Source organism: Dasypus novemcinctus, assembly GCF_030445035.2.
Source record: "Dasypus novemcinctus isolate mDasNov1 chromosome Y unlocalized genomic scaffold, mDasNov1.1.hap2 SUPER_Y_unloc_1, whole genome shotgun sequence".
NCBI lineage: Eukaryota > Metazoa > Chordata > Mammalia > Cingulata > Dasypodidae > Dasypus > Dasypus novemcinctus.
Window position 1 is genome coordinate 344,710 of NW_027261977.1, and position 72,089 is coordinate 416,798.

Genomic DNA, 72,089 nt, shown 5'->3' on the forward strand with positions numbered 1-72,089 from the left:
TTTCCTTTCTTGTGGTGTTTAGCTTTGGTATTAGGGTAATGTTGGCATCACAGAATAAGCTAGGCAATGTTTATTCTATTTCAAGTTTTTTGAAGAACTTACACAAGATTGGTGTTAGTTCTTTATGGAATATTTGCTGTGAAGCTATCTGACCCAGGGCTCTTCTGATGTGGGAATTTTTTAATGACTGATTCTATTTCTTTACCTATGATACGCTTGTTGAGATAGTCAATTTCTTCTTTCATCGATGTACGCTGCTTATGTGTTTCTAGGAATTTGTCCATTTCCTCTAAATTGTACTTCTTACTGACACATAATTTTGCAAAGTATCCTCTTTTGATAGTCTTTATTTCTATGTGGTCAGTGGTGATATCCCCTTTCTCAGTTCCCATTTTTTGTATTTGCTGTTCATCATCGTGATGTTATCTTTCTTGAATTATACCTGTTCATCACTATCATATGTTATCTTTTTGCGTATGTTTAAAATTTCTCCTGTATGCCCACCAAGTGTTTTCTTAACATCCTTATTTTCTTCCTTCATGTCATTAAATTGCTCCATGATATACGTTTTGAGAGCTTTGATTAGTTGTTCATGGTTCTGCACCTCTTCCTGGTTTTTATTTTATTCATTGGATTGGGCCATGTTTTTCTGATTATTGGTATTGTTTGTAATGTTTTGTTGCTGTCTGTTCATCATTTTTATCTTGATGGGTTTATTCAGTTGATTAGCTTCTCCATCTAGTCTCGGGGATTATTTAAGTATTGTTTGTGTGTGTTAATTCCTCTCTTGACACTTTGTTCTTATTCTATTTCCTTGTTGTTGTCTAAGTTCCTCTGAAGGAAAATACAAGCGCCCAGGAAAAGCAGAAAAGGTAAGAAATAAGTATAATATAAATGTTGATAGTAAATGTTAGCAGAGGAAAAATACAATATCGAAGAGAATGGATATTATACTCATGTAAGCTGTGCAGAGTCAAAACAGTAAAAAAGTGGAGGATCTACAATGAGATGGTAAACTGAATATGGGGAAGAATATGGTATGAATGAAAAGGCCAGTGTGGTCAGGAAAGCAGAAAATAAAAAAGAAAAGGACAATAACATAAAGAATGAATAAAAGATAGAACACAGAAAATAGGTGCTAGAATAAAAAGTCAGAAAAATTGGGAGCTAAACAGAGAAATGGAATGTAAGAGAAACAAGACATAACAGAAGACAGAAAGATTTAAAGCAAAGGGATAGTACTGGTAGCCATAATCAATACCCACAGAAAAGAGGAAATTGAGGATAGGAAGCACAGCAAATAAACACTGCATGCAGCAACAAATAGAAAAAAGAAAAAAGAAAAAGGCACGGGGTAAAATAAAAGGGAAAAGGAGAGAAAAAAGAAGCTATTTTAAAAAATGGGCCTTGGGGGAGGGGGGGTTATCGAGGAAGGAAAGGCAAAATATAAACCAATAAAAAATACTAGACAAGGACTCAAGCAAGGAATACTCTCTGCAGCTGAATAAAATGCTTAGGAATCTATCCTTCCCCTTTTCTCCCTTCCTCACTTCCCTCTCTCCCAGGGCAGCAGGAAGGCTGTGTGGGGGCACCCCTCAGAGAGCCAAATGGGACCCTGGTGAATTAATCACCACAGAAAACAATGTCTCTGTTTCCTTGAGAGAGAGCACCCACACCTTGCCAGGAACTCCAAATATGCTATTGGAAGCCTACGAAGCATGTCCTGCTCCCTCCCTTAGTTGTGCTACAGAGAATGAGTTAATTTTCTGACTCCACCTTCTCCTGACCAAGTTTCCCTATCCCAGGGCTTTAGGTATATTCTGCTATCTCAGCAGATTCACCTCTCCTCTCTTCCTAGCATCTCCCTAAGGCAGGTGGTGTGCTCCTACAATCTTTTAAAGCTTGAAAAGAGGGGAACCAGAAATGTGAACCTGCACTCCTTGGGCCCATCTGTACCCCTAACCCAAACCCTCCCATTCTTGGAGTTTGTCCAAGACCAGAGGACTAGCAAAATGCCAGAGTTGGGAGAGTGCTGGGTCTGGGGAAAGTGGGCATAAGAGGATGCAGACTCATGGTATGTGGATTTGGGCAACATGGGTTATAGGGAAAAGGGTTTCAGGGAACTCAAGATTCAGGTACACGGCCTGGAAACGCCACCAAGGGAGCAGTGTTGTTCAGGGAATGCTATAGCTACCAGCCCTATGGGAAGGGTTTTGCTTTCCCACAGCTTCTGGCTTTAGTATCAGAAACCCACAGTTTTACCTTGAGCAAGTACTCCTTCTGTTGAAATCTTTCCAGATCGATGTCCAGAAACCTGCTTCGGATGTTCCTAAAATTGCTCACTAGGGCAGGATTCTGTGCCCATTCAGGTGGTTTTTTTTGCAAGAGAGATGACGGGGGTACACTCACTTGGATGCCATCTTGCTCTTCTACTTGTTCTATCTTCCATCCTCTATTGTTTCTCTTACATTCTGCCTCTTTGTTTGGCCTCCTTTTTTTCTGAATTTTTATTTCTAACACCTCTATTCTACATTCTATCCTTTATTCCCTCTTTATGTTACTCTCCTTACTCATCACTCTCCCTCTTTCCTGAACACACTGGCCTTTTAATTCATACAATACTCTTCTCCATATTGTAGGTACTACACCTTTCTACTGCTCTAACTCTACACAGATTACATGAGTTTAATACCCATTCTTCTAGGTCTCATAATGTTTCTTCTGCTGGCATTCACTATGAATACTACTAAATACATTTTATTTTCTTAACTCTTTTGCTTTCTCTGGCCCAGATATTTTCCTTCAAGGGAATTTAGACAACAAGGAAAGAGAAGAAGAACAAGGTGTCAAATAGAAGACTTAACATGTACACAAAATCATCATCTAAATAAGCCCAAGAGCAGACAAACTAATCAACCAATCAAACCCATCAAGATAAAATAATGACAAGACAGCAATGACAAATTACAAACAATAACAATAATCAGGAAAATACAGCCCAACCCAATGAACAAATAAATGCTGGAAGAGGAGCAGAACATAGAATTAATCAAATATCACATATATTATGGACCAATTTAATGACGTGAAGAAACAGATTAAGGATATTAAGAAACCACTTGGAGAGCACAGAAAAGAAACTGTAAACATACACAAAAAGATAACAAATATGATGGTGATGAACAGTACAATTCAAGAAATCAACAATAAACTCTCAGCAAATAACAGTTTTGAAGAGGCAGAGGAAAGAATCAGTGATGTAGAAGACAGTACATCTGAACTCAGACAGAGAGAACTGATCAATAAAGATAGAAAAAATCCTGCAGGGAATTTGGGATCTCAACGACAGCACAAAATGCACAAACATACGCATTACAGGCATCTCAGAAGGAGAAGAGAAGGCAAAGGTACAGAAGAGGTGTTGGAGGAAATAATGGTTGTAAACTTCCCAAACTTGAGGGAGATGGATGTACATGTCCAGGAAGCACAATGTACCCCAAACAGCATAAATCACAAGAGGCTTACCCCAAGACATAAACTTGTCAAATTAAGCAATGCTCAAGACAAAGAGAAAATACTGAAATCAGCAAAAGGAAAGAGAATCATTGGTATGACATAGTTAAGGTATTAAAAGAAAAGAATTTCCAGCCAAGAAGAATACTCTATCCAGCAAAGTTGACATTCAAAAATGATGGACAGTTCAAACATTCACAGAAAAAACAAACTAAAAGAATATGCCAACAAGACACCTGTCTTCAAGAAATACTAAAGGGAGTTCTGAAGAAAGAAAGAAAGAAAAAAACAGGACAGAGTTGAGAGTAAGAACTAAAGAGTCAAAAAGAGAAAAAAACATATGTGATATACAAATCTGAAGAAAATATGGCTAATATAAGTAATTCTTTCAGAGTAATAACAATGAATGTCAATGGATTAAACTTACCTGTGAAGAGAAAAAGATTGGAAGAATGGATAAGGAAATATGACCCATTTAAGGCTGTCTTCAAGAAACCCACCTTAAACCCAGGGATTCAAGAAGGTTCAAAGTGAATAGATGAAAAACAATCTTATAGGCAAACAACTAAAAAAGGGCAGGAGTAGCTATATTAATATCAGAAAAACTGACTTTAAATGCAAAACATCTGTAGGTGACAAAGATGTACACTACATATTAGTAAAAGGGGTAATCTTTCAAGAAGAACAATTATAAACGCTTATGCTCCTAACCAGGACACCTCCAAATAAGTGAGGCAAACACTGGAAAAACTAGATGAAGGAATGTATGCTGTTACAACTATAGCAGGGGACTTAAATATACCACTATTTTACTGATGGACAGAACATCTCAACAGAGAATCAATAAAGGAACAAAGTGTTTGAAAACTATAATAGAGAAGCTGGACCTAACAGACATATCTAGAACATTAAACCCAAATAAAGCAGAATATATATTCTTCTCAAACACACATGGATCATTCTCCAAAACAGACCACATGCTAAGCCACAAAGAAGGTCTCAACGAATTAAAAAAGACTGAAATCATACAAAATAATTTCTCTGATCACAGTGGAATGAAGCTAGAAATCTGCAAGGTGCAGACCCAGAATAGGCACCAAGATATGAAAGTTAAACAACACACTTTTAGACAAACAGTGGGTCAAAGAGGAAATCTCAAAAGTAATCAACTATCTTGAAACCAATGGAAATGACAATACAACATATTTAAACTTATGGGATGTTGCAAAAACTGTACTGTGACAGAAATTTATAGCCATAAATTCATACATCAAAAAAGAAGGGCTAAAATTGAAGACCTAAGTGCACACTTGAAGGAATTAGTTAAAAACAACAAACTAACCAAAAAGAAATACATATTGTATATATATATCACATTTTATTTATCCACTCATGTGCTGATGGGCATATGGGTTGATTCCAACTTTTGGCAATAGTGAATAATGCTGCTGTGAATATTGGTGCGCACATATTGGTATGTATCCTGCAATGATGGTTACAGGCCATGATAAATTTCAACATAATTTTATAAAAGTGTATACTCTAAAATGTAACCCATAATGTAACCCTTAATATAATCAAAACTTTATAAATGTGTACTGTCTAAAATGTAAACCATGATGTAAAACATAATGGAACCATGTTTGATAGCTTTGGTTCAATGCATTTACATCAGCTGCAGCAAATGTAACATCCAGAGGTAAAAAGATCATTGCTGGGGAACGGGAAAAGAGTTTGATATTGGGTATATAGGAGACCACTATCTACTCTATATACTATACTGTGACCCAAAAAATTTTGAAGACATTTAAAAAACTGATGTAAACAGTGAGGAAAAAATGGAAAAGACTTCCTTGCCACTGTACATATAGGGCAACATCTATTAGAGTGATGACAGGCAAAATGTCAAAAAAGTTTTTTAAAGGTACTTTTCATTTTTTAATACCTCAATTTATTTTTTTTTTTTAGTTTTTCTAAATTATTATGTATTCTATTTGTTATCTGTAAACCTATGATTACTATTTCATTTTCCTATTAATTGAATTTGGCAATATATTAGACTTCATGTTTGAAAACATTTTAGACCACGGTAGAGTTCAACTATAGCAGGGAGGAGCATTGGTGTGGGGTGTCATTGATGGGGTGGGAGGAAGTTCTCCAGGGCATGCATATAGGGTTTATGGGTAAGTTCAGATGTTCACTGGATATTGAGAAAGGCAAGAGAGTTTCACAAGACAACTGAGAGAATGTTGAATTCCCATTCTGGGAAACTCTGCCATATTCTTCAATGGAACAGCAACAATCCTGCAAGTAAAAGGGGAAAGGCCAGTGAAGAAGGCAGGTTTAATGATATGCCCTTGATAACTGATGACTATGCTTGTGAGCATTTGTGCTTGAAATTCCACTAAGCCTAGAGCTGCAGATTGCCTAAGAGTTACCTCCTGAGAACCTTCATATTGCTCAAAGATGGCCACTCTCTAAGCCAAACTCAGCATGAAAAGCATTACCTCCTCCCAAGTGTGGGACATGACTCTGGGGGATGTACCTTCCTGGCATCAAGGAATTACTATCAAGTAACTGGTGGTGATGCAACTTGAACGAAAGAGGGAAATGGTAAAGACAAATTAGTTTATATTGCTAAGAGACTTCAATGAGTGAGGAGGTAATCAGAGGGTTTGCACGTACACATAGCTCAGCAGGCTCACAAGACAGCCAAAGTAGAAACTTCCCCAGGTAGTGGTGCTCCTGAGGGCTATGGAGACTCCCAGAACCTATAATCATGATAATTGTCTCTGGAGTTCAGGACCTTGCCAGTAGGCCCTACTTTGGAATTTGTATCCTGAGGGTGATGGATTTGTACTCAGATGTGGCCTCCATATGCATGTAACCTCTGTCATTTTTACTGAACCTCGGTTGTGGTATGTTCAAGAGATGTGACTGAATCTCTGGACTGTCTCTGTGCCAGCTAGATGCTGAGCCTCAGTAGAGATTCAACACCTACTCTCCAGTTTTTTGGACTTACCCAGGTTAGCTAACAGGAAAGTGAGGATGGTCAACCACCACACCAGAAAACCAAGACAATCTACAGCTGCAAGGAGAATTCATAGGTCTCCTGCAATTAATTTTATTCAGGGCACTTTTTTTCTTTGTATCTCACAAAAATCTTAAAATTAAATCCCCATTATGGGGGGTAGATATAACTCAGGGATTGAATGCCTACTTCCCATGTACAAGGTCCTGGGTTCAATATCTGGGGAAGAGAGAGAAAACTCAAGAAAGTCTTTCAGAAGGTGAGTGGTAGCAAGCAAAAGAATAAAGATCAAGTCCAAGCAACAAATAATGTTATACACACTGCTTTGTCCACAAGGCAATCGAGTGTGTATAAACTATATAGAAGTAGCCACATTCATAAGAATAGCTGTTGCCAGAGACAAACAGAGTTTTAGTGAGCAGTGTTCTTGGATGAATGTGAGAAAATAAAGGAGCAACACCACCTGGTAGATAGTACTTTACACAGATTTCTACCAGACTTTAAAGATAAGACCTGAACATTCAAAAAACATTGTGCACTGGCAATTACATATTATGATTAATTTAAAACATCAATTCTTTATTGCCAAGGTCATTAAAGCCAATTTTTGGAGGTTAGGGAAACACAGTTTGATTTTTCAGCTATTTATTAGGACCAGTACAAAGAGATGAAAAGGACCAGCTATTCTCATCTCAAAACAGTACAGCTTCTTTGTTTACTCTGAAGACAGCCTAACTCCTGAACCGAACTTGACGACAAGAAGTTGGGTAACATTGCCTCCAGTGCTGAATGTTATCAACCCACAGGGTTGTGGGAGTTTCCTGAGAAACTGTGTTGGCAGGAGTCCCTGTACATAAGGTTGATGTAAGTCCCCAAGTGTAAGTCAAATGCATTATGCTCTGATAAAAAATCTGATTTACTGGGATGGAAGGGGCTTTTGTGGCATTTCAATTCAGCAATGGCTGGTCCTCCAGACCCACTAAGGCTGACTGTGTCTCCCTGAGCTCCAAAGTGACATTTCATAGTGGGTAACTCAGTGAATGGAGGATTGGGGAGAAAAGAGCCTGAGAACATCACACTAGCATGTGCTCTATAAAAGTGGGCTAAATCAAAAGATGACTAAAACCTCAAAGATCATGTCCTTGCTGCCTTTTATCAGCCTGTGGTACTCCAGAGGAAGTTTCATCTGATTGTGGTAGATTTCAGTTAACTCACCTGTGCGGCGGCTTGCTCGGTCGGTAGAGGTGGGGTCTGGCTGCGGACGAGGGGTCGGTCCAGCTCTGGACGAGGGGTCGGTCCCGCTTGGGACGAGGGGCCGGTCCCACTTGGGACGAGGGGTCGGTCCGGCAGCAGACGAGGGATCGGTCTCACAAAGGGTTGCACGGTTTGGCTGATGGGGTCGCCCGGCGAAGCCAGCGATGAGGGGGTCGCCCGGAGAAGCAGGCGACGAACTGGGGACAAGGGAGGCCAGGCCCTTGTCGGGGGCTCTCAGGACTGGAGGGCGCACGGCAGAAGAACTACCACGGAGACAAGGTAAAGACGCAAGTCCACTTTATTGAGGGAGAGGCAACAGTTTTATAGGGGCTGGGGAAGGCTGATTGGTCGAAGCCATGCCCTGTTCTGATTGGTTGCCAGAGAAAGGTCAGTGGGAGGTACTGGACAGGGGAGGGGTGGTGATTAGGGATTGGCTGTTGCTGTTGCTGGGGGAAGTGGCAGGGTTTAGTGATTGGTGGCTGCTGTTGCTGGGGTAGAGGGCAGACTTGAGTTTCCCACCCAGGCCTGGCTGTTGCTGCTGTCGGGGGGAGGGAAAAGGGCAGACTGGATTTTTCCGCCCACGCCTGGCTGTTGCTGCTGTCGGGGGAGGGGAAAAGGGCAGACTGGAATTTTCCGCCCTGCACCTGCGCAGGGAGAAAGAAGAAGAAGGGTGCCGCCCCACAGGCATCATGTGGTGCCATCCGGGAGGAGGGGCGGCCGCAGAAGCATGGCTGCCGAGAAGGGGAGACCCGAGGGCACTCTGCGCCCATGCCGAGCTTCCTTCAGGGGTGGCGGTGGGCCCGACCAACCACCCTATTATGGGGGCAGCGGTTTGGAATAGGCCTACCACGGCTGCCGCCCCTCGCCAGGCCAGCAAATCACACTTCAGCCCGAGGGGTGACCGCATTTCCCCCTTCTTTTCAAATAAGGGCCAGGATGGCAGCAGCAACAAGAAGCCGAGGCCCAAGAGGCAGTAAGCAATGAGGGAAGCAGGGCTGAAGAGGGAGGTGAGTATGACGGGGATATAAATGTACAATTTGGGGGGCGGTATCTTGCCGTTGCAAACAAGGGTGGCCAATGTCCAATTCTCGTTGATCTCAGTGGCTATAAGGTCCATCTGCTGTTAAAAGTCCAGGGTGACAGCGCGTTACAGGTAGTTGATCTCTTCTTGGCGGCAAAGAGCGGTAGAGGCAGACTGTGTGATGGTCTGGAGGATCGCAGCGGTGAGGACAAGTTGCGTCAGGGCACCAGCGATGGTGGTGGCGGCAGCGTCAGGAGTGGTGGAGACGTAGGCGAGGATAACAAGAAGGCCAAAGTCTCCACGGGCGCAAGAGAGGCCGATGTTAACGGGGCAGGCCGACATGAGGCGGCCTAATCTGCAATGCAATGGGGGTTCAAGCAAAAAAAGGAGGGGGGTGGGGGACGAGAAAGGACGCTTTGGATGGCTGAGAAGAGGAGTGAGGTCGAGACAGGAGGAAGCTCCACAGAAGTATGGGGAGGCAAAAGCAGAAACGTGATTAGATGCTAGAAAGCAGGCCGCGGGCTGGGGAAAGCGGGTTGTGGGCCGTTTAGCGGGGCTGGAGCTGCTTGAGAGCGATGGCGGCATGGGGGGCCACGGTTACAGAAGACTTGGGGCACCTGTGGAAAGGGTGAGCAGGAAGAGGTCGGGTAGGAGGAGGCCGAGAAGATGAAGTGGGGGGGTGTGTCCTCGGACAGCTGGAGGTTATGTAGTAGGGAATGGTAGATGGTGGAGGAGGAGAAGGAGGATTGATGATTGGCCTCGGCGCAGCAGAAGAAGGAGAGGGAGGGTTGATGATTGCGTTGGAACCAACTGCAACTGAAGGGGTGGGAGTTACATTAAGGGGAAAGCGGGTGGTAGGAGGCGGCAGGGAGGTAGGCGGAGGTGTCCCAGCGGGGGAGGAATATGGGTCCAAAAATACGCCAGAGGGGGCCGCACGTGCGGCAGCTTGCCACGGATCAGATGGAGGGGGCCGCTCGGGGGAGGCGGAGCCGGGGGGGGCCGCTGGCGCGAGGGCGCGAGAGGAGCCATTGCCCATGTGGTGCTACAAAATGGCTGCGGGCCGTCCCCAGCGGTACTACAAAATGGCGGCAGGCCACAAAATGGCCGTGGGCTACAAGATGGCCATGGACCATCCTGCGCGGAGGGGTAAAATGGCGGGGAGGGAGCTTCCTGCCCACCCAGGCAGGAAGTCATTGGGGGGAGGGAGGGGTAAAGGGACCTCCCCTTTTCAAGCGAGGAAGAAGGCAGAAGTTTGCCATCTTGAGAGTGCCTACCCTTTTCGAGTGAGGAAGAAGGTGGAAATTCGCCATCTTCACCGGCGCTCAGCACTACTAGATTACACTGTTTAGGGGGACAATTTTTGAGCGCGTTATTAAGGCGCTCAACAAGCGACTCAGAGTCGGAATCAGAGTTGGTATCAGGATTCTGATCAAGGTCCCTGTTAAAGTCGCCGTCCTGACAATCACGGCGGCGGCGGTGGTGCGGCCAGGGGGAGTCGATGATAGGGGCGCCTTGAAGGCAGGAGCGGATGGTAAAAAGCGCCGGTAATAAGCCAGGAGGGAAACTTTTACCTTCCTGCTCCACAGCAGAAGTGACCTTATCTATAAGTCGAGTATAGGTATCTGGGTCCCAAAGCTGACACATGGTAAGCCACGGATTAAAGGGGAGAAGAAGGTCCCAATATACTTGGAGCTGTTTCAAAGAGATCTTACACTGGTGAGTGTCTAGGAGACCGGCGAGGGCCCGAACTTGCGGGGCTTGCTTAGCAGATAGGATGTTACCCATTGCTAATGGCCTTTTGGAGCCGATAAGAAAAGGGGCCCTTACCTTGAGAGCGCGGCGATGGGAGCGGAGGTGCGCGTGAGACGAGGGGTCGGAGCCGGTGGGGCTCCGACGGTGGTTGTGGGCCAAAGGAAGGCCTCGACGAGGGGAGGGTGGAACGATGAGCAGTGGAGCAAGGCAAAGGGTAGCAAGCGCGGAGGGGAGGAGGCAGAGGTGAAGGCAGGGGTGGAGGTGCTCAGGCACGCGCTCCTGAGAGTTTTATTGGTGCCTCTTAATCATAGCGGGTCGGTATAAGCCCCCGACATGGAAGGAGAAAACCACCCAGCGATTCTCCCAGACCGCCGTGGATCAAATGAGGTCACCAAGGCTCAGGAGCAGCAATGCAGAGCAAAAAGATAGGGGTGAGAAGAGAGGAGGGCGTAGGGCTGTGGTAGGGTTACTTCAGACGTGCAAGCGCACGCTCCCAAGAAATCCAAGGCTCCTCTTAATCAAAGCGGGTTGGTATAAGCCCCCGACATGGAAGGAGAAAGCCATCCAGCGATTCTCCCAGACCGCCGTGGATCGTATGAGGTAGCCAAGGCTCAGGTAGCAGCAATGTTGCATGAGAGAAGCCCCACAGTGAGAAGAAAGGAGGGGGGGGGGCCGCCAGGTTATGGAGTGAGGCTGTGGTGGGGTTGCCTTGCCCCACGTTGGGCTCCAGCTGCGGTGGCTTGCTCGGTTGGTAGAGGTGGGGTCTGGCTGCGGACGAGGGGTCGGTCCCGCTTGGGACGAGGGGTCGGTCCCACTTGGGACAAGGGGTCAGTCCGGCAGCAGACGAGGGATCGGTCTCACAAGGGGTTGCGTGGTTCGGCTGACGGGGTTGCCTGGCGAAGCCGGCGACGAGGGGGTCGCCCGGAGAATCAGGCGACGAACTGGGGACAAGGGAGGCCAGGCCCTTGTCGGGGGCTCTCAGGACTGGAGGGCGCACGGCAGAAGAACTACCACGGAGACAAGGTAAAGACGCAAGTCCACTTTATTGAGGGAGAGGCAACAGTTTTATAGGGGCTGGGGAAGGCTGATTGGTCGAAGCCACACCCTGTTCTGATTGGTTGCCGGAGAAAGGTCAGTGGGAGGTACTGGACGGGGGAGGGGTGGTGATTGGGATTGGCTGTTGCTGTTGCTGGGGGAAGTGGCAGGGTTTAGTGATTGGTGGTTGCTGTTGCTGGGGTAGAGGGCAGACTTGAGTTTCCCGCCCAGGCCTGGCCATTGCTGCTGTCGGGGGGAGGGAAAAGGGCAGACTGGATTTTTCCGCCCACACCTGGCTGTTGCTGCTGTCGGGGGGGAAGGAAAAGGGCAGACTGGATTTTTCCACCCACGCCTGGCTGTTGCTGCTGTCAGGGGAGGGGAAAAGGGCAGACTGGAATTTTCCGCCCTGCGCCTGCGCAGGGAGAAAGAAGAAGAAGGGTGCCGCCCCACAGGCATCATGTGGTGCCATCCGGGAGGAGGGGCGGCCGCGGAAGCATGGCTGCCGAGAAGGGGAGACCCGAGGGCACTCTGCGCCCATGCCGAGCTTCCTTCAGGGGTGGCGGTGGGCCCGACCAACCACCCTATTATGGGGGCAGCCTACCATGGCCGCCGCCCCTTGCCAGGCCAGCAAACCACACTTCAGCCCGAGGGGTGACCGCACACCTGGCCAGGTCTGTTTCCTTTTCAAAATCGCATTATACCGTATCATTACAACATCATAAAAATACTCAGGGAATTGCTTAAGGTTCCCTACGTACGTTGGATTCCACTTTTCCAACTGGCAAAAACTCCATTTCGAAAAGTGGATTATCATGATGGCCAACAATGACAAAATAGGAGCTTTCAAACATTGTCTTCAATAAATGGGATCTAATTAAATTAAATGAAAAAACAATACACATTTTTAGTACTCAATACTGAAGATCAAAAAATTGTTAGGAACCGTCAGTTCATGGGGTCCTGTATGGCTGGTGGAGTAAGCTGGGGAAATTTGGACTGGACCAGTTAGCAATAGCACTAACTTCTTAAAAGAGTCATAAAGCATAGACAGTCAAGTACAAAAAGTGTGGTAAAAAGGAAATAATCAGTTTGTTTTAGAAAATTTCAGGAGAATCCTTCTGAGGAAGCTAAATGCAACTCTAGCTCATGTACTGTATGCAGAAAGGAGAACTACCATATCATTTATTTGCAAAAAGGAGAGAGACTATATCATTTATCTGCAGATTGTGTGCTGTATTTGTCTTCTTCCTACCTGAAGTATATATGCTACAACTCTCTAAATTTCAGCAAATGAGAGAGCATATGATATGCTTCCTCATATACCAATGTATAAGAAAGAAAAAAAAATGTATTCTAGAAAAGATGGAAGAAATAACAACTGAAGAAGGGAGACAATGAGACATTAAGAGCTCTTGAAGCTAGTGTAAATAGGCTGGCTGAAGAAATGAAACAAAGAGAAAGTGGGTGGGGAGGCATCGGTGATTGTATGGCTTTTGCCACAGTTAAGTGACATCTGGATGGATGGACGGAAGGAAGGAAGGAAAGCAGGCAGGCATTACAAATGTATGTATTTTTAGCACAAGGCCTTTAGAGTTAGACAGAGCTAGGTTCAAGCCTAGCTCTGTCACCTGTTAGTAATGTAACCACAATCAAGGTCTTTAATCTCTCAATGTCTATTTTCTCATCTGTAAAACAGAGATGATAATTGCAGCTACCTTATGGTGTCATTAGGAGGTTTATACTAGCTAATGCATATAAAGCACCTGGCAGCATCGGGCTCATAATAAATGTTCAATAAATGCTATCTGGAATAACATGGCAGAGCATGTACAAGGTGGATGTGGTGACTAGTAATTCCTCCTTGTGGGGCAGAAATCTGACTGAGATTCTCCTGGAACAGATATCTGAGGAGTAATAGAAGAGCTCAAGACTCATCAGTCCTCACTGGCCACTTCTACTGATTGACATAAAACATGTAGTAAAATTGGAAGAAATTGAAATGTATTTCCTAATGAATTAATAAACATTGTACAAGAAATCAGGGCACAGCTGGCACTTTTAACGCAAACTGGAAGGCTATGAATTTGGAAGAAAAAGACGGAAAGAAAATTCTTTTGGCAAGGTTAAGTAGTTAAAATGTCACTGGGGGGCAGGCCACTGCCTGCAGGCCAAATCTGGCCTCATCCATCCTTTGCTATACTGCCTGTGGCTGCTTTCGTGCATGACAACAGATCTGGGCAGCTGTGACAGAGACCATTTGGACCGTTACAGAAAAAATTTGCCAGCCCATTTTAGAGGAAAGAATAGAAAAATGTCCAAATAGTAACAGTGGATAAAAAACTGGAATGATATAAAAGCTATGTAAAATTAGGGGGAATTGGCAAGTCTAAAAAGAAAGTGAAAAGAAGAGGGACAGAAACTTGACATTTCAACAAAGTGAACAATGGTGTCACTAATGCTTACAGAATAAGTTTCATAGCTAAGTTTGGCAAGGGAAGGGCTTATCTTCTTCAGCATAAACATTTTAGAAGCTGCAGCAGCAGCAGAAAAAAATATATATAAGGAAAACAATATCCCACACACACAAATACTTAAGAAATCTTAAATATATGTAAAAGGAAGATAACCCCGTTCCACTTTGCCCTTTTCCTCTATTCGGAAATCCATGAATGGGAGAGAAGCATAATGCTAAGTACAGGGTGAGGATAAAGAGAAAGGGAATTGAAAGAGATACTGTCTAAAGGATATAATGCAAACTACTAAGCTGGATGGAAGATAAGACAGTACTTTCTTTATATATATTTCTTTATATTCAGTCCTTAGCTTGAACTGCCAGTAATTTGATTTCACAAATAGCTGAAGAAACAGGAAGAGATGTTATTCTCTAATTAATTAGACAAGAACGGAGAGGTGAAGTGGAAAAATAGAAATCTTTTAAGAAAATCACTATTATCTCAAGAAGGGAATGCCTATAACCACTTGACAAATAGTTGAGGGTTTACTATGTGGAAGGTACTAGGCAAAGGTGAGACATATTCTAAAATTTAGTGCTGCAATATATTGAATTTTCTGTGATGTCAGAAATGTTCTATACCTATGCTGTCCAACATGGTAGCCACTGTGGCTAGAGGGTATTTGAAAGGTGATCTATGTGCCTGTGGAATTGACCCTCCTTCCACCCACCAAGCAAGTATTACATAGTAATTGAATAAGTAATACAGAGAAGGAACTACTATGGTTAAAGTGCCTGTGTTTGTGAGTGTGTGTTACATATCTGATCAATTTTCCCATCACCTTAAATAAGGGGTCCCTAAGCATTTCCAAGAAACTCTAGGTTTAGAGGTGTTTAGGAGGTAGCTACGTAGAATGGAATATGGCAGTAGATTCACCTGGGGAATTGAGAAAGAGAGCAAAATCTTGGATGGTTTCTAAATGTCTGGCTGAGGTCATCAAGCAGAGTAATAAGATGACAATGCCATTCACCAAGACAGGAAAGAGGAAAGGGAAGGAAGAGGGATGGAAACAAATGCCCATTTTAAACACACATGGTAGACAGAACACTGGCCTCCCCAGAGATGTCCACATCCTAATCCATGGACCCTGTGATTCTGTCAGGGTCTTTGTCAAGGGCAATTAAGGTTGCAGATGTGAGATGACCTTAAACTTGGGAGATTGTCCTCAATTATCCAGGTGGGTCTGATATGATCACAAGGATCCTTAAATGTGGAAGAGGGAGGCAGAAGAGGCAAGTCAGAGGGAAATGAGACTGTGGAAGGTGGTCAGAGAGATGCATGATGCTCACTGAAAAGATGGAAGGAGGGGCCATGGACCAAGGAATGTGGGCAGCCTCCAGAAGCTGGAAAAGGCAAGAAACAGATTCTTTCCTAGTCGCCAGAAAGGAACACAGCCCTGCCAACACCTTAACTTTAGGACTTCTGACCTCCTGAACTATAAGGTAATAAATCTGTGTTGTTTTTAAGGCACCAAGTTTGTGGTAATTTGTTATGGCAGCATCAGGAAACTAACACACGCATCAAAACTGAAAAATGTGGGGATGAGAGAAAAGGAAGGAAATACTCAAAGAAGTGTCAGAAAATAGGTAGAAACAACATTCTGTGAAAAGAATGTAGACAAAAGGGAGTTCACTTTCCATGAGACAAGGGCTTCGATGGCATGGGGAGTATGAGTCAAGAAGCTATCTAGAGCAGGAGTTCTTAACAAGGGGTCCAGAAGCTTGAACTGAAAATCAAAAGAGTATTATTCTGAGGAGTGGATGTGGCTCAAGCAGTTGAATGCCTATCTCCCACTTGGGAGGTCCTAGATTCTGTTCCCAGTGCCTCCGAAAGATTATGTACAACAACAAGCAGACAACCAGCCAAAAACAAACAGACAATAAGCAAAAACAATCAAGCAGGGAGCAGATGTGGCTCAAGCATATGAGCACACACCTCCCCCATGGGAGGTCCCAGGTTCAGTTACCTGTGCCTACTAAAGAAAAAACAGACAATGAGCAAAGAACACAAGAAAAAAACAAGCAAACAGCTGAAGAAGTCATTGGGGCAGGAGGTAGAAACATTCTTGGTGAGGACATGTTGGTGCGGGTGTGATATATTTATTAAATAATACACAGTAGAGTGTGGACTTTGGAAGGGATCTGTGATTTTCACCTGACTGGCAAGGGGTCTGTTGACCAAAAATGGTTAAGACCTCCTGATCTACAGCAATACTGGGAAGTGAGTATGGAAAAGCCCTGGGCTAGGTTTTTGTCAGAATGTGTACCCAAAATCTAACACAAAGCCTGGGACAAAATAGGTGTTCAATGCCTACAGAATGGCTCTAGGGATGGGGTGGGAGTGTGCAGTTTGGAGTATCAGGGAGTATCAGGGTGATGCTGGAATGCAGGAATGAGTGAGGTATGATGGGATTAGCCAGTCTCAACAAGGAAAGAGTCTCTGAAAGCTCCAGTGAGGAGGCCCTAGGCATCTCGGAGGCCTGCTGATACTTGTATTTTAGTCGGTTGTCAGGCGGTCATCAGACAGCATGTCTGTGACAAGCTGCTAAAGTTGTTAAGGTTATCTACAGAGATATCCTCCATTATAAGGTACTAGAGGGGAGCCATGACTCTCACTTGTGGTGAAAACAGCCACTGTCCCCAAAGGTTAGGGGGGACACAGGTTTCTTTCCAGATGCCCGCAACTAAAGAAATCAGTGTGGTGATACACTGTGACAACCTGAAACTTAGAGAATGTGCATGTGATGTAAGAAATAGAACACAAAAGTGGGACCAGAAATCTGCAAGGATAGCATCAGAAAGGCACAAGCCCAAAATAAGCTGAAGTATGTGAAACAGCTTAGGAAAAACAGAAAGCCTCTTTAGGCTGCAATTAGTAAAAAGCAGGGGAACAAAGGCCAACTCCTTTAGCATCTGGTGCACACTCAAAAGAGGATGTAGAACTGTGCAAATTTAATTTTCTCTGTCAAAGAAAATGATTTCAGACAGCAAGTATGGAAGAAACAAAGTTAGGCAGCTGTGAATCTCAAGATATTAAGAAACTATGTAGGCATTTCAATAAATCCAAGTCTTCCAGTCACAGTAAATGATTTCTCTTGGATTAGCAAATGTGACTACTGTAGGTGTTGGTGTGCATGTATGCATGTGCAGGGAGAGGTTCTAGTCTAGGGAGTGCTCTGGAAAGACAAGAGATAAATGAAGGAATTGCTTTCCCTTATGAGACAATTCTAATCAATTGGTAGAGACTGCCAAGAACCACCTCTGAGAAACATTCTAACACTTAAGTACCGTGAGTGGGAAAGGCTGCTGTGATCAATTTTTAATGTCTGCAATAGGTCTGGGAGGCAGCAGTGCCTAGGTGAGTCCCAAGTATTTGCTATCTCTGGATTAGACAGACTTATTCCAAACTGCTGCCTAGGTCAAACCTAGGAATGGTCATATGAAGTTTCAAAGAAAGACACTGGCTCAGCATACTTGAGAACACGAACAATTAAAGAACCATCCAATTGTCTTGGGGGATGGCTAACCCTGCCCCCTCCTCCCACCACCAGTGTGTGTGAGGGGAGGCTGAAGACCACCAGTTCCAGCGGCAGAGAGAGAGGATGAACGCAAAGAATTTAGAAGTCACTTCCAACTCTGAAGAATTTTAAGTTACAAATGGAAGACAAAACTCACAGACTCCAATTCCACAGTCAGTTCATTTTTAGAGTGAACTGCTTTACATTCTCTACAGAGGAACTTCCAGAAACATGCTTTGTGCTCCTGACAGCAGTGGTTTCAGTTATTCCAGAGGCCTGGGACTGCAGCACAGACTAGTGTGGCACAGAACAGGTCTGCTGCAATGGGTGCAGCACATGAATACTTTTAATATTTCTCTAATGGAAAAATTCCCTACTAATATTATAAAATAGCCCCCTGCCCTGAAGTGAGGTTATGCTACTTCTGTAGAATATTTTATATTCATTTCATTTCCATTCAACTTTGAGCCAAAATCAGGGTGGGATCAAAGCTTTTTATTTTTTAACAGTGCACAAGTGATTCTACTTTTTAACAACCCTTATTGCATACTAGTATCTTTTAAGAGCAGTTTTTTCATCAATTCACTGTTGTCCTCTGAAGCCTTACTGCTTCTCACAACAGGATCATGTACTGGTATTCAAAACCTAGTCCCACTTTGTTCCACATTTCTTTTCTCAACTTCACAGCTCCACCTCTGCTAGAGTTGGCAGGTCTACTTATTTTTGCTTCAAACTCATTCTGACTGGATCCATCCAGAGCTAGTTTTCCCTTCAAGTTGGAATGCTTTCTCTGACTCTGGGTATGCAGATCTCAGCCTCTCTTCAAAGTCCAATCAAAATCCATCCTCTTCCATAATTATTGCCCAACACCAACCCACAGGCTTCTCACCCTTCTACTACACCATGTCACTGAATGGTCAGGGATCAAAAATAATTTTACTCTTCTTCAGGGCTCTGCACAAGGCAGACACTGACCTAATTCTGTCCCCGTGAAACTAAGGTACCTTATATCCACAACCAGATTCTGTAGTTAGGCCAGAGTCCTCAATGCCCCGAGAGTGTTCTGATTAGCTCCTCCATTTGTCCATCTCCCCTTTCCCCCCTTACTGCAATGCTCTTTTTTTGCCCACCATCCAAGTGCTACCCTGACAAAGTCACACATTCTATAGAGACGTCCCGGAGCACTTCCATTTCTACCAGCTCTCCTTTTCCAAAATTCTTTACCCAGTCTAGAAAGCATCTTCGTTCTTATCCAATTCACTGGCTGTCATATTTGCAGTGCTTCTCGTGAGACCTATTCCTTTTCTCTCTAGGTGGATGTAAACATCTTACGGACCCAATTCACCTCCCTTTATCTTCCTCGTCGCACACACAACGGCGGGCACTCAACATACCCGGGAGCTCCCGGCACCCTCACAACCTTCCACGCTCAGGACAGCCCCGACAACAAAACGTTTCGGGCTCCACTCTATAGTGCCGCGGCTACGAAAGCCCCAGTTTCCCGAATAGCCCAGAAAAAGGAAAACGGGGAAAGGCTGCGTGCTTGCAGGCGTCTGCCGGCTCAGAACACTACAGGGTCGGGCCCAGAGGGCTGTGACGCGGTCAGCCGGCCTGGGCAAGATGGAGGGACCGGGCCACCACACGCGCCTGGCGGGCTCAGGACGGTCCCCAGCGAGACCGACGGCCCCCGCCCGCCCTATTCACGCCATCCCTATCTGCAGCGATACTGGAACAACAGATAGGCCGATCTAATTCCCGCGGATGAAAGCATTCCTCGCTTCAGTCGGGTCCGCGAAGCAGTCTCCGCGAGACAACGCTACCCTTTCGCGAGAGGACGGCGGAGACCTCTGCTGGTGGCGCAACCGGGCACATGCGCTCTAGTTTCCAGGCGCCGGCAGCTCTGTTTGGCCGCAGTGTTGGGGGACAGCCAGACCCCTGAGCCGGAAAAAGTCGGCGCCTTCCGTCTGTCCCCTTCTTGGGCCTCCTCTTTCCCGGGCCCCGCCTTGGAACGAGGCGCCTGGGTCACGATCAGATCCGCTCCGCTCCCGGGGAGCCCCAGAGCTAGGAAGTGCGCGTCCGGGCCCGAGTTCCTCCTGGGGGTTGCGGGCGGGAGGGTTGAGCCCCGCAGGACAAAGGCAGGCTCTGAGGGCGGGTCAGCCCCGGCACCTGGGACCCGGCGCCGCACACGTCTGATGGCGAAGGTGGCTCCCACCGCCTCTCCTCGGACACCGGCGGAAATGAAGCCTCAGGGTCGCGTCCGTTAACGCTCCTTGCCCAGCTGAGCAGTTTCTGGCTCGCCGGAAGCCACGGTCTGCTTTAGAAATTCACATCCCCTACTCCCTAGGTAACCCGTGACGCCTTTTTGTCTTCCAGTCCAGCATGCCCCCGAAGTCTGATGTTTTGAGTCAAGATGAACTGCGCAAAAGACTGTACCAGACGTTTAAGGATCGGGGTATATTGGACATGCTCAAGGTATCAGATTTAGGGGTATCTGCTCACGGAATTTTAAAAGTGTAACTTGTAACCACAGAGGGGCTTCATTTAAATTCAGCCGAGTCGTAGGCACTAGAAACAATATGTAGATTGTATTGCTGAATTGCCTATTGATGTTCCTGTGTAACTCTCTCCCAGTCTCTTGAAATAAGCTGTTGAACCACCATCAGCATAGGAGGGAGCGATATTTTAGCAAAGTTAGGTTTGCTTTGTAAATCTGGCTTATAGGTTACTGAATAAATAGGTTTTTTAGTACTTTTGGATGAAGGATGTTGACACCATATAAAAGCATTAAGTGTGCTATTAAACTGTAGAAAGAATAGTTTGAGGAATGAAAAATTCTACTTTAAAATATGTTGGAAATATTTAATTAGTACACTTTGTATGTGGACTAACAGCAAGGAGCAGGATTAACTCAAACGTGTTTTCATTACTGTATACATTTCAAAAGTGTATTTTACACTTAAAACGGGAAACAAAGTATGCTTGATTCCTACCCACCACTCCCACCATACAGACATCGTTTTTGCAAATTGAAACAACGCAACTCAGACTCATCTGGAAAATACAGAAAAGCCTAAAATCATCTCTAAATACAGCCCCAAATTGGCATAATGTTTTTATGTATGTATTATATACTTGTATCCTATATTTAAATTTTAATGTTATATGTTGAGAATTTTCTTGTAACAAGTTTTTTTTTTAAGGCTTATTTATTAGGTATAAAGTCATGTAGATATTTATTAAATGAGGCTTGTCAATTTTTTTTTTTCGGGGGGGTCAACTTAATCTGTCAGTTTTTGAAAGAGATACGTTGAAGACTCACACTTCTCCCTTCCCCACCCCCCTTCTTTCATGCAACTATTTTATTTTTGTCTTAAGGGAAGTTGCAAAATTTAATTCTGAACAGATTTCTCTCTTATTGTCAGCTGCTAGAAAGCCGCAAGCCAGTTTTATGAATCTCAAGTACTGGATGGCATGCTTTGTGTATTTGTAAAAATGGGAATTTACCTGGATGTCATCTCATTTTTTCCAATTATTTTCCTTTCACCTTATTTATATTGTTCATTTAAATTTCATCCTATTTTAGTACTCATTTGGAAGATACTCAAATCTCTATTAATTAAGCTGGATCTAAAATATCTCTTTTTCAGTATATTACGAATCTAAACCACCTCTCAAATTTTACTGATGGAGAATGCTATAGTTGTAAAAAATGTTTTCTTAGTTCAGTTACTGAATTTTGTTAGACAAGGGTGAGCCTGTGTATTCAATTCAGTGCAAATTTCTTTTACTATAGGATTTCTGATGTATGAGTCATCCTATTCTATATTGGTAATTAGATACTATTCTAGGTTCTACTTAAGGAATAAAAGAAAGAGGTATAACAAAAACTCCATTTTTGCTTGTGTTCTGTTAGTAGGAACTCATTAGATATTATATACTGCTGAATCCTTTGAATCTGGGCAATGTACTTTAAAAGTTCAGCCCAGGGGAGTAGATGGAACTCAAGTGGTTGAGTGCCTGCTTCCTACATACAGGATGTGCAGTTCAATACCTGGCCCCAATACCTAAAAAAAAAAAAAAAACCCAGTGCAGTTGTCAATTTCCGAATTAAATGCAAAAATGCAAAATAGATCAAAAATAAATATCCAAAAAGCTGATTAATGTAAGGGATTTATAAGAAAACTCAAACTAATAACAAGAACACTAATGTTGTGACTTTGTAACCTTGAGATGTCTACTCTGACCCTGAGTTTCCTCATTTATAAAGTGTGGAGAAAATAATTGTATTTCAGTGTTTTGAGATGTAGATACTATGTGTGAAAGTATATCTTAATGAGCTTTCTTTGGATTCACTGATTTCTCTCCCGTGTGTGTTATTTCCCTTTTGGGAACCCAGCTTTATTTTGTGCAGTATACTCATTATCCTGGTTTGACCCAATATTATTTTGATATCCTTCAGTAGTCTATAGAGATATGATGAAGTGGCACCGTGTTCTGCATTTGATATCCTGGTCATAAATTGCTGGCATAGGCTCATAGAAAAATGAAGTTAGAGTCTACAAGGGTTCTGGCTATTCTGCACCCATTCTCTTGGATGCAAGTAAAAGAAAGCTGCTTCCAGAGCCTACTGGGCTACTTGTCTCCGGGTTATAAGATAAAGTGTGCAGGGGGAGATTCCTGATTTGGGCATGTATCTAGAGCCATTCTGGAAACAAAAGGAAGGATTCTAATTTATGTGGTAAATCTATATCCCTATATAACTTTTTTTTTTTTTAATTAGACCCAACTCAGAAACCAGCTGATTCATCAATTGATGCACCCTGTTTTGAGTGGACAATTGCAACCTCAGTCCATTCCAGTGGAAGGGAGAGGCCTCTTAATAGGTGCTTCCAACTGTCTAGTGGCAGATCACTTACAAAGATGTGGCTATGAGTATTCACTCTCTGTATTCTTTCCAGAAAGTGGTTTGACAAAAGAAGAGGTAAAGTCTTCCCTTTTCTGTTTTTGAGTTTTCACAATTTTCTTCCTCTGATGATTGTAAAGTGCTACATCATAACTTAAGTGCTCCTTGACTAGCTAATTCCATTTCTGGCTTTGAATTCACATCCTATCTGCACATACATATTTAGTATATAATGCAATAAATGAGTAGTAAATCTGATTATTATTTATTCCTCAGTAGCTTAATTAATCTTTTGTCAGATAGCAACATACAGAATCACTAAATATTTCCGTACTAGATTTGATTGTATATTCCATGTCGTCTAAGGAGAATTCTAGCTGCCACTTATATTAAATAACTGCTGGGCTGTGGGCACTGCAAGTCACTCTGCAAGTGTCCTATATTACAGGTGGGGAACCAGACTTTCCAGAGGGGAAATAATTTGTCCAAGGTCACATAACTTGTATGTGGGAGAAAGGACAGTAGATCTAGGTCTTGCTTTGCTCCTTTTACTGTGTTGCAGTTTCCTCAGGTTTTTCTTTTCTTGGTAACTGCATATGACAAGTGAGAGATAATCTGTAATGTTGTCAGATATTTTACTTATGTCTCAGATATTTTACGTTTTACCATTTTCCTCATTATTTTGACTTTTATTTCTCCACTATTGCTGTTGAATATATTGGTCATGCTTTATTTTTTAAAGGCAGTTATAGCAAAATTTCCCTATGTGTTTACTTTTTATTTCATCCATAATTGTCCAAATGGTCTTTAATGACAAAATGTTTATTCATCAACATTAGAAATTCTTTTTTGGTCCATCAATCTCTTAAGTTTTCAATTACATTTTACAATTTTGCCTATTGTGTAAGTAGCATTCAATTAGATAATTGTTATGACAATAATTAATCTGGCTCACATTTAAGAGTTTCTATGTATATGAAATGTCATGCAGAGTGTTTTCTTTGAAGAAAACCAATTGGAAACAAATTATATTAATTTTCTCAGGGTAGATATAGTAAGTGATGCACACTGTAGTGAAATAGGTGTGCAGGATAGCTACCTAAAATATCTGCTTAGAAATACTTTAGGCAATGTTTTATTCATCAATAGTGTAAAGACAGAAAAAATTGAATTTTTAGAGAGAGTAAAATTTTGGATTATTTACATTTTGAAACACTAAGTGCTTTTAAAAATTCACATATTTTTTATGTGCAAGAGCCTGGAATTTGCTCATGTATTCATTGATTGATTTATCAAATATTTGAGTGTTTGTCATTCTTAAAGCATTCACCATTTCAGTCATTTCTGTTAGGTATATCATCTTCATGAAGTATTTAGAAGTTTATTCTGTGATCCAGAAAAATATTTTAGCCTTTTGGCTTCAATATATGTACTATAATTTATTTATCCATATAAGAAGGAGCTTCAATTTGATATTATTAGCATAGTTAAAATATTATTTAATTGTTCTGAAGCATGATTGCTAAGCTCATATTCAGAAACATACCCTAATTTATGATTTAAACATCCACATAAAACTTGATCTACCTAAGTAGGATTTTTGCTTTCTTTCAGGTGTTTACTATGCAGGATCTATTACAACTCATTAAAGTCAGTCCCAAATCCAGTCTCTATAAATCACTGGTAAGATGGTTAAATTTTTATAACTTGCTTTGGTTTGTTTAATTACAACTAAATAGATGAGTAAAGGTGAAATATTTTCTTCTAACAGGTTTCACGATTTGATAAAGAACATCAAAAAGGTAGGAACCTTCATCTTTATAGGGAATAGCAACATTTTTGTCATGGAGTTTTTTCATATAAAAGTAAGAAACTAATACTTTTTAATACTGTCAGGATTCTTGCAGACACATTAAAAGAGATAAGGGAAGTGCTACATCTATTGCTTGGTTTCAGTAAGGAATCTGACAGTTTCTCATAATATTCTTGCAAGTAGAATTAAAGAAATTAGGAGTATAGATTATATACAGTCTTAATAGTTCCCTGAAACAGAATTGTCATGCAATTTAACACTGTCAGCCTTGGGAGAGATCCTTAACATACTAGAGATAGCTGGTATTCAGAATGAAGGATAGAATTGCTGGTCAGACCACCCTTAGGAGAGCTCTGTACTGAATGATGGAGCTCAAAATTCAGGATCCATACTGGGACAAGGACAGGTGAAGGTAAACAGGATTGTGAGGAGTGAATTCTAGCATAATCCATACATTTTGTCTCTGGTACCAAGCATATGGATTGGCACAGTACTGAGGAAGAAAAGGGAAGAGGACTGAAAAAGATAATTGCATCTTTGCAGGAAGTTCTGGGATGGGCTTAGACATGAAAGGACAAGTATTCTTACACTTACAATACAGAGAATAAAGAGAGCTATGAGTTCAAAAAATAAAAAATAAATAAAATTTCCTACTGTCAGAACAGTTCCACTAATTAATGACAAGCCAAGTAGTTTTGAATTCCAGATATTCCCCTTAAGTGCAATTTATAGAGTATTACCTTGTTTTATATAATATATACATTTATCTTTATTTCTATCTTATAGTGTTGTTATTACCTTTGATTTCTTAAGTGTTTATTCGTGCCTGATAAACTGCCTTAATTTTGGCTTTGATAATTATCTTTTATAGAATCCGTACTTACTGGGAGTGCCAGATCCTGGGTGCGATTTGATGGACTCTGTAGCTTGAACACAGGCAGATAACTTGCCTTTAATGCTTGGTTGTTCTTTACATCTTTCTGTAACCTATGACATTATGTAATGGTCGTCTCGTGTTGGTGTGTTACTGGATTTTGTGTGTTGCTAGTGCTGCTGCCATTCCCACTAGAACATTCATTCATAACAAATTCTGCAAACATTTGAGTCCCTACTCTTTGCCAGCCATTAGTCTGTGACTTAATTACAGGTCTCTTAAGAGTAAAGTTAGCAGAGAATAAGTAAATTAGATCACAGGATATTCTGGACTGCCTGCAAAATATATCACCCATTCTGGAGTTCAGTATAATAAATGGACCTCTCTATGTATTCTGAGACACCACTGTCCAGTGTAATTTTCTATGATGTTGAAAATGCCTGTTGTGCTGTCTAATAGGTATCTCCTAGCTACATGTGATGAGCTCATGAAATACAGCTAATGTGACTGAAGAACTGAATTTTTAATTCTTTAAATTTAAACAGTCTCATGTGCATAGTGGCTCCTATATTGGATAGCACAGACCTAAAGTATATAGCTGATATCTGTAGCTTAGCTATTCTTTCAGGAGGAAATTTAGTGCTTGGAGGGATATTTAAGAACTAATTCATGTGCTTATGACAGGTATTTTTGTTATTCTCAAGAATCATTTTTCACCACTACACGTATTGTTTAAATGCTTGTGGTTCAGAAAGATACCAGCATTCTTTTAAGATGTAGGAAACTCAGGAAAACTATGGGTAACACATATCAGACAATCTAATGCCAGAATTTGGATAGAACTCATCACTAACAAAACAACTATTGTTATAAAATGATTTTTAAAAATTGGTGGCCTTTCCAAAAATCTGATATGATTTTAATGTCCAAAATATATCAAGGAATCCCACAACTCAACAATAAAAAGACAACCTAATTTAAAAATGAGCAAAATACTTGAATACTTTTCCAAAGAGAAAATACAAATGGCTTAAAAGGCACATGAGAAGATGGTTAATGTTAATAGCTATTAGGGAAATGAAAATCAAAACCACAATGAGATATCATTTCACACCTACTAGAATGGCCACAGTTAAACAACAGAAAACTACAAGTGTTGGAGAGGATGTAGAGAAATGGAAACACTTACTGCTGGTGGGAATGTAGAATGGTGCAGCTGCTGTGGAAGACAGTTTGGCGGTTCATCAGGAAGCTAAGTATAGATTTGCCGTATGAACTGACAATCCTGCTACTAGATACATACTCAGAAGAACTGAAAGCAGTGGTCAAACAGACATTTGCACATTGAAGCTCATAGTAGCATTATTCACAGTTGCCAAAAGATAGAACAATCCAAGGGCTTCAAAACTGATGAATGGATAAACAAAATGCATATATATATATAAAATGGAATATTATTCAGCTATAAGAAGGAATGAAGTCCCAACACATGCAACAATGTGGATGACCCTTGAGGACATTATGTGGAATGAAAAAAGCCAGACTCAAAAGGACAACTATTGAATAGTTTTGCTAATACAAACTAAGTATAATGAGTAAACTCATGGAGTTAAAATCTAGAGTATAAGTTACTAGGAGATAGAATGAAGGTAGAGAAATGGGACCTGTGCTTAATATGTGCAGAATTTTTAGTAAGGTTGATTGTATATGTTTGGAAATGGATAGAGGTGATGGCAGCACATTATTGTGAGTGTAATTAACAGTATTGATTTATGGGTGTGATTGTGGTTGAAAGGGGAAGTTTAGGATTATGTATGTCACTAGAAGGAAAGCTAGAAGATAAAACCTGGGACCGTATAACCTAGTAAACCCTGTTGTTGATGATTGCTGTGGTTAATGGTACAAATATAAGAATATTCTTCCATGAACTAGAACAAATGTGTATCACTATTGCAAAGATATAATAATAGGGTGCTACATGGGAAAAATACAACTAATGCAAACTATACGCTATAGTTAACAGTTACATTGTAATTTTCTTTCATCTTTTGTCATAAAGGTACTATGCCAATGCTAAGGGTCAATAATGGGTGTGTATGGGATTTTTCTTTTTGCAATAAGGAAAAATTCTAAAACTGACTATGATGATCACACGACTCTGTGATCATACTCACAGTCATTGATTGTAGACTTTGTATGGATTGTATGGTATATGAATAAAACAGTTTTAAAAAATTGGTGACTTCCAACTACGAGATTGAGACAATCAGAAAACAAGTAGAAAGATATTTTGGACCTAACTGCTGTTTGTTCCCTGCCTCTATGATCTTATCTGACTATACCGATAATCTCGGAGGTGCCCATCTATGGAATGGTCATAATACTTTCCCCTGGATTCTACTCACCTATTCTTCCCACCACTAATATTTACTTTCAGGGATAAATGCTGCCCAAAAAACTACTGGGCAAGAAATTTACAGGAGGTCTCACTGACACTGGCTGGTCCTTAGCTTTATGGATGTTCAGTCCTTCCCTGTGAGTGGCAAAAGAATAGATACAGAGATCAACAGGACAGAACAGAGATCCCAGAAACAGAGCCACACAAATATAGTTAATGGATTTTCAACAAAGGAGCAAAGGCATTTTAATGGAGAAAGGGTTGCTTTTCAACAAATTGTGCTAGAAAAATTAGGCATGCTCATGTATAGAAATGTACCTAGACACAGACCTAAGAGAAAAATTAAGTCAAAATGGGCCATTGACCTAAATGTAAAATGCAAAACTATAAAACTTACAGAAAAAAATGTAGGAGAAAATCTATGTAACCTTGGGTTTGGTAATGAGATACAACACCAAAGGCATAATCTGTGAGAAAAAAGTTAGATATGTTAGACTTAATTACAATTAAAAGCTTCTGGCAAGTGAATGTGGCCAAGCAATTGGGCTTCCGACTACCACTTGGGAGGTTCCAGGTTCAGTTCCCAGTGCCTCCTGGAGAAGGTGAGCTAGTGCATCAGGCAGGCATGGTGAGCTGATGCAACAGAAGGGACACAAAGAGGAAAGACAAGGAGAGACAACAAACCAGGGAGCTGAGGTGGCTCAGGTGATTGAGTACCTCTTTTCCACATGGGAGGTCCTGGATTTGCTTCCTGGAGAGGATGAGCAGACACAAAGAGCACACAGTGACTGCACACAATGAGGTGGAGGAATAAATAAAGAAATTTTTTAAAAAAATGCTGCTCTTTGACGACACTGTTAAGGGAAAGACAGACTGGAAGAAAGTATTTGTAAAATGTAAAGGACATATATCCAAAATATACAAGGAATACTTAAAACTTAACGCTAAAAAGAGCCCAATTTTAAAATGGGTTTATCAAAGAAGATATACAGTAACAAATAAGCATAGAAAAGATGATCATTTTCATGATGGAAAGGTAAATTTTAAAATGCAATACCACTGTACATCTATTAGCATGACTAAAATCCAAAACACAGCACCAAATGCTGGCAAAGCATGTGGAGCAGCAGGAACTCATTCATTGTGGGTGCGAGTGCAAAATGGTCCAGCCACTTTGGAAGTTAGTCTGGCAGTTTCCAACTAAGTTAAATATAGTTTTATCACACAATCCAGCAGTCGGGGTCCTTGATATTTACCCAACTGATCTGAAAATTTATTTCCACACAAAAACTTGCATATGAATATTTATAGCACATGTATTCATAATTGTCAGAAGTTGGAAGCAACCAAGATGTTCTTCATTAGATAAATGGGAAAACAAGTACATCCATAAAATGGAATGCTATTCAGCTGAAAGAAATGAGCTCTCAGGTGATACAGAAATTTGAATAAATCATATGTCTATTTTTAAGTGAAAGTAGCCAATCTGAAAAGGCTACATACTGTATGAGTACATTTATACGACTTTGGAAAAGGCAAAACTATAGGGATGGTAAACAGATTACTGGTTACCAGGGGTTTGGAAATGGGAGGGAAGGCTGAATAGATGATGCATGGGATTTTTTAGGGTGGTGAAAGTATTTTTTATGCTACTATAGTAGTGGGATATATGACATTTGTGAAAACCCATAAGACTGTACAGCACAAACAGTGAACTTCAGTGGATCCACATTTAAGAGGCCAAATGATCCCAGAATGGAATGCAGACTGACAAAACACTTGAACTGTAATGCAAATATATGAAGTAACACAGGTGGAGGGAAAAGGTGCTTAGCTATTATAACTTTGGGAGTGAGTGGAGACTGTAAGACTAAAGGTAGAAGGAACTGAATATAAGCACTGTACTCTAATTCCTAAAATTGTTTTCCATAGGGATACAAGTTATAATTCTGAAAGCACTATACATGCATACTGAGAAGGAGCAATAATTTAAATGGGTGGTAGATGGTGGGAATCAGGTTTCTCACTGATGGAGATGGAGATTACAGATAAACAAGAAAGGAAGCTGGAATGATGAAATAAAGAATTGCAAGAAAACAAAAATGAAAGAATCAGTTTTATATCTACATTAGGGAAAGTAAAAAAAAAAATCCAGCAGTATTGGTACTATGAAAAATTGAGTTGAGATTTTAATAGCAACTTGAGAAGCTTCCAGCATGGAGAAGTAAAGGATAAATAGAAAAATGTAAGAGAAGGTAAAGGATACAGAGACAAAAAGGTAACATCGGTAATTGTTGCTAAAGGCAAACCAGTGCAAATAGAGCAGATTTAATAATCAAGTACTTTTTTTATAATTGGAAGAAAACTTTCCTGAGCTAAAAAAAAAAAGATTTATATGTCTGGATTAAAAGGGTATTGTTTGATTCCAGGGAAAATCAGTGAACATTGACAAATTTTAAACCTTTTAAATTACCAAAGTAAAAGATTTTAAAAGTCCTACACATGTTATGGAAGGGGAAAAAGTTATCTCCATAGAAATTTCTGAGGGAAAACAGTTGAGATTAAGAACTTTATACTGAGGCAAATTGGCTTTTACGTGCAGTGGTTTCTGATCTGTCACTACTTAAGCTCATATGTGATTGTTAAATAGGGGAATGATGTCTTTATCACAGGGAAGTTGTGTTGGTTTTTATTCAATTCCACTAAAATAGTAGTAATAGAATTTTTAAGTCTTCAGCAGAAAAGTAAAAAGGCCCTTACCTTGGCTGATGCAGAAGCAGAAACCCTTTCAACTCTGTTTTAGGAAACGAAAACTTCTAAAATAATTTGTACTCAGGTTTTTAGTGTTTTTTTTTTTTTTAATACTTCAAACAATTCAGAATGGTAGACATTTCTACCATGTTCTCTTTATTTCTCTCTCTACTTTTATAACCAACCTTAATAGTTTCTTGTTTATCCTTCCAGAAGTTTATGAATGTAAAAGTCTAAATGTAATTAAAACACACACCTAAGTGGGATCTTATTAAGGATAATGTTTTGCAGCTTGCTTTTTAAAATCCACTAATAGACTTTTCTAGAACACTATGCTATCTATTTATTTGTAAAGAATATATCTAATTAGCCCCGTTGATGAAGACTTGTTTCTTGCCATTAGAAGCAATGCCTCAACACACCCACCTTTGTACCTTTGTGAAGGTCTAGCTGTAGAAATTCATAGAAGTAGAATTATTGGTTAAAGAGCATGTATACTTTGAATATATAAAACACCGACAAAATTTTCCTCTCAAGTGAATGAGTGTTCATTTCCATACTCCTTTGTCAACACTTGGTATTATCAGTTTTAATGTTTGTGGTCTCATAGGGAAAAATGTGGTCTCTCCATTGTAATATTAATTTGCATATATTTATGATTTTGTTCAGATTTTTCTATCTCTTCCATGTTAGTTTCCATTTTTGTCTTTTCTTACTGATTTGTAAGATCTCTTTGATATTAAGAAAATTAGTCCTCTGTTCTCCATATTGTTGCAAATATTTCTTTCCCAGTGTATCATATATGTTTTGACTTATATTATTTTATTCTGTATCTAAGCTTTTCAGTTTTTGTAGCTAGATTGATGAAAGGTTCTCCGTATTGTTTCTAGGTTTTGTTTCATACCTAGAAAGGCCATGCCTTAGGAATTATTCTTAGAAGAAAAGACCTAAAATGTAAAAATGGCTAATGTTATTAAACCAAGATTATATAAACAACGACTGAGTAATGACTGAATGCAAAATCCTGAAACAAAAGGATGTTCATTGTGTTTTTCAGGTTTTCTCATTCAGATTTTAAAAGAGTTGATAGATCAGAATGATGCTAAAGAGAGTTGTGACATGGAAACTCAGACAAGTTCGCCATTTTCTGGGAGGGAGACTCTTGGTAATTATAGCTTTATGCCATAATACTTGTTTTTTCTTTTTTCTTTCCGAATGAAGGGAATTACTTTATTTACCCTTGAACCGGAGTGATACAACCTGCAGGTTGCAAGGGGAGTCCTTTCCTCTAGAACTGTAATACAGGAATTGCTCTCCATTGTTGCTTATTATCCTCATGAATGCTAAGGCTAAGTTTCCCAAATCACATTGAAATTCAAAAGATTACCAGTTAACTGCTTTTTAGCTGGTAAATTCTCCCTCATGTCTAGTCTAAATTTATTTTTCAGCCACTAAGTTAGAAAATCATAGACTTTTTCTACTGGAAAGAACTGGAGAAGTCATTGGCCCATTACTTCCAATTTATAGTTGAGGAAACAAAGGTTGCCCGCGCAAGAGCAAATTGGAAACACCCAGTATGTTTCAGAACTAATATTGGAGTCCAGCTGTTCTGGTCCAGGATCCAGAGCTTTTTCCTCTCTCCAACTTTTCTATAATACCATCCTGCCCTTTGGCTTTGTGCTTAGTAGAGATGGAAAACAGCTGCTTAAATTGATCTTGTGTGTGGTAAATTGATTTCCTGGCACTTGCTCACCAAAAAAAACCCACCAGAAATAATATGCTTAATGTTTAGGAAAAGGAAATCATAATCTGTAAAAACTTTATTATGTGACTAGGTCTTTAAGTGTGGGTTTTACTCCATTAGAAACTTAATACATGCCTATTACAGAGCAGTGCTGTCCCAAATGCCAGCTACATAGGAAATTTTAAATATTCTAGTAGCCACATTTAAAAGTTAAAAAAAAAAACCCAGATAAAATTAGTTTTAATAATTTAACCCAATATTTCTGACAAACTGTATTCTTTATTTTCCCCCCAACACTTTATTATGAAAATTTTCAAACCTAACAGAAAAGTTGAAAATTTTTTACAGTGAACACTTGTGTGCTCACTTCCTAAATCCTACCATTAAGCGATAAAGTGAGTATAATAAAAATTTATCTGCCTACCATTAATCCATTTTAATTTTTTCACACATTTGAAAGTAAAATGCAGATATTCTCATACTTTCCCCTAAGTATACTCTTTGCTTTTAAGCAAAGTTATAACCTCTTGCACATTTGACTGTGTTCAAATATTCTAATTTTATGTGTTGTGCTTTTTAATAGCTGAGAAGCTACAACGTGTTGATGATCAGTTTGCAGATGCTTACCCTCAGCATGCTAATTTAGAATCTTTAGAAGGAAAGTTAAATGAATGTAAGAGAGAAATAGAACAGCAGCTTCAGTCAGAAATGGCTCAGAAGGTAAGCTTTATCTTGCCTTTAAACAAGAAAGATCCTTTCACTTGTCTTTTAGTTTCTTAATCTTAAGAACATGGGGAAGTATCTAGAAATTTTATGAATGAGTAGGCTCCCACGCTGTTGTGCATATGATTTTTATTTCCAGTCAGTGCCATTTCTTTTTACCTTTTGAGTGAGTTCTACAGGTACAGCAAATGAGATAAAACTCAAGATGAATTAAACTAAATGTCATATATTTAGACAAAGCTTTACTACTAACCTTAACCATAGAGAGAGAATTTGTTACTTTTTATTTAGAATAATCATTGATATTTACATTTATTTTTGATCATTTGGCAGTTGAAATATCTTAAAGATACTGAAATAGCAAAAATTAGAATGGAAGAGAAAAGAAAGTTTGAGAAGGAATTAGCTGAGTTCCGGAATAAATTCGAGAGAGTTTGCCAAGCAAAATTGGAAGCCCTTACATGTCGGGAAAAGAATACCCTTGAGAGACTTCAAAAGCACCAGGAGGTAATTTTGTGAAATGATTTAATGGATGGATATTTCCTGCAGCTGTTAGTGCTTTGGCTTAGTGTACAGGTAAGAGCTGCTTTAAGCTCTAGAACAAGGCTCTAGGGAAGCAGTAGGGCCTGGGGTCAAGAGTGTAAATGGAAGGCTCAGCCTTTGGAATGGCTAGAGGATCTCCTTCCTGTGACCTGTGAGACTAGCTGAAAAGGAAAGAACAGTGGATGTCAGTGCTGTAAGTAGGACAGGTACAGACTGAGAAGCTCTGTCTTCTCAGGTGGATTTGAAGGTTTGGTAAGGAAAGGGACAGAGGCATAGAGCACTTGCTCTGGGTGAGGGTCATCTTGTCACCTGAGCAAGGGACTGGGCAGGAGGTGAAAAGGTTGAGGACTGGCAGGTAAGGGTGGGTCTTGGCAGGAGGGAGTGGAAAAACCTGTTTCTTTCCCGTGGGCCATGTCTTAGACCAGGCTGGGCACTGTGTCCAGTGTGCCTCCAAAACAGCTGGCATCAGGAGATGTGCACAGTTGGAGGCTGTTCTCCAAGTGTCTACCCTTGCTTGGGTTTCCCCAATCAGACCTATTTATTTAACAAGAATTTTCCCCCTCTACACTGTTGTGTGATCTTTTTGGCATTTGGGCTCGTTTCAGCTATAAAAGCAAATGTTCAAAGCACAGATCTCTGAGATGGTTGGTGTGGGTTAAAAGGAACAGGTTCAACCTACCAGCTAACAGACCAGACCCTCTTCCCTGCCCCCATTTAATTAAATGATTATTATCTAAGGGTTCTGAAGAAGGGCCCCTGTGATAGTGACACCTCCATTCAAAGTAGCAGGCCTTTACTCCTCACAGACTGTCTTTCCTTGATATAACCATCCTCTCTGAGACCCCTTCCCTCATGCCTGCTGAATGACTTGTTTGGGCCTCATTCCTGCCTTGTCATCTTTATGTATTTCTCTTCCTAAGCCATCACATCGTAATATAGTTGTTCCTCTCCATTTCACTAAATGGTTAGATCCTTACAAGATGAGGACTCACCTTTTCCTCTTTAGCTCCAGGGTGTGGCCTGACCTGTGAGGGGTATTCAGTGAATACACGGAAGTGGGAGTATGGCTGCTGACCCTAAAATGTTCAAACCACAACAGCTGTAGGGATGTTGTCCTTTCACAATTTGATTCTAAATGCATATTTTGTTTCCTTTTTTCCAGAAGAACTTCTTAAGTGTTAAGGACATGCCTGAGACGTGTTAATTAACTAAATCTAAATGAAATAATTAGATAAGGAATGTTAGAAAACTAGAGTAGTGCGGTGTAACTATCATTGGGAGCATGGATAGATTTTTTGGAAACGAATAGGTAAAACATGTAATTCAAATTGGAGTTTCCTGAAAGTAAAATTGTTACACTAAATGTGTGTACTCTGATTGTCTTCTGGCCTTGGGTATGTAGTGTAGTATTTCCAGTCTGTTTTACCTTCTTTAATTTGCTTAAAGTGAATACTTTGCTTTATAGATTAAAACAAAAGAAATGTATGCCCAAAGGCAGATGCTCCTAAAGGATATAGACTTGCTGAGAAGCAGAGAAGCAGATCTGAAGCAAAGAACTGAAGCTTTTGAATTGTAAGTATGGTTATTCATTTTGCCTATTTGGAATGAATAAGATGAAAAGGGATTATGAACTATATGCCTAAATATTCTAGTGTTAAATATCAAGCAGGGTTCTTGGTTGGAAAAGTGTGGGATCACCAAGTTTTAAAAGGCCCATGTTGGGAAAATGTGGAGGGCTAGGTAGCAGGACATAAGGGAATCCCCTGTATTTTTTATGTAACATTTATGTAATCTAAGTATCTTTTAAAATAAAAAAGTATATTGAAAGAAAGCACATGTTAAGAGAAAGACTGGGGTTTGCTTTTAAAGTATTAGACATTAAAATGAAAAACAGGATGAGAAGGCAGTATCAGGCTGTATACAGTAAGATGAAAGTAATAATTGGGAGAAGCTAGAAATGCTTTAACAAATCATGTTTCTTAGTTTTGGTTAGTCCTTCAGCTCAGATAGTTGACCATGCTCGTAGTAACTACATTCCATATATCTAGACATGCCTCATTTTTCTGCTATGCTGTTGAAAAGGAAAATGAATGCTGCCTCTGACTCGATTGGTACTGGGTGCAACTGTTTCCTGTGGTGTGTGTTACTCACTTAAGTGCTTACAAATGTTTACCCCTTCAAATCTTACCTGGGGTTATATCAGGCTCTTTAGTCTATAATTTATGGAATAATCCTCCCTTTTCATTTGAAATCTGCTGTTAATTGAAACCCATTTCAGTCCAGGAATTTTATTTCATTAAAGAGTTTGTCTCTATCTTCATTCATTTATATAGGTTCTATTTGTTTGATTCTTCTCTCTGTCTGCCTTACTCTCTTTTGGGCATTACTGAAGAGGTAAATTGATCAAAAGAGAATAAAGAAGAGGAACAAATATGTGGGCGTTAAATAGTTCATGATTTTTTTTTTTATTCCACCCTTCCCCAGATGGTTCACTTGCCTGTCTACCTGCCTTCTCCAGGAGGCCCTGGAAACCAAACCTGGGACCTCACACATGGGAGGCAAGTACCCAGAAGCCTGAGCCACATCCACTCCCCGTGGGCTGCAGCACCTGCTAGCTTGTGGCATCTGCTTGTTTAAGCATCTGCTTGTAGCGGCAGATGCAGCATCTAGCCTGTTGTGGCAGTGCATCGTCTAGGTCGTTGTGACATCTAGCTCATTGCAGCAGATGTGACATCTGCTAGTCTTCTGTAAGAGGCACCAGGATATAAACCTGGGACCTCCCATGTGATAGGCAGGTGCCTAACTGGTTGAGCCATGTCCACTAACCAATTCATGATTTTTAATAACTTAATTTCCAACTTCCCCTGTTCCTCCTCTGTAAGCATCTAAGTTGAATAAATGTAGGTGATTGCTCTGTCACTTTGCAGTCTTGCCAGCAGAGGGAAGCAAATGTCTTGGATTAGTCAGTGGTCTATGGTATTTCTCTTTAAGGCTTGATCTAGTATCTGTAAACTGATTCCCCTGCCCTGGAATTGGTTTGATGGTTGATTTAAAGTCTCACTGCACTGTGTTGTTGGTATTTGGAAGGTCTGATCCATCCATCTATCTTTTGCTCTCTTTTGCATTCTTTTCAGCATTCAGTCAGATTATTATTTAATTTTTTTTTTTTTTTTTAACCAAGAAACACTCCTGGGCCCACCCCTTGGTAAAACTCTAATCTTCTTTCTGTCACTGCAAATTTGCTATTTCTGCTCATCTCCTATGTGACATTATACAATTTTTGTCCTTCAGTGTCTTATTTCACTGAGCATAATGTTTTCAAGATTCTTCCCATTTGCAGCATGTCTCATAATTTCATTTTTAATGGCCAAATAATATTCCTTTGAGTTGTATGTGCCACATTTTGTTTCTCCATTCTTCTGTTGACCGATACTTGGGTTGTTTCTAGCTTTGGAATAGTATGAATAATGCTGCTATGAACCTGGGTGCACAAGTATTAGTTTGCGACCTCTTTTCACTTTTGTCAAAGTGGGATTGGTAGATTATTAAATGACAGAGAGGAAGCTTACTAACTTTAATGTCTATGGGCTAATCAATGAAATGCCACAGTTAGAAACAGTAATGTAGAAGAAACAGGCACGTAAGTATACTAAAGTTTTGTTTATAACTTTTGTAACTAATAACATCTATCACTCTGAATTGATGGTGGCCATTTCGCATCTGTGGCCCTTTTAAACATTATCTTCTATGGGAAACTACTTTGACCTTTACTTGTTCACATGCCGCAAGCCAGGTGCCACTGTCCAGTCCATCTGCTGGTGCAGAGCCCCATCACTGGGCCAGCTCAGCAAATATGTGGGACTGCTGGCTCTTCCTCTTCCTAGCAGTGACAGTCAAAGAACACATTTCATCTGTTGAGCTAAACACAAGCATCCTTTTTATCCTCTGAATTAGGTTCCTCAGATGATGTGTTTTTATTCTTTGCCTTACATGTTTTGGTAATTGCAGGACCCAGAGGCTACAAGAAGGTAAAATGAAAAGCATGGATGATGCATTTAGGAGGCGGGAGCTGAATATAGAGAGTCGAGAGGAGGCCTTTGACCAAAAGCTGAAGAATGAACTTCTGAAGTAAGTGTTTTAAGGTTTAGAGAAGTAACCTCTTTGAATTAAGATGATAGGACCATGACAAATCTGATGAAGTAGATAGGGCTAAGGTTTGATGACAAATTTAGTGTTTAGGAAATATGTATTTCTTTCATTGACAGTCAAGCTTTCCCATTTCCCATGAGAATTTGAGTTAGGGTTGTTCTTATAAGATCCAGTATAGAGAATTGCATCCTTTGCTCACTTTTGGTCCTAATTTCTCTAAATTATGTGATTCTTGCTTACCTGGCATGACTGAGAAGCTGTAAAACTGGAAGTAAAACCTTCTTCAATAATCTTTTTACAAAAATTTCTCCCCACCCCCTTGGTGTGTCTGTCTTCCTTGTTTTCTTTTCTTCTTAGGAGGCACCAGGAACCGAACCCAGGCTGCTCTGATGTGGAAAGGAAGCACCTAATTGCTTGAGTTCCCTGCTTTGTTGTGTCTCTAATTATGTTTTTCTTCTTGTGCCTCTTGTTGCATCATCATGTTGTGTCAGCTTGCCACACCTGCCTGTTGAATCAGATCACTCTCTTACTTGTCTTTTTTAGGAGGCACTGGGTACCTCCCCTCCCTGCTTTGTTTTGTTTCTCATGGTTTTTCTTCTTGTGTCTTTTGTTGCATTATCTTGTTGTGTCACCTTGCTGCTCCTGCCGGTCATGCCATCTTGCTGTCCTCTTTGGGAGGCACTGGGAACCAAATCATGGACCTTCCATATGGTAGGCAGGAGCTCAGTCACTTGAGCCATATCTGCTTCCCTCAATTACCTTATCATCTGCCCCACTCATACCACCACTGAGAGAGGAATATCTAAAAATTTATAAATTAATCTATGTTAGTGGTTATCTGTCAGTGAAAATGTGCTGTATAGTTCTTTAAATTTCTGCAACACCAGAATCAAAATAACCTAATGAGGGAGCAGACGTAGCTCAAGTGGTTGAGTGCCTCCTTCCCATGTACAAGGTCCTGGATTCAATCGCTGGTACTCCCTTGAAAAAAAGGGGGGGAAGGATAGTGAAAGATGAATTGTATGAAACAAATAATAATGTAGAGGGAGCAGATGTGACTCGAGTGGTTGAGCTCCTGCTTCCCACATGAAAGGTCATGGGTTCAGTCCCCAGTACCTCCTAAAAAGAAAACAACAAAGAACAAGCAAACAAGTAAAAAAACCAACTTGGGGAGCCAGTGTAGCTCAGTGGTTGAGCACCGGCTTCTCACATACAAGGTCTGGGGTTCAATCCCTGGCCCCAGTACCTAAAAATAAAAAAGACTTAAATTTAAGGAAAACATGGGCAACTATGGTGGGCTGTCCTCAATTCTGCGTTCCAAGAGCCATTGAGTCATTTCTCAGTACAGAGACGTTAAGCTGAAGCAGAAACTTTTCCTTCCAGTGCACAACAGAGCATCTGGCACGTAGAAAAGCTCAGTTAATACTGAGTAAATGAATGCAGGAGAAAAGGTAACTGCCCAGCTGCCCTGGGTATTTCTTGGTCAGCAGCCTCTTTTTCTTTTTTTTTAATTTAATTCAATTTGTAAATTATCTTTTATTGAAGTTAATATATCATACAAAATGTTACATTAAAACATTAAAACACATGAGGCTCCCATATACCCCACTCCCCCACCCCACCACTCCCATCATTTTTTTAATTGTATTTTTTTGAAGATACATAGATCACAAAAAATGTTACATTAAAAAATATAAAAGGTTCCCATATACCCCACACCCCCTTCACCCCTGCCCTACCTGTTATTTTTCACTGATATTCTATTACTGACTACTTGCAAAGGTTTCTCAAGTCTTTAAAAATACTCTTTTAAAAAAGAAAGAAAGTGAAACAAAACTGCTTTCCCGTCTTTCAGTTTTGAAATGATGGCTTTTATCCAGATATTTGATGTCAGTTCTTGTGATATAATAGTAAACACTGAAATGACAAGTGTATCAAAAGTGATGCCAGCACTTGCTTTCATTTGGGAGGATCTCAAATCACTGTGGAGTGTATTGTGTGCAGGAGAAGTTTAACTACCTTTACTTCTTTGAGAAGTAAAGAGAAATAGTTGCTGTCAGTAACCTCATAGTAACACAGCTCTCCATTTCGTGTGAGTGAGTGTTTACAGTATTTTATTGAGGATTCAGATCCCTGGCTTTATTATTGAGCGACCGCGAAGTTTATGCCTTCTCAGGTTAAGTGTCCTTAAGCACCTCTTTGCGAAGATAAGCTCATGTCTTCATGGCACTTTTTCCAGGAAAATGATAAGGAACTAATTGTTAGTTGTTCTGATTCCCAGCTATCAACTGGAACTAACAGAAGAATACATCAATAGAACGAAAAGACTGATGGAAGATGAAAGAAAGAATAAAGGTGAATCTTGGGGGCGTGGGGGAAGCTGCATTTTTCCATTTTGATGTAGCTGGCTTCCTGAGTTGGGTCTGTACTATATTCTAAAGAATATGTATCATCACTTATAACAAAGGTACCATACTAATGCAAAGTGTCAACAATAGGGGAGCATATGGGAACGTGTGTTTTACTTGACTTTCCTGCAAACAACTTCTCTGATCAAAAAAATTTACAATAATTTCATAAAAAGTAACATCTTTCCCAGTCTTTGCAAAAAAAAAAAAAAAAAGAGACAGATTATTATGTGACAGAAGATTGTCATAATGCTGTTTAAGCCAGTGAACCTCTGGTATTTGTCATATAACTCTGGCAAAGTTAAGACAGTAGTAAACAGGGTGTTAGAGAGGTAGAGGAATATATCAAGAGAGAAACAGAATCAGGGAGGAAATAAAGAATGTATAGCTACACTTCAGTGCTACTACTGTTATTTTACAAAATTAAAAAATAAGGCGGGAGTGCATGTAGCTCCATGGTTGAGTGACTGCTTCTCATGTATGAGGTCCTGGGTTCAATCCCTGGTACCTCCTAAAAAAGAAAACTAATATTAATCACTACTTTTTTGCAAATATCATGTTTAATATTTTGTATGTTCCCATAGGCCAGTGATTTATTTTCAGTATTTTATCCAAATTTACTTCAGTCTGTTTTGATAAAGAAGATTGTGACTGTCAAGAAGGTGGCAGCAACTTATTGCCATCTGATTAAATATAGCTCCTAAGCATGGGAGACTTTATTTCTTACTTAGGAAAATATTATTTTAACTTTTCCGACCCTCGTGACCTAGATTCTTACTTCTTTTACTTCTTAAAACGTTTTCCTGCTTAGTAATAATGTTACTTGACACATAACCTCCTAAATGCTTGTATAAATTATATTAGTCCAAGACTAGGAAAATTGAAGAATTTTTCCATCTTAAGATATTGTTCATTTCAATTTACTTGCCAATGACAAGAGGCTGAACTTTTGGTGGATATTTTAACCAGATTCTTTGGAGTAAATCAAGGTTCGATCCTTGATACTGATTAGACACCTGATTTGTTGTTGCCCCTTTGCTTTTATCTTGCAGAGACAAATACTTCTTTAGGAAGTAGTACCATCAGGTATTCAGCAGATTGGTTTTTTTTTTTCTTTTAAGAGGTACCAGGGATTGAACCAGGGACCTTGACATATGAAGCAGGCATTGAACCATTGAGCTATACCCACTCTGCTTGCAGATTACTTTTTTTTAACAAATCAATTTTATTGATAAATATTAATAAACATAAAAATCATCCAAAGTGTACAATCAGTGGTATTTGCTATAATAACGTATTAGTGCATTTATCACTTCAGTCATTATTAGAGCATTTTCACTCTTTCAATAATAATAACAAACAAAAAACAAACAAGAAAACTCCTCACTTCTCATAGTTGTTGTGCTCCCCCCACTGTACATAGCTACTGTTTCTAGCTGTTCCAACCAAAGTGTATAATCCATGGCTTTTAGTACAATCAGCATGTTGTACATTCATTGCAGATTACTTTTTGATGATACATCTTACATAGACTTCTGTTAGATGAAGTAAAAATTGCAAAATAGTAAAAGACACATCTTTGTCTTTTAAAGAAATTAAGATCAGTTGGCATTAGTGCCCTGTGCTCTGACCATGGTGTCACAGCAAATGGTAGCACTCTGGTTAGCATGTGTAGTGGGAGCCATTTCACCATATATATCTGATGGTTAACAATCTCCCATACCCATTGGGTAACGGTTTATTTCCTGCTTGCCCACTGAATTTTTCGCCGCCATGCCTGCTATTTTAGGTTATGAAATAATCTGAAATAATTAGACCTGCTCTACTGACCACAGATCAGTACGTGGCTTTTGCATTTGCAAGGAAAACATTATGATGTTTGATCGGTTGACTTTCTCTTTTAGAAGAAGCTATGCATTTGCAAGAAGAGTTCTCAGTTGTTAATTCAAAAAAGGAAGAACTCCGTCAATATGTAAATCGTGTGAAAGAACTTGAGGTAATTGTTAAGCCTGTGGTTTCTTTTTGAAATAGAGGTGAAGCAATTATGACATTTAAATTTTAGTCACAATTTATCTAGTTATCCTCTTGATACATTTGGGGTATTTATTATATGACTAAGAAAGCGATGGCTAAAATTAATAAAAGAGTTCTTAATTTCAAGCTAAATCACTTAGGAAAACCCAGAAAGAGCATGTACATTGGAGTCCTGAAGTCCTGCTTGAATCCTGCCTCTGTCCCTTGTTCCTTGTGTGCCTCTGGGCAAGTTTTGTGACCTCATATTCCTTGTCCATAAAATTTGGGCTAATGCCCATATCCCATGATTGTGGAAGGAATTCAGTGAGCTGATTTATGGGTCCAGCCCACAGCGGGTGGTCAATAAATGTTAGTTTCTACCTCAGCCTCCTTCCCATCAGCAGCAGGTTAAGAATTCTCATTACTTTAATATCATCCAGCTTAAAACAGAAAGATGCCTGTTTTACATGCCACTAGTACTTTATTACATTTCATTTGTGTGCTCTGAAGCATTAGAGCTGGGAACTTGAGGTACTTAAAATATCACCCGGGGGAACAGGTATAACTCAGTGGTTGAGCACCTGCTTCCTATGTATGAGGTCCCACGTTCAATCCCCAGCACCTCCTAAGAAAATAATTTTATATATATTTATCTGATATATAAAATTTTTTTGCAACTCTGATGGCATGTTTATTTGAGAACTTTGTAGGATTCCATATCCAAATTTGAGTTACATAATGCTAAGACAAGGGGAGCATCTCACAGTATGTTAGTGATCATTTCTAGCCAATCTGTTTACATTTGTAAAAGGGTATTACTATAATCTGTAATCATTACTGGGTCCTTGATGCATCTGGAAAATGACGTGATAATCTTAACCAGAATTACTTGCTTCCTAGGAAAGGGTTCTACATAATTCAAGTTAGATAAACATTCCCCTATCCCAAATCTAGATCAAAGAATGAGTTTTCTTATTTTTTGTTAGGCTCTTTTTGTTGCAGCCAACCAACCATCTATCAAGTGACCTTAATTAAATTGTGAAAGCATCCTGCCAGCTTTTATTTCAGAATACTGTAAAATCATCATTCAAATATAGTTCTTCCTTCTTTTGTAATTTCAGCTTGAGCTAAAGTCTGTCAAAGTCCAGTCTTTGGCAATAACAAAACAAAACCACTTGCTAAAAGAAGAGAACCTGGAGCTCCTGGCACAAAATAAATCACTTAAACAGCAATTGGATGAGAGTAAAAGTGAAAACTTGCGTCTCTTGAACCGTATGACTTTTTTTTACCATTTGCATAGCTTCGTAATTCATATTGTAATTATTATAAAACTGCTTTGTACCTGTAAGGTAGGCTTAAATTGGGAAAATTTTATAAAATCAAGATTCTTAGATGGAAAGTACCTGTTGTTTGCTAGTGCATAATTGTGTCACTGTAAGAAGAAATATTTGTGAACTCTACACATCTGCCTCTACCAGCTGTCTCAGAAGCTCCCTTGCCCTTTGGCTGCTGGGTGGGCTTGCCTGGAGCGAGCAGGAGAGCAAGGTGGAGGTGGCTCGGGCTGGCCGGTCTCTCTGCCAAGCAGGACCCTGGTGACTAGGATTTTCTACCTTCTTAGGCATAATCCAGCCATCTCCTGAGCTGCTGGTTTTTCAGAAAGAATTAAAGAAAGCTGAAAATGCTATAGTTCTTCAGCATAAGGAGTTTGAAACCCACAAACAAGCTCTGGAAAAACAGCTGCAAAATGAAGTGAGTACTGCTCTTCGCTTGCTGAAGTATTCCGGCGGGGGGGGCGGCGTAAGTCAGACAGCCCAAGTCGGATTCATTATCTTAACAGGAAAAGGTACTCCCCGAAACGCTCAAGGTATTCTTTCTCATCTGAGAAAGTTCTTCAGTAATTACCGGGCTTCATAGTCATACTATTAATACAATCCAGAGGAAAGCAAACTCCCCAACTGTAATATTTTTAAGTGCCCAGTTGTGCTTCCTGTTAAAGTATCTCACTTGTCACCCTGTGGATAAGCAGCTTGATTTACAAATATTGGCTTTTTGACTTCTATCTGCATGCCCTGGAGTAGCTCTTCTTTAATATGAGTGAATAAGTGAATAAGGTGATGAGAAATTTGTGTTTGATATAAAGCTTCTCAGGAGTAGAAAAACAGAAAAATAAAATAAGCCCAATAAGAGGATTTGTGCTTTTGTAAGTGATTGTGATTGGTTTTATATTGATTTCTTTTCCTTCTGTAACTTTTCCAGATTGAGCGTTCTGCAGAGCTGAAGGCCCAGTTATTAGATTATGAAGCTTGTGTAAAGAGGTTCACTATGCAGATTGCGGATTTGAAGCTGCATCTGAAACAAACCCAGACAGGTTAGAGCCTTTCGTAATCCATAAAGATTTTTGGACATTTGTGGAAGTGTAACGATGGCTATTTATTGAATTTTTAATAATTTTCTTATTAAGGGAGAAGCCAGGTGCCCTGTGATTCAGGAGCGCCGCATCCCCTAAATAGCAAAGGCGTACTGGTGGGATGGTCACTCCGTGTGCCCCAGGAGTCCCCCAGCTCCCCCTGGACCTACACTTCCCTTTTTCCTTTGTTACTCCCAGAGGAAGCCTGATTGACTGTTCCTTGCCAGTCAGTCGTATGTGTAGGAGAAGCAGGGTGACCTAGTGGGGAGAGCGTCAGCATCAGAATCAGGGAATGTTTGGGTTTTGGACCCCAGCTTTGAAGTTAGTTGTTTGACCAAGTTACTTCAGCTTCCCTGAGCCTCTCTTTCCCCATTGTAACAAGAATCCCCTGCCATGCAGAATGCACATAAAATGAGATGGGGCACACGACAGCGCCTGGGATGGATAAGACCCCCAGGAAGTGGTTCCTGCTAGCACTTCATTGCTGTGGCTACTGTCTCCTGGCTGCAGAGATGCTCGTCCGCGCCTTCTTCCTAAAGTGTTGACTGAAGCTTCCATACCATCCTTCTTAGCTGCTTTCAAGCATAAAGAAAGGGTCCATGTTCCATCAGCCCAGGCAGTTCGCCCACTCCCTTGTGGCCCCTTCCTCAGTTTCCATTTGCAGTCTTCCCTCCTCAGGTGCTTGCTCCCTCCTACCTGCACTGCGTATGTTTTTATCTCTTGACTCATTTCTCTTCCCTCCCTTGCCTCTCTCTCAACAATTCAGTGTTTGCCAGACTGCTCACAGCGGAAACCTTAGCCATCTCTTATCATGAAAAATAGTTCGGTGGGGATGGTTTGCCCCTTCAAACACCTTTCTTATGGTGCTGGCCATAGCAGTATTGGGAGGCTTTGTAGGTGAGGAGTGGTCACATGTCCTGGCTCTGTAGGAGGGAATCCCAGTGGCACAACTGCTTGCTGAGTGTGTGACCAACCTCGGTGAGCCTAGGTGAGCTCTATTTCTAAAATGGGAGCTACCACATCTACACCTCGCCCATACACCACGTATTTTGCAACATCCCTGGGAGTTCTGGGGCAGCTTCCTCTAGCTGAACACTTGATATTTTTCTAGTAAAATGTGTGACAAATGCTGGGTGGGATAAAAAATGATTATAAATGGGCGTACCTCAGTTCATGTCAAGGTTTTCAACCAAACAAGTTCAGGTCTGGTCAGGCTTTGCCACCAAAGAAATCACGAATAAATTTTCAGTTCTCAGAGCTTTCTGGATTTCAAAGTGCATTTAACAGATTGAGGAATTATGCACTAGGAAAGAAGGTATATGAAGCCTTAGCTGTTACCTATAAGATCTTAATAGGTGTTGATAGTTGTCATTACCATTGCTTAAACAAGAGTTTAATGTGCAAGTTTGTCCTTTTGATTACTCACTGTCATTTTTCAAAAAAAGATTAAGCACATTTTAATTTTATTCTCTTTCCCCCTCATTTCCCAAACTCTGCTTTTGTAATTCTCAGCTCTAGAGAATGAAGTGTACCGCCAGCCCAAGCAGTCTCTGCTTGATCGTTCCATCACTGGATTGATAGGGGGCCAGATGGTGCCTCACGATGATGATATAAGTGGTGATTTCCTGAAGAATCCTTTTGAATGGGACAAGGTGATGGTTGGCCCAGTTATACCAAGGAGCAGGAATTGTCCCCATCCAGAGACGGAGGGTAGTTCCCCCGACTCAGACCTTGAGTTTGTGGCGAGTACTAAGGCAAGGGTAAAACAGCTAGAGCAAGAGGCTGAGCGCTTGGAAAATGCTTTCAGAAATTACCATCGAAGAGTTATTCAGAACACTGCTGGGAGCCCACCACCAGCCCACAGCCCACCACCCATGTACTTGCTGGGAGCGCTAAAAACCATCACCTCTAGTTCCCCAGAAAGAGGTATTTCGGCTGAAGACAGAATGGTCCCTGAGCAGCCTCGACTGAGCATCCTTAAAGAGGAAAGGAGTGACGCACCGGAAGCACTGACTGGCAGCGAGGCTTCCTGGCCAAGGAGAAGCTCTTCCCCGAGGCGCCTCTCCTCCACTCCCCTTCCCAAAGCGAACGGCAGCATCGATAGTGAGATGCACCTGGAAGGTACGCTGCCACCGAAAGGGTTTTTGGGGTGCCCTGGACCGGGCTGGCTCTGGCCCTCATTGGTCCTGTCACTTGAGTAAGAGCAGGGCCTCTAAGCAACCTGACGTGACATGAGGAGCATGGAGAGCCCTAGCTGTGTATCTTATTGCCTTGAGCAGTATGTTCACCTTCTGCCCCTGCTGTTCCTGGAAGGCTGTGGTGTTTCCCCATATCACGGGGCTGGCGTGGGGGTCGGCAGCGGGGAGAGTGTCACGTTCCAGCATGTTGCTGTCCTTTCCTTTACTGCTGGTTAGTTTTTACAGACTTTATTATTACTACTGTGCTTTAACTTGGGCCCACGAGCAGTTTTGTGGGTCATTTATGTTTCATACTTGGCTATTTGCAGACGTCACTGATGGACTTTCTTAAAATCACAGAAACCACCCTGGTATCTTCTCCGTGCAGTTGGTAACATTCTCCTGCTGGTTCCTTTGGCCCTGTAGGTCTGGGCAGATCACGTGTGGCCTCCCCTGATGCTTGTCCTGACAGGACGCCCCAGCCTTCACCTGCTGAGTCTGTACACAGCCTCTCCATCCCTTCCAGCCCCCCGGAGCAGCGGGCAGGGTAAATACCACATTCTGGTCGGCTTCAGCCAAGTAATGTTACCAGTAAAGGTTGTCAGCCTTTCCTTTGGTTTTTGGGTTTTTTCAGGTGATGGTAAAGATCATGGGGCAGTCTGATTGGAAAAATGATGTGTCATCATTGAGAATCATCTGAATTACCTGTGGACAAAAGTTTCCTTTTAAAAATAATTTCTACTTAGGTACAGAAAATGTGATGTGGTATTAATAAGCATCTTCATAATTCCGTGCCTAGACTCCATTCTTAAAGATAAAACCGAGCATTAAGAAATTCATGAAAGCAAATGAATTCAGTTTACTTTTAAACTTGTACCAGTTTCACACATCATTTAAAAGGTAATTTCAAAAAATGTGGCATGTAAATATAAAGAGCTAAGGTTTCACTTTCTGCATCACTGAAATTCTAGAGTGGTAGTGGACTCTAGGGTGCAGGCACTGAAGCAGTGTGGAGGGGAGAGCTTTAGGAACTAGGCCACTGGAGCAGCCTGGGCTGTGGTTGAGTCAGGCAGGGGCTGCCCCCCCATCCCATGCCTGGTCCGCCTGCAGGAGATTTTCACTCAGTCATTCTGGGCTGGAGCCTGGCCACCTGCAGGTCTAGCCAGTTCTGCTGTACAACGTTGAGAACTACCACTTATGTCTATAATGGTCCTAAATTGCTTCTTGTTTGTATTGCGATAAAAGAAAGCCAGGACATGCATGCACACGCTAAGGTAGGCTGCTCGGACGCCCTGTGGGCCTGGGGTTTTACATCTTCAGCTGAGTTGTGATGAGGTTGTGCAGTTTGATTTCTTAGAAAAATGTTTTGTGGTTACTGAAAAAATAAACTCGCATTGGGAGGGTGATCTTAATCTTTGCCAACTGTTTGTCCAAAGTGGTTAAAAAGAACCTCAGTTCAACATGGGTTGCTGAGCACAGTGCCGGCTGCATGGGGAGCCCTGGGTGCATGGTGGCTCTTTTTCTTAATAAGCCAAGGAAACTTCTGTAAAACTTTTTCTTGGGTCACAAAAGGTTTTCATCACACTGTGCTCTCGGGTGTTACATTATTATCACTGCATGTTCATGAATTCTATTCTTCCAATCCAGTCTTTACCAAAAGCAAACTGAACTGCAAGGAAAAAGTGAACTTTCAAATCTGGACATGCAACATTTTAAGGATAATGAGGAACTCAAATCATCTTTCGAATGTAAGTTCAAATCTAGGCGTGTTGAAAGTATAGAAAGCTTAGTTTTGGGAAATAGGTCTGTTACTTTAATCATGAATTAGGGCATTTTAACTTTGAGATAAAACCACAAATGCAGATTGTTGACCTCTTTTTTAATATCATTTTTTATATTCTTTAAAATTAAAAAAATAATTTCTGGATAACTAAGAATTTCAATATGAGCTATACTCATACATATGAATCCTTAACTTAATTTGCCAAGTTGCGATTACCTCACATTAAAATGTGATTTTTAAATTTCTATGGAATGTGAAAATTATTCTTTTTCTTGATATTATACTGGTTCCATCATTTGCCCCAGATGTAGCGAACTCCAGTCTTAGTGAAAGAACGGGGGTGAAAGCATGTCGGCACAAGGGTTGGGGAACTGGCATCTTGGCCGTGGCCCTGACATGGTCACCTCACCGCGCTTCAGAGCCCATTGCCTAAGTGTCAGAGATGGTGTAGAGTCAGTTGTCTCAGCTGCTTTCCAGCTTTAGACATTTTTAGATTTATATATAGCTTTGTAAACATCATTGTCAGGTCTGAAAATATAACATTTTTCTCCTTAAACTTTCTTTTTTGAAATAATTTCAAACTTAGAAGATAGTTGCAAAAGTAATACAAACCTTGTAAAGAGAACTCCAAACAAATCAACCCTCTCCCATACCCAGGCCCACCAATTTTAACGCTGTGTCACATTTGCTGTATCGTTCTATCTGTCCTTCTCTCTGTTGATCTATCTACTTATCTATCCATTTTCTAGACATTTGAGAGTAAGTTGCATCTATCATGCTCCTTGAACATATAATGTACTTCCATGTGCATTTCCTAAGTACAAGGCTATTCACTAATATAACCACCTTACATATTGTCCCAAGTTCAAGAACTTTAGTATCCATTGAAGCTTTCAATCTATATTCCAGTTTTTTTCATATGTCCCTGTAATGTCCTTTGGGGCCATTTCTCTCCATTATTAGATCTAGTGTAGCACCATTTATTGCATTTAATTGCCATTTTCTCTTTAGTTCTGCACGTACATCGTTTTGAACAATTAAATGGGCAGGCCTAGTAAATTTTGTGAATTATTTTGAACTTGCAGCCAAAGGAGAATTTTGTTAAGCCATTTCTATTTAAATGAAATTCAGATGTTTGTCAGCAAGCCAACTTAATTATTTTCTGTCACTGGATTGTTTTTTTCCTATTGGGTTTTGAATCTTTTTTTTTTTTTAAAGATTTATTTATTTATTTATTTCTCTCCCTCCCCCCCCCCCAGTTGTCTTCTCTCTGTGTCCATTCATTGTGTGACTCTGTGACCACTTCTATCCTTATCAGCGGCACGGGAAGCTGTGTTTCTTTTGGTTGCCTCATCTTGTTGTGTCAGCTCTCCGTGTGGGTGGCACCATTCTTAGGCAGGTTGCAGTTTCTTTCGTGCTGGGCGGCTCTCCTTACGGGGCGCACTCATTGCGCGTAGGGCTCCCCTACATGGGGACACCCCTGTGTGGAATGGCATTCCTTGCGCGCATCAGCGCTGCGTGTGGGCCAGCTGCACACGGGTCAAGGAGGCCCGGGGTTTGAACCGCAGACCTCCCATGTGGTAGATGGACGCCCTAACCACTGGGCCAAGTCTCCTTCCTGAATCTAACTCTTTCAAGGATAAGAACACGTTAAGAAGTAAACACACTGGCAAGCACGTCTTGCCAGTGTAGACTCCTGTAAAGAAAGGGAACCCTGCGGCTCTGGCTGAAGTTGGCCAGCTGCCCCCACCCCCACCTGCCCTGCCCCCTGCTGGCCGTCCTAAGGCCCCGTTGGACAGCTGCCCCTCCTCTTGTAGCTGCAGGGGACATGCCGAGGCAGCGCGAAGGAGATGTGCTGCATTCTGCTGGAGACATGCTTCCCGTGGACGCCACCACAGCCGCCGTGCCCTCCAGACCTGCCCCATCTCACTCCCCAAGTAAGAGTGCGTTTTTATTTCATGCAACACAGAAGGACAGCATAGATTGTCGAAAATCTGGGGCTGGGGTGGTGGTGTTGGTTACATTTCCTAAGTAACTCACAATTAGAACATGTAAAGACTGTGCTGAGGAAAATACTGATGGAAAGGCTTCTCATTTAGTCTTCCAGGGCCAGTTGCTTTAAAAAGAATTGTTTTATTGTCAGTCTGATATAGCAAGGACACTGTTACCCAGAGCACATCTGCAAGGACCATTCCACAGGAGCCTCAGTATCTCACCAAGATAACGGTTAATCTCTGGTATATGTCTTCAGTGTGGTTTTAACTTTTTTATTTTATTATTTTTTGTTCCATCTGTTTGCTTCCTTTATGTCTTAAAATATAAAGGCAGAAACCCACGTTGTACATCAATCTTTTAAAAAGCTCCCGACACCAAGTGAGCCAAGTGCTGGGGGGACCTGGTCTTGAGACTCCTGGTCTCTGGCCCCCGCCTCTCTCCCTTCTCCACCAGGAGCCCACCCCCTTCTCTGGAGGTGGAGGGACTGGGGAGGAGGGAGGCAGGCAGGGAGGGCTCTGAGCCTTGTTCCAGGGCTTGCTCTACAGCCAGGTCCTTTTCCCCTTGGAGTTGAAGGAAATTCCTCAGGTCAGGCCTTCTCTGTACTGGCTCTCTTGTAGGGACTGGGCATCCAGCAGTCAACCAAATCCAGCCCTGTCTTCATGGAGCTGATGTTCTAGTGGGGGCCAGGAAGGAAGTGGGGAAGTGGGGGGCATGTCAGATGGTCAGCGAGCCATCAGGACCGCGTGTGGAGAAGTGCTGTGGGGGACAGCCGAGTGAGGACGGGGGCCACGGGAGGGCACAGGGGCCAGAGCCCAGATGAGGTAAGGGGATGAAAGGAGCTTAACAACCTGCCTCCCTCCTCCCCGCACCTGAGGGAAGGGTGCTTCTGCCTCCACAGAGCAGCCTAGGTTATTACCGTGGCTTCTGACATAACAGTGAGGCGTGGCAACTTTTTTGATTAATTGAGAAATTCTCTTATATTCAACATTTCATCTCTTTGGGCACAAAGGGAAATGAAAAAGGTCAAAACGTGGTGTGTTTGAGGTGCCCAGTAGAAAGGCTTTTCTTTGCTCTTCTGTCTGAAGAGCCACCCAGCAGCTGAGCAGAGAAGCTGCCCTTCTTTCTTCTCTCTCTCTAAATCGCCATCAAAACACCATTCCAACTTTGGGATTGCTATTACATATAAGAAAGCCATACCATTTAGGAGTAACCCTTATTCCACCAGCAAGGAGGAGATTGCATTTCTGCCTGTGAAAATGAATCCCTGCCTCCTCTGGCATTTTAAATTCATAATAAGGATCAAGGGAGAGAGAAGCTGTGTTGCCTTTGTCTTCTCAGGACAACTAACTCAGTTCCTGCTGCTGTCTTTAGAACAGGGCGCAGCAAAGAGGCCCAGAGTCCTCCGGTGATCTAGTAATTCTGCTTTGTTAGCATTGTGCAGGTCAGAAAAGCGTAGGGCATAGCCTGAAGCCAGAGGAGGAAGGTCACAGTCATCATGTGTGGGACTGAGAGCGAATGAAACCTTTGAGGGACCTGTGGCTCAGAGCTGTCGCCAGAAACGCAGAAGTAAAACATGGGCCTTGCCTGCGGGGACTAGCAGTGGGAGAAACAAGTGCACATGAGTTTTGACGAGGCAGGTAGCAAATGCTGTGTGGGCAAGGTGCTGGGGAGGTTAGTGGTCCCTCTCAGAATACCGGGGCTCCCAGGGCGGGTGGCCTCTGAGGGCTGGAGCAGCAGATGGGATTTTGTAGGGAGAGGCAGGGAGGGAGCACGGCAGGTTAAGGAGGCGGTGACAGCAGAGGCCCCAAGCAAGGCCAGCATCAGCTCCAGTCAGGGACCAGGCAGCTTGAGGGTAGAGTTAGAAAATGCTGAATGCCACACTGAGTGGTAAATGTGGGAAATAAGCTTGGAAGGGAAAATGACAGGCAGCTCATCGGTCTACAGTGCCTTGAGTTTGAACTCCATCAGAGCAGAGATGCTCCACCAGCAAATCCAGCCAATCCACACAGGTCCCTTTCAGGAGCTAGGTCTGGCACTGGTGAAGATGGAGTGCCTGAGGCCAGGGAGACCACTGAGCAGGTTGTGCCTTAGGCCAGGGCGGTGGTGTCAGGGACCCTGATGAAAGCAGCAGGAGGAGGAGGGAGGCCCTGGCAGCCCTGGTGGCGAGAGGGCAGAGTAGAAAGAGCTGGACTGAAGGGACGGTAGTGATGGGGAGGTGGGGGGGGTGTTTGGTGGGGAACCCATTAGAGACAAGGCTCTGCGGCCCGGGAGCTGGGACAGAGCTAGATAGGTCGCTGCACAAGACGGGGCTCAGCCCCCACATCAGCTCGGGGGAGGCCACTGGAACACCTCTGTGTCCATGCAGCTAGTGGGGAAATGGGCTATGCTTCCCCCGGCGCCCTGAGGGGAGGGAGGAATTGGAAGCAAAGGCTGGGCCTTGGGAAGGGAGGAGCAGGAGCAGGTGGCTGGAGAAGGGGAGACGGCGGTGGGCGGAATGGTGGCAGGCGGCGCCGCGTTGTAGGAAGTCTGGGGGCAGAGAGCCAGTGGGAGGGGCATAGCCCCTGGAGGCGCAGCACAGGAGCTTAGGCGCAAGGCAAGACCACTGCTTCTCGACCAGGGCCCTGCAAATGGTGCCTCATTCGTTGGAAACAGCTGAGGGTGGAAGCTATTCCCTCTCGTCTGTCCTATTAGGCACAGATCAGAAACCAAGTGGCGAGCAGGGGGAAGAAGACAAGTTATGGGAGCAGCACCTGAAAGAACGAAGGCAGAAAGAAGAAAGGCAGCGGTGTGAACGACAGGAAGCTTTAGAAAGGGAAAGAAGAGAGCTAGAAAAGCTGGATCAAGAAAGGGTAAGGAGCATGACTGAATCCCCGTCCTGGTCAATGCGTCCTACACCTTCAGGACTCCACCTCTGGGAGGTGAGCCAGCATTCAGTCCCCAGGTTATCAGAGCGGCAGGTAACTCCTTTTGTAAAAACGATTGTGGCAACATATACAACTTAACGCTTAGCAGCTAACTTTTCCAAAACCTTCTCTTAAGAGCAGTGAGAAAGGCCATGTAGCCCCTTCTGAGGTTTCAAGTGCAGTGTCGGGAAGCACTTTGGTGTGTGTGCCCATCTGGCCTCTGCCCTGCTGCAGATCTTCACTGAGAGCCGGAGATGAAAGGAGACACGACTGCAAGGTCCACTAGCTGGGACCGAGCAAGGACCAGGAGACCCCCAGGAGGGCCCAGGCAGGCCAGGGTGCTTGCAGGGGCCCTCGTCGCCTCTGTGCACCCTGCTTGCCTTCCGTCCTGCTGTTGGCCACATTAGCATGCCTGCCATGTCTTCCAGGCTTCCGTCTGCCTGGTGGATGTTCCCGGGACTCCTGGTTCATTCGGGTATAAAGCCTAGAACACTTTAGGGAAATTCATCCCTTCCTTTGTTGAGGCGGCATGTTTGTTTCTCTTTAATGGTAACCGTGACTTGATTTTTTTTAGAAACCTAATTCTCAGTGTACAGGTTGTACTTAAAGGATCAGGATGCTATTACTGTGTGCTTTGTAAATGGAAAAGTTTTAAAAATGTATTTGTGTATTGCCTATTTTGGTGCCCATCTATTTTACAGCAGATGATTGAAGAATCATTGAAGATTGAAATGGAGAAAGAATTAGAAATGAGTGCTCAAGAAATGAAAGACAAATCTGCTTGTGGTGAAAATCCTTTAGAAAAGTACATGCAGCTCATTCAGCAGGGGAGAACGGAGGATGGGGCAGATAAGGTGAGGCTGCTGTGTGGAAAGGGCAGGCGGGGGGTCGAGGGCCTCTTGTGGATAATTTTAAAGACTTAACAGGAACCTGTCTTCTCCGTTGAAGGCAAACTGGTTAGATCATAGAAAATCCAAAGTTCACGTGGAGTCTCATGTCTTTTAATCTACTACACTATTTCAACAAAATTTTACAGCTTTTACTTGGGTAACAGATGTAAGAGATTTTGATTTGTGAAAGCGTGTAAAGGTTGGGATGTCTCTTATTATTAAGAACAAGAAAGAAAGATCTGTCAGGGAGTGATGAATGCATTGCACAGCCTGAGCCATTCCTCTTTTCTGAGTCTGAAGTGCCTTGGGTGTTGAGAATGCATACCTTAGAGTTTATTTTGATGTGCTTGCTAAATTTAATGTTAAAATGTCACCTTTTTTTTAGACTCTTAAATTACATCTGTATTTCAAAAAGAGTTCTAAGAGAAATCATAGTGTTTCATAAAATTAATGCGTTATCTAGTTTTAAACTTTTTCTTTCCCTCTCTATGTATCAGAGCTCAAAAATGATAGTCACCAGAGAGAGATCACTGTCAGACACACTGCCACCTAGTGACAAAGATGAAAGGTATGGGTCTCCAGAACTTGTATTCCAAGGCAAACCGCTGTCATGTTGCTGGTTTTGTTAGCTCTACTCGAGGTGGCCAGAAAGAAGTTATTGAATCAGTCAAAATTACTAACTACAACCACAAAAAATCAATTGTGGTCTTTTAATCTGTGAGATTCATCTTAAAATTGTAAGCTAGAGCAGAAACACCTAAGGGAATGAGAACATTATGAAGATCCTGCAGGAACCTGATGAGTGTATTTTTACATTTTTAATTTTTGTCTTTCCCTAATTTAGTCTCATGGGCCTTTCTCAGGAAGAACCAGATGACTTCTGGTGATGAGGTTTGCTCTCCAAATTCTTACTGACATAGAACAACAAGAAGTTACGTAACGTGCTGGTCTTTACTTTCTTACAACACAAAATTCTTAATAAAGATGATTTATAAGCCAGTGTGAGATTTTTCATAATCCTATTTGGAACTACAGTGTATAAACAAATAATAAGCTAGGCAAGAGGCACCCCTCCTCATTCTTAGGCCTTTATCACACTAGAATGAACCTGCCTCCTCACTACCCGACCCACGCCTTAGTCCTATTACATTTTTAACATTTTTCAGTTTTCAGGTAAGTGTACCCCATCTTATTGGTCAAATTCTGGTCCTCCATTTTGGAAGTTTAACCTGTCTTCCCTCCTCTCCAGAATTGGGCTGTCACCTATAAAATAGGCTGCCATCCTTCCCAACTGCCTCCAGGATGTGGGGCTGTCAAGATCCTAGAGATCATTTCTGACTACAGACTGGGCTGAATGAATTGTTTTTGCCAGTGATACTTGTTTAGTTTTCATTTTGTAATGAATGAATTTAAAGTATTTCACTTGGTTTTCAAATGAATAGGCTCCTCCTCCGTATGTCTTGATTTAAGTTTCATAAGGCATAACTAGAAATGGAAAAAATCTCTAATTCACTCTCTAGAGGTTTGTTTTGTGGCAGGATTACTGTCAATACTTATGAAACTTCATTGTGAGCTTATGTAGCCAATATTTTACACTACAAATTTATTCTGATGACTCATGTAACTTAATTGCATAAAATGCTACATAAACAGAAACTGTTAAACAGTGTGCAAAACAGCACACAAAGTTTATTTTCCAGTCATGTGTGAAAGTGGCTCAACTGATAGACGTCTGCCCACCACATAGGAGGTCCAGGGTTCAAACTCAGGGCTTCCTGACCTGTGCAGTGAGCTGGCCCACGCACAGTGCTGACATGCGCAAGGAGTACTGTGCCATGCAGGGGTTTCCTTCGCATAGGGGAGCCCCATGCACAAGGAGTGCGCCCTGCAAGGAGAGCCACCCTGTGTGGAAAAGTGCAGTTTTCCCAGAAGTGGTACTGCACACATGGAGAGCTGATGCAGCCAGATGACACAACAAAAAGAGACACAGATTCCAGGTACCAATGACAAGAATATGAGTCGACACAGAAGAACACACAGTGAATGGACATAGAGAGCAGACAATGGGGGGCCGGGGGAAGGAGTTGGTAACGGGAGAGAAATAAAAAATAAATCATAAAAAAAAAAAAAGAAATTACCAAAAATGCCAGGTGTAGAAAATCCAGATGCATATTCCTGCTGACAGATACATAGTTTTACTTAGGATTTCATTTGTGAATCGGTTTAAAGTTAGTTCTGCTTCACAGAATACTGTTAGAGGTAGATTTTCTCAGCACTTGAGTAACTTCTTTTTACAGACTCTATACATTGACTTTGTCAAAGCGAGTGGTACCTAGGCCTTTACAAAGGCTCACCACTCAGTTGGCTGAGTTGAAGTTTTCTGCTAAACCTGTAGGTATATGGTTTTTATTTGTTGGAGAAAGAATTCTATACTTTTCAAGTTGCACTTTATGCAGAATACAGCCCTACAGTACTTTCTCCACATGCTCTTGCTAAATTTAGGCCTGGTTTCCAGACAAATGTGAAATACTGACTATGCATATTATGCCAGAGTATCAAAGATAGGTAGCATTTATGTATGGTAAAAAGGCAAGTGACTAAAGCTTTAATTTTATTTTGTTACTTTGAATACATCCACAATTGTTTCCACCTAAATAGATCTTTAAGCATACACAAGCATTGACTATTGCATTAGTTAGCCAAGGGGGTGCTGATTCAAAATACTGGAAATAGGTTGGTTTTCATAAAGGGTATTTATATGGGGTAGGAGCTTACAGATACCAGACCATAAAGCATAAATTACTTCTCTCACCAAAGTCTATTTTCATGTGTTGGAGCAAGATGGTTGCCAATGTCTGTGAGGGTTCAGGATTCCTGGGTTCCTCCTTTCCAGGATCTTGCTTCTTCCTGGGCTCATGGTTCCTCCCTTCCTGGGGCTTCCTCCTCTTTCCTCTGGATGTATACTTTCCGGTACTCCAGCTTAAGGCTTTAGCATCAAACTCCAACATCAAAACTCCAATATCAAAATCCCTGAACTCTGTCCTTTGCCATGCCTTTTTATCTATGTCCCACCAAAGGGTGGGGACTCAATGCCTTACTGATGTGGCCCAATCAAAGCCCTAATCATAACACAGTCACATCCAGGTACAGACCAGATTACAAATATAATCCAATATCTATTTTTCAAATTCATAACCATATCAAACTGCTACATCTATTATCTACAAATATTTATTGAAACACTTGATTAGAACTACAGGATACCCTTGGCACTGATAGAAAATACTGATTCACTGTTAGGTTACAAAAAATTATACATAGCAAGAATCAGTGCTCTCTCTATAAAAAATATTAGACAATTTTAAACTATCAAAAATTCCTGATAATAGCCACCAGAATTAGAAATGTAAAATTAGGCTTTAGACACTATCTCTTGTTGGAGAGCACTGGATACTAACATTGCTTCCACTGCAGGGGTAGGAAGTTGGGGGCAGGGGGGAGGCGGGTGGGGAGCAGAATAAGACTGTCATGCAACAGGAAAACAGAACATGACGCTATTCTGGAACAATTGTTCTGACAAGAGAGCTTCTCCCAGTTAGAAGATAAAAAAGATCCACATAGGAATTTTTTGGCATTCACCAAGAAAAGAATGTGAAATGCCTACTTTTATAAGTATTCAGTTTTTTTTAATAGCATCTTGATAAAAGTATGCTTCCTGACATTTTAATAAATTTCTGCACATGTGTACTTTTTTTTAGGGGGGGAGGGGAGAAGGTAATGGCTTTAATTTTTTTTACACTTTTTAAATTAAAGTTAATAGATCACAAAGAACATTACATTAAACATTTTTAAAAAACATCAGTTCCTGTATACCCTGCTCTCTACCCCCCACCCCATCACTTCTGTAAATACATAAATCACAAAATAATGTTACATTAAAAAATAATGAGGTTGCTGTATACCCAACCCCCCCACACACCCCACTCCTCCCACACTAACAATCTCCTCCATCTTTGTGGCACACTCATTGCACTCAGTGAACACCTGGAGCACTGCTGCACCACATAGATCATAGTTTACCCTGTAGTTCACACTCTCCCCCAGTACATTCAGTAGGTTATGGCAGAATACTTAAAATCCATAATCTGACCCTGTAATATCATTTAGGACTCCAAGTCCCAAAAATGCTCCCACATCACATCTCTTCTTCCCTCTCCCTGCGCTCAGCAACTATTGTGGTCGTTCTCTCCTCCTCAATGCTACAATTTCTTCTATTACTAGTCATGATAGTTTTATAGTAGAATATCAGTAAGTCCACTCTAATCCATATTTTGTTCCTCCATTCCTTGGAGCTGGGATGGTTATGTCCACTCACCTCTAGATCAAGAAGTGGTTTAGATTACACATGGATGGTGGATGCAGTTCTTCTGCTTGCAGTTGTTGGCACTCTTGATTCCCTCATGCGGTGTTTGACCATCTTCACCTCCTTGTTAGCTGACCTGGGTAAGTACAATGAGCCAGAGAGTAGGAATCACAACTCTGCTGAGGCTCAAGGCCCAGCTGGTACATAGACAGTGCAGAGACTCAAGTTGCCTTAAGTGTGCACCATCCCTCGCAACAACCACAGGTTCAGTAAAAGTGACAGAAAAGGCATGTGTAGGAAGGTCACATCTGAGTCCAGCTCCATCACACTCAGGAGCACAAATTCCAAAGTAGGATCCTCAGACATGGCACAGAATTCCAAATCCATCTGCCATGGCCATATACCCTGTGGATTTCCATAGCCTTCAGAGGAAATAATACTTTGGATCTCTCTGGGTTCCTGCTGAGGTGTGCATAAGCATGATGCCTCTGGTGACCTCTGGACTCTTTTGGGGTGACTGTTAGCCATATCAACTCATTTGTCTTTGCCATTTCCCCCTTTTATTTAAGGTCAAAAAGCAGTTTTTAACACTTGACCCAATATGTAGGCTTAGATATTCTGCTGGTCTGAGTTGACCTTTTATTCAAGTTCTCTTTCTAGTTGCATCACCAGTTACTGATTGGTAGCAGTCCCTCAGTGCCAGGGAGGCTCATCCCCAGGAGTCATATCTCACACTGGGGAGTAGGTAATGCATTTACATGCTGAGTTTGGCTTAGAGAGTGGCCATATTTGAGCAATATGGAGGCTCTCAGGGGTAACTCTTAGATACCCTGCAGCTCTAGGCCTAGTTCATATTTCAGATGCACAGGCTCATAAGCATACTCATCAGTATCAAGGGCTCATTGTTGGACTATCCATCTTTATGGATCTGTACCATTGCATTTGGGGAATTGTTGCTGTTTAATTAGGGAATCTGATAGTACTCCCCTGCTTAGGAACTCAGCACTCCCTCAATTGTCATTTTTAACTGAAACCACTATGAAAATACCCACTTTTATGTTCCCTGGATATATGCCCTGGAGAACTCCTTCCCAACCACGTGCCCCCCCCCAATCAATAACACCCACACCAGTGTTCCTCCCCTGCCACAGTTGAACCTCTTTGTGACCCAAAACTTCTTAAAAAATGAAGCCTAATATATTGCCAGATTCCATTAATAGTAAAACGGAATATAGTGATGGATTTAAAGGTTAGATATAGAATACATACTAATTTAGAAAAATAAAGTAAAAATTGGGGTATCAAAAAATGAAAAAAATGAAAAAGCTTTGTTTTTGATGTTTTACCTTTCATCACTGCCATGGGTGTTGCCCTGTATGTACAGTCACAAAGCTCTTTCTTTCATTTATTCCTCAGTGTCTACATCCTTTTTTCCCCCTAATTATTAGTTTTGTCTTCAAAAAAGCTTTAGATCACATTAATTCATATATATAATATAGGGTACTCCCACATATCCAATGTCAAACACTTTGCCCCTTCCCCAGCAATGATATTTTTACATGTTCATAATATATTTGCTGCAGCTGATGTACAGATATTGAAACAAAGCTTTCAAACATGGTTCCATTTTGTTTTACATTATGGTTTATATTTTAGACTGTACAAATTTCTAAATTTTTAGCTTCCTTATGTTTTACATTATGATTTACACTTCAGCTTGTAGACTTTTATACACTTTTGGTGTAAGTTATTATTTCCTATATCCATTATTGCATGATCTTGTGTAACACTTCCATTGTCCACCCCACCCCCACTCCCAGTTGCCCTGCTTCCATCTATTCTATACCTCTCTTCTCCTCCCCTCAGGGTCCACAGTGACAACGAATCTTCACTACTTGAGGGACCAGATTTACATATACTGCAACAATGCTGAGGGCTTGACTTACTAGACTGTCTTAACTAATTGGGAGCCACCAATTGGGTAGACACAATTCCCTCTATTTGGGAAATCAGGTATCCCCAGAATGCGGGAACACATTCACACTCATTGTATGGGTCTACTCCCAATGATATAACACACTATGACAAAATGAGCACTCACATACTCCCTAGAAGCTTGCCCCAGTATCAGACGCCCCTTTTAAGTTCCTTAAACATGTAATCCTTATTATATTTTCTAAACAGTTTTTGCAAAATTATAGCTTCAAACATATACCTGACATTCTCCCATATTCAATTGTTTCCCCCAACCCTTCCCCCAATTTCTTGGGCCATCTGACCCATCCTACCATCCCTAGTCCCCTTCAAGCCCTCAAAGTTCCACACGAAGGTTTCCCTATGCCCCCATTTTTTCCCTTCCCTATACAAATACTTACCTCTAGCTTATCATAGATTTCACCCATGTAGATGTCAGCTCGCAACCTTCCCTCTCCCCACCCAAAATTGCTTTAAGCCTATCTTCCAGTGTCTAGCTTTCTGAGACAGCTCAGTTTGCTGGCTTCATGTCAGAGAGGTTATGGTGTACTTGTCCTTCAATTCATGACTTTCATCACTTAACATAAAGATTCATCCATGTTATCACATGTGCTTGTACTGCATTTCTTCTTAGAGCTGAGTAGTATTCCATTTTATGTATATTCCACATTTTATTTATCCATTCATCTCTTGATTTGGGCATTTGGGTTGATTCCAACTTTTGGCAATAGTGAATAATGCTGCAATGAACATCGATATGCATATATTAGTTTGTTTCCTTATCTTCATTTCTTCTGGGTATATACCCAGCAGTGGAACTCCTGGGTCATATGGCAAATCTATAACTGAATTTTTAAGAACCCACCAAACTATTCTCCAGAATGGCTGTATCCTTCTGCATTTCCACAAACAGTGGATGACGGTTCCCATTCCTCCACATCCTCTCCAGCACATGTAGTCTTCTGGTTTTTTGATAGCTGCCAGTCTTATGGGAGTAAGATGGTATCTCATTGTAGTTTTGATTTGCATTTCCCTAATAGGTAGTGATTTTGAGCATTTTTTCATGTGCTTTTTAGCCATTTGTATTTATTCTTTGGAGAAGTGTCTGTTCAAATCATTTTCCTATTTTTTAAATGGTTTTTTTGTCTTTTTATTTTGAGATATAGGAGTTCCTTATATATGCAGGATATAAGTCTCCTATCAGATATATGGTTACCAAATATTTTCTCCCATTGTGTAGGCTCTCTTTTCACATTCTTGACAAACTCCTTTGAAGTGCAAAAGTCTTCAATTTTGAGGAAGTCTGTTCTTTTACTGTTCATGTTTTTGGTGTGAAGTTCATGAAGCTGTTTACTATTATAAGACCCCATAGAAGCTTCCCTACATTGTTTTCCAAAGTCTTTATGGTTTGGCTCTTACATTTAGGTCTTTGATTCATTTTGAGTTGGTTTTTGTATAAGGTGTGAGATGGAAATCCTCTTTCCTTCTTTTGCGTATTGATATTCAATTCTCTAGGCACCATTTGTTGAAGAGGCCATTCTCTCTAAGTTGAGTGGGCTTGGTAGTCTTGTCAACTATCAGATGACCATATAATTGAGGATCTATATCAGAACACTCAATTCGGTTCCATTGGTCAGTGTGTATATCCTTGTGCCAATACCATACCTTTTTCACTATTGTAGCTTTGTAGTAGGTTTTGAAGTCCAGTACTGGGATTTTTCTTTTTCAATATGCCTTTGGCTATTTGGGGTCTCTTTCCTTTCTAAATACATTTATTAGTTTTTCTAGTTCATTAAAAAATGTGTTGATTTTTATTGGGATTGCATTGAATCTGTATATTGGTTTTGGTAGGATAGACATCTTAATAATATTTAGTCCTCCAATCCATGAACAGGGAATATTCTTCCATTTATTTAGGTCATCTTTGATTTCCTTGAACAGTTTTGTGTAGTTTTGTATAGCTAACACAGTCGTCTGTGTATAACTCTTTTACATCCTTAGTTAAATTTATTCTTAGGTATGTGATTTTTAAATTCATTATTGTAAATGATATTTGTTTCTTAATTTCCTCCTCAGATTACTCATCATCAGTGCACAGAAAGGATACTGATTTTTGTTCATTGATCTTATACCCTGCAACTTTACTGAACTCATAAGTTCTAGAAACTTTCTTGTAGACTTCTCAGGACATTCTATGTATAGAATCATGTCATCTGCAAATAGTGAAATTTTGTCTTCTTCCTTTCCAATTTGGATGCCTTCTATATCTGGGTCTTGCCTCAGTGCTCAAGCATGTATTCTAAAATAATGTTAAATAGAAGGTGTGATAGTGGGCATCCTTGTCTTGTTCCTGATCTTAGAGGGACAGATTTTAGGATTTCACCAATGTAAATGATGTTACCTGTGGGGTTTTCATATATACCCTTTATCATATTCAGAAAGTTTCCTTCTGTTCCTATCATTTGCAGTATTTTTATCAAGGAAGGGTACTGGATTTTGTCAAATGCTTTCTCTGCATCTATAGATATGATCATTTGATTTTTTTCCTTCAATCTGTTTATATGATTATTACATTGATTGATTTTCTTATGTTGAACCATCCTTGCATACCCAGAATGAATCCCACTTAGTCGTGGTGTATAATTCATTTAATATGTTGTTGAATACAATTAGCAAGTATTTTGTTGAGGAATTTTGCATCTAGATTCATTAGAGAGATTGGTCTATAATTTTCCTTTCTTATGCTATCTTTGTTTGGCTTTGGTACTAGGGTAATGTTAGCATCATAGAATGAGTTAGGCAATGTTCCTTCTACTTTGATTTTTTGGAAGAGTTTAAGTAAGATTGGTGTTAGATCTTTCCAGGATGTTTGGTAGAATTCACCTGTGAAGCCATCTAGCCCAGGGCTCTTCTTAGTTGGGAGGTTTTTAATGACTGATTCTATATCTTTACTTGTGATTGCTTTGTTGAGGTCATTGATTTCTTCTTTCATCAATACAGGCTGCTTATGTATTTCTTGGAATTTGTCCATTTCCTCTAAATTGTTGTTCTGGTTGGAATACAGTTTTTCAAAGTATCCTTTTATGATACTCTGTTTCAGTGGGGTCAGTGGTGATATCCCCTTTCTCGTTTCTTATTTTGTGTATTTGCATCTTCTCTCTTTTTTTCTTTGTTAATCTAGCTAAGGGTTTGTCAATTTTATTGATCTTCTCAAAGAACCAGCTCTTTGTTTCCTTTATTTTTTTGAGTACTTTCTTATTTTCTATTTCATTTAGTTCTACTCTGATCTTTGTTATTTCTTTCATTCTTCTTCCTTTGGGGTTAGTTTCTTGTTATTTTTTTAAGTAACTCTCCTAGTTGTGCAGTTAGTTCTTCAACTTTAACCCCTTCTGCTTTTTTGGTGTATGAATTTATGGCTATAAATTCCCTCTCAGTACATCCCATAAGTTTTGATATGTTGTGTTATCAATTAATTAGTTTTAAGGCAGTTATTGATTTCTGTTGAGATTTGCTACTTGATCCACTGTTTTTTCTAAGAGTTTGTTGTTTAGCTTCCATATCTTCATGCCAAATCTGTATCTCTGGCTCTTGTAGATTTCCAGCTTAATTCCTCTGTCATCAGAGAAGTAATTTGTATGAATTCAATTTTTTTGAATTCATTGGAACTTTCTTTGTGGCCTAGCATGTGGCCTATCTTGGAAAATGATCCATGTGCACTTGAGAAAAATGTATATCCTGCTGTATTTGTGTGTGATGTTCTGTATATGTCTATTAGGTTAAGCGCTTCTAATATATTGTTCAAAGTCTTTGTTTCTTTATTTATTCTCTTTTGAGATGTTCTATCCTTTGGTGATAGTGGTGTGTTAAAGCCCCCCACTATAATTATAGAGGCATTTATTCCTTCATTTAGTTTCTCCAGTGTTTGCCTCAGTATTTGGAGGTGCCCTTGTTAGAGAAATAAATTTTTATGATTGTTCTCTCTTCTTGAAAGATTATCCCCTTCACTAATATGTAGTGTCCATCTTTGTCACAATAGTTTTGCATTTAAAGTCTATTTTGTCTGATATTTATATACCTACACCTGCCCTTTTTTGGTTATTGCTTGCCTGTAAGATTGTTTTCCAGCCATTCATTTTCAATCTCCTTGAATCTCTGGGTCTAAGATGTGTTTCTTGTAGATGGTCATATTTCCTTATCAAATCTTCCAATCTGTGTTTCTTAATAAGTGAGTTTAATCCATTGACATTCAGTGTTATTACTTTCGATGAATTACTTATATTAGCAATATTTTCTTGGGATTTGTGTTTGTCATATGTTGTTTGTTTTTCTTCTCTGTCATTTTAGTTGATCTTACACTCTCCTCCAACTCTGTTTCTCCTGTTTTTTTCTTTCCTCCTGCAGAACTCCCTTTTGTATTTCCTGAAGGGTAGGTTTCTTGTTGGCATACTTTCTTAATTTCTCTTTATCTGTGAATATTTTGAATTCTCCATCATTTTTGAAGGCTAGCTTTCCTGGATAGAGTATTCTTCATTGGAAATTCTTTTCTTTTAATACCTTGACTATGTCATACCACTGCCTTCTTGCCTCCATGGTTTCAGAGGAGAAATCAGTACTTAATTTTAGGGAGCCTCCCTTGTATGTGATGCTTCTCTTTCTTCTTGCTGCTTTTAGTATTTTCTCTTTGTCTTGCACATTGGATAATTTGACTAGTATTTGTCTTGGGGTAAGCCTGTTGGGATTTATGCTGCTTGGGGTGTGTTGTGCTTCCTGTATATCCATCTCCCTCAATAGGTTTGGGAAGTTTTCAACCATTATTTCCTCCAACATACTTTCTGTCCCCTTTTCCTTCTCTTCTTCCTCTAGAATGTGTATGATGCATATGTTTGTGCATTTTGCATTATCATTCAGGTCCCTAAGTCCCTGCTGGATTTTTTCTATCTTTTTCTTTATCTACTATCTGTTTGATTTCAGATGCACTATCTTCCACATCACTAATTCTTTCCTCTGTCTCTTCAAATCTGCTGTTATTTGCTGAAAGTGTATTTTTTGATTTCTTGGATTGTACTTTTGATCCCCATCATCTCTGTGATCTTTTTGTGCATGATTACAATTTCTTTTGTATGCTTTTCAAGTGTTTTCTTAATATGCTTAATCTCTTCCTTCACTTCATTGAATTGGTCCATGATACATATTTGGAGAGCTTTAATTATTTGTTCAGTGTTCCACTTCTCTTCCTGGTTTTTAGTTTGTTCATTGGATTGGGCCATGTTTTCCTGATCATTGATATGGCCTGTAGGTTTTTGTTGCTGTCTGGTTGTGATTTTATTTTGTTGGTTTTATTCAGTTGATTTAGCTTCTTCATCTTGGGGTTTAATTACTTGTAGTTGTTGTGTGCATGTTAAGTCTTTTCTTTTTCACTTCATTCTTTTTATTCTATTCCTTGTTGTTGTCTAAATTCCCTTGAAGGAAAATATTAGGTGTAGAGAAAGCAACAGGGGTGAGAAAATAAAATATAATAGTAGTATTGATAGTGATTGTTAGCACAAGAACCATGTGAGATCTAGGAGGAAGGATATTAAACTCACATAAGTTGTGTATAGTTATAACCATAGAAAAGTGGAATACCTATAGGAGATAGTAAACTGAAAATGGGAGGAATATAGTATGAATTGAAAAGCCTATGTGGTCAGGAGAGAGGAAAAGAGAAAAGAAATCACAGTAATATAAAGAGTAAATAAAACAATTAGATGTATGAATGATAAAAAGTCAGAAACTTTGAGGGCTAAACAGAGGTGGAATAAGAGAAACAATAATTGATGGAGGATAGAATGACATAAAGGAGAGTTAGCCAAAATCAGTATAAACAGAAGAGAAGAAATTGAGGATGAGGAAGCACAGCAAATAAGAAATGTTGCCTGCAGCATCTAATATTTTTTAAAAAAGAAGAGAAAAAATAAAAGGATAAATATAATAAGCAAGCAAGATAAAGAGAAAGGAAAAAGGGGGCGGGGACATGGGGTGAATAAAGGGTAAAGAAAAACAAGAAAAAAAAAAAACAGCAAAAAATGGCCAATTAAGGTCTCAGGCAAGAAATCCTCTTTGCAACTGAATAAACTGCTTAGAAATTTGACCTCCCTTTCTCCCTCCTCACTTCACTCTACCAAGGCAGCAGAAAGGCTGCAGGAGGGCTGCTATAGGAAATTCAAATGGGACCCTGTTGAACCAGCTTACCTCAGAAAATAATGTCTCTTAATTTCTTGAAAGAGAGCAGCCTCCTCTTGCCAGGGACCCTAAATATGCTATTGGCAGCCTGGAAAACCTGTCCTATTGTCCCTCTCCTTCAGGTGTGCTACCGGAGGGCTAGTTAAGACTTCACCTTCTCCCAGACCACGTTTCCTATCCCAATGCAAAGTGTTTAGGTAAATCAACCTCCACAGAGTCTCCTCTCCTCTCTTCCTAGGCTCTTTCCAAGTCAGCTGATATGCTCCTCCAAACTCAATAAAAGGGGGGTGGACCAGAAAATTGAACCTACACTCTTTGGGCCCCTCTGCACCTCCCACCTAAACTCTCACACTTCCAGAGTTAGTCTGTGACCAGAGGGTAGGGCAATGCCAATTTCCAGGAATGCTGGGCTTAGGAAACAGAGCCCTGGGAAAATGTGGACTTGGGGTATGTAGGTCCGTGAAATGTGGATTGTGGAGGTTGAGGGAACACGGGCTTGGGGTTCATGCATTTGGGGAACAGGTGGCTTGGGTACGCTGCTGCATGGCTGACAGCTCTCTGGGAGCGCTACACCCTTAGCCCTAGGGCGAAGGGATTTACTTTCCCATGGCATCCAAATTCAGTGTTAGAAACCCACTGTTCTACCTTGAGCAAGTGCTAATTCTGCTGCAGTCTCTCCAGATCAACATCCAGACACTTCCTGCCCTGTATGTTCCCGAAACAGCCCACTCTGGCAGAATTCTGTCACCACACAGCTGGTCCTGATATTTTTCTTTCTTCAATTCAGCATTTGTGGAGTCCTCAAGTCTCGACCATTCTCCAGAGGATCAGGGGAGGTTTTTTCAGGATCTGTATACACTTTAAAATCCAGGAAACAGCCAAACCACAGGTTAACTCTTAACATGAATACACAGTTAACTATATTATGCAGCCCCTTTTAAAAAGCACTGATATACCCAACAGTTACATGTATCATTTCATAAGGAACAACAGTTTACCATCACTACTACCCAATACCTATAGTCACCTAATGTTCTGGAACACAATTTTAAAGGCAAGTTTCTTCTGAAAATGGCTTAAATTCAAGCAGTTTTCTTGCTGAACATTGAGTTTATTCCAGGAAACTGAGATTTAGACAAGAAAAACTGAAATAAACACTAACCCTTATTTAAATTACTTAAGTAATCAAGTCTGTAAAAGTAGGAGGTCTGTGGTTTATTTGCAATTAGGTGTTAGATAGTTGGTATGAAATTGTAAACTCACTCTCCAGACCACTAAGTATAGTTTAGAATGGTGGTCATTTTAATTAAGGTAACACTTCTTAATTAAGAAAAACATTTAGGAACAAAATTCTGTGAAGGAGTTAGAAATTTAAAGCAAATACTCATTAAGGCAGAGCTGACATTTCCCAAGAAGAAGGATGGCAAATGGGCCATTAACTTTTTATTAGAATGAATTCTCTCATATAAAATTGATTCTGGATTCAGAATCCAGATTATTCAGTAGTGGGTACAGAATTATAAGGACCCATTTTAGGGTAATGGAAAAGCTCAGGAAATTAATGTGTCTGGGACTTGGGGAATTCAGTTTAAAAAAATGTTTTTTAATGCCAATTATAAGAATCACATTATCTTTGAGCCAAAGTTTAATAAATGCCAGCTGTCAAATAGAACCACATACCCATTCCATTTTGCACCCTACAGAGATACATTTATTTGAGGTGAGTATTTGTGATTACATCCTTTGATGCTGGCACATGATGGGTTCCCATTGCCTGTCTTGGTAGAATTGCTCTAGCAATAAGGGTGAACATGCCACACATTTCAAAAGAATGAAAGATCATTTTGCTACAAGTATTGCCTTTCAAAATGGCTAGTATGAAGCTCTGAAATCTATTCTAAAGAAAAAGATTTACCCACTGGAAAGCTTTTCTAGAATCACATCCCAGCAGCTTGAGACAAACAGTAAGGTGTTTGTACTTCTACATTAGGTTAGTGGGGTACACATCTGTACTGCAGAGCAGCTGTCTGCTGATTTGTCAGAGCCATCAGTTTTTCAGGTGAAACACTGGCAAATATTTATGTGTAAGCATTGAGTTATTCTTTGGACCGAGACTGGATATCTTGCAGTTCCTGTTCCTCCTGTGCTTTGATATCCTGGTAAGCCTGTATTATGCTTGCATCCTTAGGTAAGCCCAGTTAGAAGCAGTATCCTGGGAAGTGGATCTGGAAAAGAAGGGTGAGCGTGATGGCTAGTCAGCATGTCAGAAGGCAAAGACAAGCTGCTTGTCAGATTAGAAGGTCTTTACTTTCAAAAGTAGGGAGAGAAGGTTATTCCCTATTACTGCTCATTCCACTGTCAGAGGGTTCAGAGGCTGAGGCTGGCTCTCCTGAGCCTCAACAGACTCCAGCACCTACAATCTGATTTATTGGACTTACCACACTCAGCTAAGATGGAGGTGAAGAAGGACAACCACCACACCATGGAGCCTAGAGTGATTACAACTGAAAATGGGAGGATTGCATCCAGCATCCAGGTGGAATCTGAGCCTCCTCTTGACATAAAGGTGCAATGGACACAACCAATCCAGTGTCCACATAGAAGAGGTGGCATTGGATTGGGAAAAGTGGACATAATGGACAAAGGGTATGGGGAAAGGCAGGAAGAGATGAGAGGTGGAGGCATCTTCGGGACATGGAGCTGCCCTGGATGGTGCTTCAGAGGTAATCACCGGACATTGTAAATCCTCACAGGGCCTACATGATGGAATAGAGGAGAGTATGGGACATGATGTGAACCAATGTATATGAGGTGCAGAGGTGCCCAAAGATGTACTTACCAAATCCAATGGATGTGTCATGATGATGGGAACGAGTGTTGTTGGGGGGGGGGGGAGAGGGGGGGGTGGGGGGGTGGGGTTGAATGGGACCTCACATATATATTTTTAATGTAATATTATTACAAAGTCAATAAAAAATAAAAAAATTATAAAAAAAAAAAAAAAAAAAAAAAAAAAAAAAAAAATAAAAGACAGAAGAAAAGTTAGTATACAAACATAAAAGAATGTTAAAAATAATGGCCAAAGTTATTGTTAAGAAAAAGCAAAAATGAAATAAAAAAGGTGCTTTTTTCCATTTTGAGAGTAATTTTAAAGACTAAGGCAGAGAAGTTCAGAAACATGTTGTGCTTTTACTTAAAAGTAAGTGCAGGGCAAAGATCTCTTCTACCTGTGGATAAAAGGAAATTCCCTCAAAGATCTAAAAGTGTGAACAATGTTTATTTCGGGTAAATAATAATAAACTACATATTTAACATGGAAAAAATAAATGAATATAAAAACCAAATTTAAAACTAAGCAAAGCATACAGTCACTGTGTAAAAATTTGAGTAGTAAAACCAAATAACCTATTTCATAACTGCTATTATTTCATTTTACAAAACGTGCCAAAGTCCTTGTTATCATTCTTACAGTAGATGTAGCAAACACTTTTTTCCCATTTTCCTCACCTTTTCTGCAAAATAAGCCTACATCTCAAGTTCCTTACATTTCATATTTCTTTCTCAACATATTTGCAACTCTTAGATCCAGGCAGTTTCTCTTCCCATTAAAATCTTACATGAAGCTTGAGAACTGGCTGTAAGGAATCAATTACTACTCAACAAAACACAGCAATTTAAGGTGATCAGTTCTGGGGTCTCTGAAAGGAATGACTGTGTTGGGATGGTGAAGCCACACACATAAATTCTGTTTAATGGTGAAAACAAATGAGTGGCTTTTCTTTTTCTTCATATTTTTCATCTGGCTTACTTTAGGGGCTTTTCTTTTTGTTTGTTTTTTGGTAATGAACCATGTGATCATAAGCTTTTAATCAAAGTTAAAGTAATTTGCAAACTATTTTTCAGAGAAAAAATCTGACCAAACAGAATTCAGAATAAAATGGTTCTCTTCCATTTCATCTTCTGAATTCATTTTCATTTTCATTTTCATCATTGTAAGTGGTTATCAAGCAAATGAGAAAATAAGGGGAAAAAATGAAGGTATTCCAAAGTTTAATAGTTCATTTAGAAATACTACTTAAGAGTTCAAGAACATTATTTTCCAATGACCACTAACCAATGTCAGTGAATAATTGAATCCTTTTCAAATTGGAATTAGCCAGTTCACATTTTATAATTCATATACAGTAAGTCATTCTATTTATCTACCATGCAAATTAGTATACTAAAGCTGTTTAGAAGTTACTGTAACAAAACTGCCAAAACCTAGACTCTGCTTTAGTGTAGGGTGTCAGTGATATTTCATGCTATGTGGCAGAGCTCTCTAGAACTCCATATTGGCCTTAGGCAAGTTAGAATTCAGTGCAGCAATTCTCCCGACTCTTAAACTTCAAAACCGCCTTATATGTAGTGAGGGCCAGCAGCTGGCCCACAGCCAACTTGGTCATTTTCTCATCTTACATATACCATCTAAGACTAAGTCCTCAGCTGTGCCCTAAGGGAAAGCTGGGTATAACTTATCAAAAGACTTGGGTGTGCTCGAAAAGCAAGATTGAGAGTTGGATCAGCAGAGCAGAGAGGACAAAAAGAGATGTGACTTCCCCTCATCTTTCCCAAAGTGCCTGTTCTGCAGCAATTAGCCTCCTTCCTGCCCACTTCCCAGCTGAGAATAGCAGCCAGAAGAACAGGTCACCACTGTGCTCTAGCGGGGTGGTAGTTTTCATGAACTATAGTGGGAAGAAATAAACATAATGATTTGGAAAACTGGGAATGACTTGTTTCAAAGCAACTGAGAGTTCCCCCACTTTCTGGGCTTTTCAAATCACAAACCCCTCCCCCCCCCCCCCCCCCCCCCGCCCATTACATATACACACATGTGCAAATATAGGTGCATGTGTTTATGTATGTATGGATGCATATTTCCCTTTGGAAGTTAAGGGTTTGGGTCAAGAAATGGGTAATGCCTCAAGTGAGCATTTTTTTTGTCCATTTTTGAACTTAGGAAACTAAGGGCTAAAGTGCAACCAAGCAATATGCTAGCTTGAGTCCACAGGTGCTCCAGGGGTTGGTACCCTTTCTTCTTTCCACAGAATCCAAATGACATCATCATCTGTGCCCAGCCAGCCAACTAGTGCTTCCTGCAAATGAGAAGGTGATACATTTCCACCTGGGAGCTTAGCCACTATGGAGGACCAGGCCTGTTGGCTTCAAGAGGCTGCTCGAAGGGATATCTGTCATCATAGAGACTGCAGGGAGGGGTCTAGATTAGGGCAGCCTGGGGTGTTACTTACCGGGGTGATGATGGTGGTTCCAGCTCCTGCGCAGGCCATGATGAACAGGTGATAGGACATGTATACTAGGAAAAAACAGGCGCTGCCGTGACCTTCTGTGCAGAACAAAGCAGCCTACCCTGCTCTGTGTGC

The 72,089-nt window shown here is 40.9% G+C and overlaps 1 protein-coding gene across 3 annotated transcripts; it reads left to right on the forward strand.

Moving 5' to 3' along the window:
• The first annotated feature begins 19,545 nt into the window (after nt 1-19,545).
• Nucleotides 19,546-55,109, forward strand: LOC139438590 (centriole and centriolar satellite protein OFD1-like). 3 transcript variants are annotated; one of them, XM_071213676.1, is made up of 23 exons: nt 19,546-19,704; nt 20,010-20,108; nt 22,417-22,617; nt 24,154-24,222; nt 24,311-24,341; nt 31,433-31,540; nt 32,703-32,839; nt 33,176-33,349; nt 34,851-34,957; nt 37,394-37,513; nt 39,816-39,889; nt 41,847-41,938; nt 43,077-43,227; nt 43,574-43,704; nt 44,212-44,323; nt 45,875-46,483; nt 46,966-47,086; nt 48,187-48,287; nt 50,140-50,259; nt 53,009-53,166; nt 53,922-54,074; nt 54,608-54,678; nt 54,955-55,109. In XM_071213676.1, the coding sequence occupies exons 2-23, from the start codon at nt 20,016-20,018 to the stop codon at nt 54,995-54,997; spliced, it is 2,976 nt and encodes a 991-aa protein (XP_071069777.1). In that variant the 5' UTR covers nt 19,546-19,704; nt 20,010-20,015; the 3' UTR covers nt 54,998-55,109. The 3 variants fall into 3 exon arrangements, 2 of the variants coding, with proteins under 2 accessions (XP_071069777.1, XP_071069778.1); XM_071213677.1 differs by having other exon boundaries at nt 53,925-54,074; XR_011648244.1 differs by lacking the exon at nt 53,009-53,166.
• Nucleotides 55,110-72,089: the final 16,980 nt, after the last annotated feature.

Coding starts and splice junctions, on each gene's coding strand:
- LOC139438590 (XM_071213676.1), top strand. CDS start 20,016: ATGCCCCCGAAGTCTGATGTTTTGAGTCAAGATGAACTGCGCAAAAGA. Junction 32,840..33,175: donor AGTCAGAAATGGCTCAGAAG/GTAAGCTTTATC, acceptor ATCATTTGGCAG/TTGAAATATCTTAAAGATAC. Junction 50,260..53,008: donor TGCCCCATCTCACTCCCCAA/GTAAGAGTGCGT, acceptor CTGTCCTATTAG/GCACAGATCAGAAACCAAGT.